This window comes from Loxodonta africana, chromosome 11, assembly GCF_030014295.1.
Source record: "Loxodonta africana isolate mLoxAfr1 chromosome 11, mLoxAfr1.hap2, whole genome shotgun sequence".
Taxonomy (NCBI): domain Eukaryota; kingdom Metazoa; phylum Chordata; class Mammalia; order Proboscidea; family Elephantidae; genus Loxodonta; species Loxodonta africana.
In genome coordinates, this window is record NC_087352.1 from 50,025,733 (window position 1) to 50,097,821 (window position 72,089).

The 72,089-nt window shown below is 42.7% G+C and overlaps 1 pseudogene; it reads right to left on the reverse strand.

Annotated features, from left to right (window-relative positions):
• Positions 1-9,493: 9,493 nt before the first annotated feature.
• On the reverse strand, positions 9,494-9,612 carry LOC111749645 (5S ribosomal RNA; annotated as a pseudogene).
• Between the last annotated feature and the right edge of the window lie 62,477 nt (positions 9,613-72,089).

Here is a 72,089-nt window from a genome sequence, read left to right on the forward strand (position 1 = left end):
ATTTTCACTGGCTGATTTTTGGAAGTAGATTACCAGGCCTCTTCCTAGTCTATCTTAGCCTGGAAGCTCCGCTGAAGCCTCTTCAGCATCATAGCAACAAGCAAGGCTCTACTGACAGATGGGTGGTGGCTGCACGGGAAGTGCATTGGCCAGAAATTGAACCTGGGTCTCCCACATGGTCAGTGAGAATTCTACCACTTAACCAATACTATTCCCTTACTTCACAGAAGCACATTAAAAAAAAATCTGTGGTCTCCACAGTACCTAGCTTAGTGTCTTTCAAAGGGTATGTGTGCAGTAAATATTGGAGGAAGAAATGAGTGGGGATTTTATGAAATTAAACAGTGCTTTCCAGAGAGTGGCTGCCGCTATGGCTCTCTGCTGTTAAAAACAAGTACAGTGATGTTGAGGGCAAGGACATCAGAGATTGGAAACAGTCATTCAATAAATATTGATTGAAGGCACTTTCTGGTACACAGTGGTCATATTCAGGAAGAGACACTAGGCTGTTTCTTTTCTTCCTTACAGCACAACTGTTCAGGAAGCTTCTCCAAGGGACCCTCAGTGATCTCATCAGGGTGAGCTGGTTTATGCTGCAAAGGTGCAGTGACAATGATTCAGGGCTCTACCTGCTGATCAGGGAGGATTCGCTGAGCTGCACTCTGGCCATGAGGACTGAGAGGTGGACTCACCAAACCCACAATGGCTAACGTCCACTGGAGAAAGCACTTAAGTTGTGCTTCCTCACATTCAGCAGCCACGCAGAGCAGTGGACTCAGAGCCGGAAGACCAAGTTTCTGGCCGTGCTTCTATCACCTACCTTGTTCAATCCATACTTCTCTCTTCTGTAAAATGGAGGTGAATGGCCTTGGAATTTTTCCTTCACTTGTGGTGCTCAGGCACAATCTCTCCAACTAGAGGGAGACCTTTGGAGAGCAGGAATCCTATTTCCTCCCACATGCCGTAGGAGTTCAGGGTGTGATTGAAGTTCACTTCACAAAGTTCCACAAGGACACCAGTCACATTTGTTTCACTTTGGAAACCTTGGTGGCACAGTAGTTAAGAGCTATGGCTACTAACCAAAGGTCAGCAGTTCAAATCCACCAGGCACTCCTTGGAAACTCTATGGAGCAGTTCTACTCTGTCCTATAGGGTCGCTATGAGCTGGAAGTGACTTGACAGAAATGGGTTGGTTTTTGTTGGTTGTGGACCCAATGCCTGGCACACACTCGGTGCTCAATAAATGGCTTACCGAAAGAATAATACATTGATAAATTAAGGCCACGCACCAAGTAAATGAGCAAAAGGACCCCAGATCTGTCCCTCACATGCTACTTGTTACTTATTTTGGGGTGGAGGGACCATGCATATGCCCCGGGTGTTGACAATCCTGGTCTCACCCTCTGCACTGTGGGCGGAGCAAGAATGGAGCTCTGAGGGGCCAGGCAGAGGGATTAAGCCACTGGCCTGTGCTATTGACCTTGAAGCTCTGAGGCCTCCGTTTTCCATCTGCTCAGAATAGGAAAGGGCAGGAGTGAGTCTGGGTTTGGTTCAATGGAATTTGATGAAATGTAGCTTCTCTGGCCTGCTGCAGCCTTAGAGAATGTCTGCGTATTCCCAATGAAGTTTGAATGGAAAATGACCAACCAACTGAAATTAAGCCAGCATCATGTCTAAGATCATAATATCTTGGTAGCTTGCACCCACCCATAGGCGGTAGAAAGACCTGGCAATCTGGTTCTGTAAAGATTACAGCCAAGAAAACCCTGTGGGGCAGTTCTACTCTGTCATATGGGGCTGCAGTGAGTTGGAATCGACCCTATAGCACCCAATAAAAACAACAGGCAAGAAATAGTAAGGACAGTCTCATCTTTACAAGAGAATCCTCCCTCCCCCCATCTCCCTCCTTCCCTCTTTTCCTTTCTCTTTTTGTCTCTCCCTCATCTGACTCCTTCTTTCTAAAGGAAAACAGACTAAACATCTTCATGTTTCCATCCTGTGGCCCCATACTCACTTGAAAATACATTTCGATCACATTTGAGCAGGTTTGCCTCATTAGGGTTTTCTGTTCATCCTTGTCAAGATTTCCCATTTGACCACCATGGCATTATTGCCTTGGTTGGACATCTCAGGGGAGAGGGGGCAGTAGTGAGGAGTCCTCTGCAGAGAAATGACAGGTTTAACAAGGAATTGTTCACACTGCATCTTCACCCGCCCCTCGCTCCCTCAGAAACAGCACATTTAATTTCACAAGGACATCAGACCCTAATCCACTGCCGTTGAGTTGACTCTGACTCATGGTGACCCTGTAGGACAGAGTAGAACTGCCGCACAGGGTTTTCAAGGCTGTAAATCTTTACGAAGCAGACTGCCACATCTTCTCCTGAGGAGCTGCTGGTGAGTTCAAACTGTCGACCTTTCGTTTGGCAACTGAGCGCTTAACCAGTGTGCCACCAGGGCTCCCTACACAAGGACGTCAGGCCATTGCAAATCTGCCTATCCACCCCTTCCTGGCGTCTTTAGGGAAGAGAGAGGGAGGCTGCCCTTCTTAGATTGAACCTGGAAGAGAAACCAGCTCCTGGGAGCTTGGTTCCCTGGGAACAGGACTGCTGGCTGTCCCTTATTTCAAAGGAAAATTTACACTTCCAATTTTTACAGTTTACATCTTTCATTTAATATTCTAGCCTTCTTTCCCCAAGGCTTTCAGCTCTGCTCATGTCAGAAGGGAACACTTATTTCCCCCAACCCTCTTTGCATTATTAGTTTCATTTATTATTTTGATGTTTTCTATTTAGTCCATGTACATATCATTTCTCTGAGATCCCTGGAGCAACTGACAGTGAGCTGGAAGCCATCATCTCTTGGTAATCCGAAGCGAAGATGCTGTCATTGGTTCTCCAGGGAGAATGTTTTCAGCTCCTGCATTTAAAATTAGCCCCAGTTAACCCCTCATCAACCGGCCCAGAAATGTCCATGCAGATGGGGTCAGACCTTCTAATCCCATCTGTATGTGTTCCTGAACATGGGAGGGTTTAAGGACACAAGAAGTGAAGTAACAACTTCTCAGATAGCGGAAATGCCTTTCTTCTACACCCATTTATCTTCAGAAGATGCTCAAAGTCTGAGAAGACTGAAGCATAAAAACCTTGTAATTGTTTTTAGAGTAGAAAAGCAAACTGATTTGACTTTGAAAATCACGATCGTTTTTGTTAAATAAAGGTAGAGCAGCAACAGAACAGCTGTCTACCCTATGGAACCTTCTGGAACATTACAAAGGAGCCTGGTGCATGGCTATGCTTGGCAGCAATCATTAGTAGATGCCGCATGTCATTCTTAGAACCAGCAACGCCGTTTGACAAAGTCACCTTTCTAGACTGGTATTTAGCAGACAAACTTTGAATTATCATGAGTGTCTGTGCATTCTCACTTGGCTTCTAATGAGCAGGAGCTGCTCTTAGAAGTGTTTCTGTTTGCCTGTGAGCTGAGAACACAAGTTTTTGATACCTCAGGCTAGAAGAAAACTGCTTCTTCAGAAAGACTTGGAAGAGTCACATTGGTTCTGCCAATAGTTGCTGGATTGTAAGCTCTTTGCTGGGAAGACCTCTGTTGGCCCTGATACCTCCTCTGCAGTGATACCTTATCCTGGCCTGGTATACAGGAGATGCGTAACGTTTGTTGCATCTATTTAATTACTCCATTTCTTTTCACCTGTGTAAAGATGTCAGCCAGGAGTGGTACAGAGGTGTGGTGGAGTGGAGGGACTGGCCTCTCCTGAGTTGGGAACATCTTGTGACAGTTCCCTTTAGTGCCCCAACATCAGCTCCACTGTAAACCCTCCCACTGTCTGGTCATGTCTCCAAGTCCTTCTCTGAATTAGGCTCATGTGATCTGCTTCCTAAAGGTCATAGCCTTGAGATGGATTGACACAGTGGCTACAACAATGGACTCAAGCACACCAACAATTGTGAGGATGGTAGAGGACTGGGCAACATTTAGTTCTGTTGTACAAAAGGTTGCTATGAGTTGGAGCTGACTCAATGACACCTAACAACAATAAGCATGCCTCAGAACTTCATTTCTCTTTGGGCTGAATAATATTCCATTTTTTTGATACATACGTTTTGTTTATACATTCATCTGTTGATGAACACTTGGATTGTTTCCACCTTTTGGCTATTGTGAATAATGTTGCAATGAACATTGGTGTACAAGTCTCAGAGTCCTCTTATTTACATTTGGCTGAGTCATTCACTCTTTCATGACTTGGTCCTACATACCACATGACTTAAAATGTTGAGACTCCACGTTACCCCATGGGATTTTGAAAATGGTAATGGGAACAAACACAGTTATATAAAAATCAGGCTGAAGGAGAAGCTTATGTATTTACATGCTCACAGCACTTCTTAACCCATTATCTCATTTTTATATTCCTTAGCTGGTCAAAAATGACACATTCTCTGCTCCATTCACTCTAGCCTGATTCAGAAAGTGCTCTGTAAAGTTAAAAAATTTTTTTTTTAATTGCCTAATTGAAAAAATAAACAAATAAAACGTTCCCTGCCTGTAATGAGGACTGGTCTAGCTGAAAATCTGATGAAATTTGGGTCAGACAAACTGACAAAGAAGATTTGATTCAAATTGGGTCGATACTTGGTGTGTCTATTTTTTAGAGGTAGTAGTAAATTAAGAATAATAAAAAGGAGATGGGTGTATTTTAAAATACATATATATCTTTTTGGAAAATACCGCATGTTGCTTATTAACCTCCTTGGGAATCGACTCCTGTTCACGTTGAGGTTTAGTGACATGGTTTGATGTTCGTGGCTCTACCCCCAGATGAATAGAAAGTCTCTGGAACGGTACTTACAGTCTGTAATATCATTACCACTTGGGCTGCTGTGGGGTCCCTCAGTCATTTTTTCAATTAAAAAAGGCCGGATGCTCTATTAACCTTTTGTCTGCTGCTCCATCCTTCATACTACTGTGGCTCTGAGATGGTGAGCCATGTATTAAAAAAGGCATATATTACTGTAAGCCACCTTCAAGTTCTCTGTCATTAGAAAGATGAAGTATCACTTTTTCATTAATAAATATGAGACAGTTTGTCATAGTCATAACTGCCGGGCCTGCTTGGAATCTCTTTGTTATAGGAGATGAGAGGGGACTCCCACCACTCAATGTTGTCCTGTGGCTGGGAAGCTCACTCACCTGAGCCCTCTCCCCCTGGAAGATTTGTTGGGAAAGGGTTTTGCTCCCAGGAGGTAAGACTGTGGGCTCTTGGCATTTTTTCTTACAGCTGCTCTTAGGTAGAACATTGGCCTCAGCTTAGCAGATACCTGAAACCCACATCGTCTGCAGCCGCAGAGAAACCAGGCAGCTCTCTGAGTCCCCTTCCTGCTTTTCGTCACGTGGAAACAGAGACATCCAGGGAACACAAAGTCTAGGCAGTGGGTTCTGTACTCTGGATCTCTTGCTTTCAAGTCTTATGAGAAGCATGTAGAGTGGCCAAACAAATCCGGTCAGGTTACTGAGGTTCCAGTTGACTTAGGAGATGAGCAGGACCAGGTGTCTGAAACCCAACCACCATTGTTATGTCTGTGGTGCTGGGTGACAGCCAAGGGGAGCACCCAAGAATTGCCTTTCTTTGTTCGTTCCAAACTGAATAAGGGGGAAAAGCACTGAGACCATTGGTTCTTTGGAAGTCCATTTTGGCTACGTTAACTTGGGGACCATGACTATTGTTGCAATCTCTTCTGGGATGTACTTGCTAAATTTCCACGTAATCCTTCTGTTTGCCCTTCTAGCCAACCATATAGGCAGGGCTAGTTCTAGTGAAGGAATATGGAAGGTTCTGCCTTTGCCTCTCTGGGTCCTCGCAACTTCATGGCTGTCCCCGCCCCAGAATCTCAAGGATCTCCTAGTCCCCGAAGCCCCCCCCCCAGTCAAAACTGACTCACGGCAAAGAAGCTAGTGGGCTCATTCAATCTGACAAACACTTATGCACTCTGCAGATTGGCACCATGACAAGTTTGTGATTTCTGATCTCACCTGTGAATACTGTCAATCGATTCTTTTCTTCGTTTCTTGTTGAAGGTCTTTCCTGGGGCACTCATTAGCTCTTCCAAACCCTGCTCTCCCTCCTCAAGGAAAGGTGAAGACTCGCTTCCAATGGCTTCCATGTCCAAGCATCAGCGACAACCTCAAATTCTGGCTCTACTAAGTACTAGCTCTCTGCACTCTGGAAAGTTACTTGACCTCTCTGAGGTCCGTTTTCTCACCTCTTAAATTGGGGTGTAATAGAAATTGCCTCATGGGGTTACCGTGAGGATTAAAACAGATGATCATGGACATGCTTACTTTGTACCTGGCCCATAGTCAAGTCCTCAACAAACACCAGCTGCCATTATGATTACTTAGTCGCTGTCATATACTTACCTCTTTAATCATGATCAGAGCCCTCCGAAGTAGGCCTTTTTATCCAAGTTTTGTTGAATTTTTACTTAAATTTTGTCGATGAAGAAATAAGACTCTGAGAGGTTCAGTAACTTGCCCCAGCTCTCTCAGCTGGTAAGCTGTGGAACTGGTACTCATGTCCAAGTTTGTGGCTCCCACCATGTACCTTCTTTCCACTGTTGCCTGTGGTCCTGTGTGCTCCCTCACTCTCATTCCTGGCCTGGGCTCTCAGAAGATGATCTTATCTGTGGAAAATGGAGCCCAGGCATGAACTTCACTTCCTCAATGCCACTCCATTTTGCCTCCAAACTCTTCATGCTCTTCAACCTTACCTCTAAGCCATTCCAAGACAATTAATTGATGATTAAGCTTTGATTCTATCCCTTCCAGCCTCATTCAGGGCTTTGCCCTGAGAATTTTCACCCATACTCTCCTATCTTCCGTCTCTTGCTCTTCTTTGACATCCTCTCCTCAATTAGAATTTTCTCTTATTAAAAAAGAATTTCCCGTAATAACAACAACCAGAACACTCCTTAATCTCTCTCCCAGTGGTGTGCTAGAGATAATGCTTACCAGCTCAAAAGAGCCAATTGTTAAAATTTCAGGACTTTTGCAAGTTGGTCTCCGGGTAATGCAAATAGTTTGCACTTGGCTACCAACTAAAAGGTTGGCTTTGCAAACCTACCCAGGGGTGTTTGAACCCACCCAGTGGTGTCACAGAAGAAAGGCCTGGCAATCTGCTTCTATAAAGATTATAGCCAACAAAACCCAATGGAGCTCAAGTCTACTGTGTAACGCACGGGGTCACCATGAGTTGAAATCGGCTCCATGGCAACTGTTTTTTTTCCAAGTCAGTTGACATCACTTTGGTAGCTTGAAATCAGCCATGGTGGGAGTATTTATGCTTTGAACATCAGCAAATGCTATTGGAATGCTACAGGAGTTTGGGACAAGGATTCAGAGAGGCTGGTTTATTTACTTGGCAACACTGGCCCTCATGTAGATTGTCTTAAGTATTGAGGCTGCCATGTGGGGACAGCCATTTTGAAGCTATGAATAGCGATTGGCATTGGCAGGCATCAGAAAAGCCAGTCTAAGAAAGAAGCACGAGAAAGGTGCACAGAGAATATAGGTGAGCACCCAAAAGACCCCAAAGAGCGGCAGATTCTAGTTTTTTGACATTATAAACAATTCTTTAATGAACATCCCTTCACATACACATCTTTCTACATCTACGATATTTCTTTAGAATGCATATCTGCAAATGGACTTCCTGGGTCAAAAAATATTTGCATTTTTAAAGGTTTTGATATATGTTGCCAAATGACCCTTAAGAAAGTTTGTGTCGATTTTTACTCCTTCACAGTGCATTTGTGTCTGAATTTTTGTGTTGTTATACTTTCTAGATATTATTGTTTAAAGAAAAAAATGGGGGCAATTTGAATAATCTGAACGTATTTCTTAGAAAAGGAAATATACCTGGCTCAGATTTACTTATAAGAAGAGAAATACAAATTGAAGCTACCCTGAGATACCGCTTTTCACCTATCCATTTGGTAAATCCCAAAAGTTTGCTAACATACTCTGTTAGCAAGGCTGTAGAGAAGCAGGCGTGCTCATACACTTTGGGAGGGTGTATAAATTGATAAAACACTTGTGGAGGGCAATTTGGCAACCTCTTTTAGAATTAAAATGCATATGTCCTTGGTCCCAGTAATTCCACTTCTGGGAATTTACAGTTATCCTGGCACAATTAAGAAATGGCATATGCTCAAGGTTGTTCACTGCCATACTGTCTGTAAGAATCGAAGATTTGAAACCATCTAAATAAATTATTGTATATCCATGCCATGAAAAACTAGTAATAAATAGGGAGGAAGCTTTTAGTACGCCCATATGAAAAGTTCTATAACATATATAGTTAAGAGGAAAAAGCAAGGGATGAAAGAGTATCTGTAGTATGTTGTATTTTATTTAATAAGGAGGAAAATAATAAATAATAATGCATATTGGTATTTGCTTGTATATATAAAAAAAAAATAAAAATAAAAATAAACCCTGGAAGTATACAGGAGACATTCATAATAACCCGCTGCCTTTGAGTCAATTCCGACTCATAGCGACATTCATAATAGTGATTGCCTATTTGGGGTGTGATGGGGCCTAGATGGGTTGGAGACAGGGATGGGAGGAAGACTACTCACTGTATTCTTTGTAAATATATTTACTATCCGAATTTTGGGACTATGTAAATATATTTACTATCCAAATATAAGATGAAGAAAAAAAAAAAACTTCCTTTTGCCAATTAAAAATTTTAATTTACCTTTAAAATATTTAGTGAATTTGAATAGTTTTCCACGAGTGATGCAAATCGTTAAGTGCCTTGGAAGACACAGCTGGCAATATACTTCTGAAAGTTCGCAGAGCCCTGAAAACTCTATGGAGTTGTTCTACTCTCTCCACACATGGGGTCACCATGAGTCAGAATCGACTCAAAGACAACTAACAACGATTAACCATTTGTATTTCTTCTTTGGAAATTATGCTATTCATATAATTTGCCAGTTTTTTCAATTGAGGCTTCTTTACTTACTGGTTATGAGTGAATCCTATATAGTAAGAATACTAATCTGTGCCTCTTGTATGTTCCCCCCGGTTTGTTGTCAACCAGTTAAATTTTTATTAATGGTATTGATTAGGGCCCTGGTGGTGCAGAAGTTAAGTGTTTGGCTGCTAACCAAAAGGTGGAGAGTTCGAATCCACCAGCCACTGCTTGCAAACCCTATGGGCAATTCTACTCTGTCCTTTAGGGTCATTATGAATCAGAATTGACTTGAAGGCAACGAGTTTGGCTTTTTTGGTTTTTATTCCAATACCAAACCAAACCCATTGCCATCAAATCAATTCTCTCATAGCGACTCTATAGGACAGAGTAGGACTGCCCCCTAGGGTTTCCAAGAAGTGGCTGGTAGATTTGAACCATTGACCGTTTTGGTTAGCAACCACTTAACCTCTGTACAATCAAGGCTCCAAAAGCCTATAGCACCCGGTATTCCCAGGCAGTCTCCCCTCCAAGTACTAACCAGGCCCCACCCTGCTTAGCTTCCAAAATCAGACAAGATCAGGTGCATTCAGGGTGGTATGGCTGTAGACAATTTGATACATAGAAACAAATAAGTCCAATAAAGTGTTTCATTGCTACAGTAGAATGTGACAAGCCACAAAGAAGGAAATGGTGAGTTCTATGGAGGTGGGGGATAAGGACAGGAAAAGGTTCACAAAGAATGTGATATTTGAGCCGAGTCTTGAGTTGGTGGAAACCCTGGTGACGTAACGGTTAAGTGCTATGGCTGCTAACCAAGAGGTCAGTAGTTCGAATCCACCAGGCGCTCCTTGGAAACTCTATTGGGCAGTTCTACTCTGTCCTACAGGGTCGCTATGAGTCAGAATCGACTTGATGACAGTGGGTTTGGTTTTTTGGTTATTGATCTACCTACCTACACCAGACTAACCGGGAACCAGCTATGAAACCACCATGTTCTCCTGAGCTTAGAGCTTTGTGCTTCCGCATGGCTTTGTCTGAACCCTGGGCAGCATCTGAGCCCTCCTCCCTGACTTCCTGCGCCATGCCCTATGGCATGTTCCATTATGGATGGGCTTACTTGTCCTCCACTTGCCTTGTATTTGAAAGATATACAGTGAAACCTGTGAGAGCTGGAACTTGACAGGACTGCCTTGCTTTTGTGGGTCTCACAAACTTTCTGCCTTTGACAGGGTACAGTCTTACAACTTTTCTATCTCTTGTTTTAGTGGAAAATATTTGAATTTTCCTCCTCTGACAGTTTTCTGCTTTACACAGTTTCTGGCTTTTGCAAGTTTTTCTGTATTATCTCTCTCCACCAGTCTGCAAGTTGTTCAGGTATAAGGCCGTGTCTTCTATCTATGACACCTCTCTCCCCTATGTGCATGCTGCTCAGTTGAGCTCATGGTTTCAGCAATCAGCTATGGAACAACAGAGAATCCACCAAATTCCAGACCTGCCATTCGATAACATTTTTGTGTTATCTTGGAAAAGTCCACTCTGACCCTCATGTTCCTTGCCTTTAAAGTGAAGATAATAATTCTTACCTCATGAAGTGAGTGTGAGGCTTAAAATGGGTAATCCTCTTAAACTTCCTGGTACAGGACCTGGTACCTAGGAGGACCTCAATAAGGGCTCATTTATTCATTCAGTCAAGGTTTTTGTTCATCAAATATATATGAATGCTTGGATCAATGCATTCTTTTCCTCCATTGTCATGAGTTTGGCTGGGCTGAATTAACCTCTCTTATAGTGGCTTTGTAGGCATGGGACTAGACAAGCCTGTCAATGGGCTCCAGATGGATTAAAACCAGATAAGATCCCAAACCTCCTCAGGTTGGGGTTTGGACACTGTTGGGGAATGTGTAGAGAGAAGGATAGTGTAAAAACAGCATGGGGGGCAGTGTCTGACCTCCCCCAGCCCCAGAAGGGGAAGGAGAACCAAGATCAACAGCACAAGTCTGGCTCCCATGAGGCGGAGGCCAGACAAGCCTCCTCTCTCCACCATTTTTACTAATTCTGACACCAACTGTTCACACAGCACTCTCTACTTCCCTGCTGGGTTCGATAATTCATTGCAATGGCCACATAGAACTCACAGACCATACTCACAATTATGGGGTTTATTAGGGAACTAACAGTTACAGTTCAGGCTCAAGAACACTCAGGATACAGTTCCTCCATCAGGATAGCCTCTTACCAGCTGTGCTTGCGGGCGTGTCTCTCCCTGGCCTTGAGTCTGTGCCCAAAGGCCATCAGCCTTCTCTCTCCACGGGCTGGGAAGCCCACCACACTGTCTCCTGCTGCTGGGTCTCTGCTGCTGGGTCTCTTCTGCTAGTCTCCCCTTCCTTGTTGGTGGTCTTGTCCTCTCTGCTCTGGAATTGGCTCTCTTTTAAGGCAAAACTGACCAATTCCCTTTCTAGGCCACAGTTACCCTATCACACAGTCCTGCCCTATCACCTGGGTGGGAGTTACAAGACCATGGCTAGAAGGCCATACACAAAATAATTAATTGCACTGCAGGCAGGATAAAGGGCTCTGAGCTTAGTGGAAACATATGAGGGTCTGACATGGTACGTGTTTGTCTATATGTCTATATCTACACCTAGATCTAGAGCTATCATCTTTTAATTCATTCAGTTTTTTGTTTGCTTCCAGAAGTGGTCAGACAGTGTACATTCTAGAAAGTGCACATTCCAGAGAGAGAAATAAGGCCTTAGGTGCTCCCAGGCAAGTGGTCTATTCAATGTTCTCTTTTCCCTCTCCACTCTCTTTCATCCTACCTTTTTTTCCCTTCCTCCCACAACTTTAGACTCTCACCAGAAGATTCAGAGCTGCTATCGTGTCTCTGAGGCAGCTCCTAGAGTTTCTAAGCTGAACTGTCAGTCAAACTTTACTTCTTCTCCAAGGAGCGTGGTAGAATCTGTCAGTATAATGGAAGAGTGTGGGGGAGTGGGAAGAGGCAACTGGGCGTCAAATGTGAATGTGCACAAACATTTGTGAGGACAGAGAGCAGGCTCCCACGAGCTGGTGGGACAACCTCTTTCCTTCAGGCTCCTGTAGACTTTGCTCAGTCCTTGACTCAGCTCTGTGATTATGTGGCTGCATATCTGTTTTCTCACCAGGCAGTGAGTTCCTCAAGGTCAAGTGTTGATTATTTTTATAGCCTCAGCTTCTAGCACAGTGCCTGGGACATAGCCACTCAATAAAATTTTGTTGTATGGGTGAATGAATGAATGCTATGTATGTTCTGTTGGTCAGTGATGAGTTTTCTACAATACCACATGATCATATCACCAACCCATTATGGTGTGGCATGGAAAAGGATCTGCTGTACTCCCTAAATGGATCATCTGATTGTTCCTGGGTGTCCATGGGGTGGCTTTGATTTCCTTATCTTCTTTAGGATAGCCACATTGAAGCATTCCACCCAGGCTCCTAGGCTCTGTGAAGAAGCAGATCCATGAAGTCTGGAGTGTGCCCTCCCCAGCCCCTTTGAAACTTACAGTAGGGTTAAAATGTGGGCTTTTAGAATCAGAGCAAAGGGTTTGCAGTCATGCTTCCACTAGCTATGTTACTCTGGGCAACGACTTTGCCATTCTTTTCAGTACAAAGTGGAAAATGAACCCGTTTGAAAGGGTTGGCCTCAAGATTATGTGAAATAGCACATGGATAGTGCTTAGCATAGTGCCGAGCATACGGTAGACACTCAATGTATGTTAGTAATTATTATTAACCTACATTAAGTTGTGTGTTGGAATAGATGAGAGCGAGAGAATGAGAGAAATCAGAGAATAGTAAGTTGCTGGACTTTTCTGATTCTGTAAAACATACTTTGTTAATAGTAAAGTATGACTTAGAGGCATCTTAGGCATTGGGTGAGGTGGGGTAAAACAAGGAACAGAGTTCTTTTCCAGGTGTGTAATCACAGCATGTGGGGGCTCTCAACTAGGTCAATGAGTGAGACAATTTGCTGTTCTTTATGCTTTTGGATCTTAACAAAGTTCTGGAGATAAAATGATTTTCATATTGATCACTGGGTACACATTGATCGAACACGTACTGTCTGCTGGGGGATACAAAGATGAATTAGACACAGTTCCTGCCTCCTGAGGAGTTCCCAACCTACTTGCAGAAACAAAGTAAAACTCAAGAAAAGTTCAATCTTAACCCAAAAGTTGAATACTAGTACAAAACTTCCTAACATGGAGCAGTGCCTGCTTTTTGCCTAGGGAGTGGTGATGGTAAGTCCCTGTCTTAGGCTGGGTTCTCTGCAGAAGCAAAATCAGTAAACCTTGTGCATATATGTATATAAAAAAATAGAGAGAAAATTAGAGAGAAATTTTTATCAAGGAAGTGTCTCACACAGTTATAGAGGCTGGAAAGTCTCAAGTCTGTGAGTCAGGCTGGAGGCTTCTCCTGATTCACGTAGCTGCAGGGGCTGTCGAGCCCAGGGCTCTGGCTCATGGGCTGCAGAGACCTATGAATTCCAAGATTGGCAGGTAAACCGTGAACTCAAGTCCCAAGAACTGGAGGTCAGATGAACAGGAGCCAGCTGCAGGATCCAGAGCTAGCAAAAGGCCTCAAGCCTTGTCAGAAAGGCCATCTATATTGGATGTGGGCCACACCCTCGAGGAAACTCTCTTTCAACTGATTCGTTACTCATAGCAGATGCCATCATGGAGGTGATGACATTATATCAGATCTCAACATGGAAGTGATCACAACATTATACAACTACCAAACTACATCATAACTGCCAGACACCTGAGAATCATAGTACAGCCAAGCTGACACACAACCTTGAAGACTGTGTCACTGCAGAGAAGGGAGAGAGCCAGGCGGGGTGGCCTGGTGAGAGAAGACACCTGAGAGGAAGAGGGTCAAACTGAATCTTCAAGGAGGGTTGGACTCAAAGAAGGAGGGCATTCTAGGGAGTGGGGGAATGGAATTGTGCAGGGGCCAGTGAGTAGACAAGTCTGAAGGAGAGGATGGTTTATTCGGTAGTAGAGAAGCCTTGTTGGGCAGGTCAGGGCCCTATCATGCTGGCTTTGAATGCAAAACCACGGCCTATGGAACATATTTGGAACAACAGGCAGCTTTTGAGTAGGCAAGTAGCATGATGAATGTGGCATTTCCAGAACTTTCATTTAAGACTTTCCTAAGTGTTCACACCTTCCTTGTGGATATAAGACTCACACTTGGAAGAAGTTGGGTGACCTTAGCTGGGAACTCTTCCTGGCGTCCCCAGCACCACTAGGGGCTGATTGCTGCTCACTCAACCTCAAGTCCTGTTTTCTTAGAAAGTGCTTTCTAAAATATCCTGTGGATGAAAAGCCAGTGATCTCCTTTGGTCCTCATGCAGCCCCAAAATAGAGTGAGGAGTACAAGTCATTTGCTAGGGTAACACATTAAGTTAGCAGTAGCTCTGGGGACCACCACTCATCTATCAGTTTGTTGTACTATGGTGCCTTGCATGTTGCTATGATGCTAGAAGCTATGTCACTGGTATTTCAGATACCAGCAGAGTCACCCATCGTGGACAGGTTTCAGCAGAGCTTGCAGACTAAGACAGACTAGGAAGAAAGACCTGGCAATCTACTTCCAAAAATCAGTCAGTGGAAACCCTATGGATCACAACAGAATATTGTCTTATATAGTGCTGGAAGCAGTGGCATCACTTGGGTTGGTGTCATCCAGTGTGGTAACTCATAGTGTCATCCCACTTCCACCTTCCATCTCCTCCCGTACCAGACCATACAGACTCCTTAGTAATGCTTTTTGTACTAACGTTACTTGTAAATCATAATTCCTCTATATCGCTCTTTCTTTTCTTTTAATTACTACTTCATTCTCAAAAAAATTGTTGATATAGGTTCACAAACAACTGATTACCACGGTATTGTAGCTAAAACACCAGAAAATTTGACAAAACCAGTGACTATAAGAACACTGGCAGCAAGGAAAACAATAGTGTGTGCTTGTAGTGTGTGGAGATGAAACTATGAAGCGTCATTGTAATTGGGTAATAATGACATCTCTAACCAGAGGACCTTAGAAGAGTCAAAAGTAAATTAACATAGAGTTTTAGCCTTGTAGGTATGTTGATACATGCAAGCTGGGCTTATGAAAAAAGTTTTGTTGTTATAACTAACTACAGGGATATTTTTATAAAAAATAATAAATTTCTGCTGAAATACTGCCCCAAAATTTTATAGACAGTCATTTTTGTGTCACCTCCTCTGACAGTGTCACCTGGTGTGGTCTACATCCCCTGTATCCCCCTAGTGATGTCACTGGCTGGAAGATGAGCTCCCTAGTTTGGAAGGCACTACACAATAGTCACAATGATAGACTCAGACATACCAACGATCATGAAGATAGCACAGCACTGGACAGCATTTTGTTCTGTTATACATGGGGTCCCCATGAGTCAGAGCCAACTCGACAGCAAATAATAACAACTAAAACAAGCTCTGGGGAAGACTTGGGACTCACACCCAGGTTTGCTGACCTAAGTCCAGGGCACTGAACCCTACCTCACAGCTGCACATGGCGAGGGGTGCTGGTCCTGAGTGCTGAATACCAAAAGTTAATATGAAAGGAAGTCTTTGCCTTAACGGGCATTTCACTTCATCAGCCTCATCAGAATTGAGACCATGTTTCCAACCACTGTCTTCAAAATGGTGGAAAGGCATTTAGGACTAAAATAAGAAATGATACTTCCAGAAACCTAAGAAAAGGTTGGAGTCAGCCTCCCTCCCCTAACTCCCATAGGCTGATGTTTGGCAATGAACCTTGGTGTGGGACTGGTGACTGTGTGCAGGAGCCAAGCAAACCACCAATGGGAGACCCCTGTTCAGTGGCGCTGTTGGCCGAGAGGGGAGTTTACTGGCAGAGCAAGTGGTTGCCATGGACACCACTGGCTTAGCCCTGGGGGCCCCCTGAAGGAGGCCCAGGAAAAAGCTCATTTCAACCCCTTCATGGCCCTTTTGAGCCAGATCTGGAGATCATCCAAGAAGCTAAATAAGTAGGAAAGCTAGGAGACAGCAACCGAGTTTGGCAATTAGCCCATATCGGGCCAGGCAAGACAGATTTTCAACTTCAAGGGAATTGGCAAGAAGAGCAGAAGGAAACTTACATTTTTCTTTTCCATTCTGGGTCTCTTTCTAGTGAGTTGAAAAATCTATTTTGCAAAATTTATGGGCCCAGAAAGAACCCAAACCTAAGGAGAGTTTTTGCCATTTGATGTATTGTCTTCTTTATTTAAAATGATGAAAGAGAGAAAATGTTTTTCAAAATGACATCATTCATCTTATGATAATCAATGAAACTCTCATAAACTAATATATTAAAGAAAACATTTAAGCTCAAACCAAGCAAAAATGCATGAGAGGTCTTAGAAGGAACCCCAAGGCTCTGAGGGGAGGTGCAATGGCCTACGTGTTTCCCCTTTTTTAGATCTGTGGTGTTTGGTCGTTTTAATTTTCTGTACCCTCTTTCCTGCCTGCCGGGGTGGCTGAGTGCTAATAAACCACAGGGCCTATTGCTACCTGCCCTTATTCTGCGTGTACTGTCATAAATAAAACGAGACCCACTTGACACCCCTCTGCCTGGTACTGACCTTTGTTATTGCTGAGTGACGGGAGTGGGAAGCCTTTGCAGACTTCCTCTAGGCTCCCTTCTTTTCCATGGAAGCTGGCCAAGCGGCTCTGATTTTCCTGGAAATCCTTGGCCAGTAGAATATGGGGCCTGAGGCAAAAGTGGGTTCTCTTCTCCCTTCATTGCTATTCAAGGCACATGCTGTTTATTCATGTTCTCCCATTTCGACTGGCAGAGAGGAGGTGTTTGGAACAAAACTCTCCCTCGCCTCTTCCACCTGCGCCCCATCAGCGCGTGGGGGAGGCAGCCTGGGAGTCTGTCAAGAGAATCACTTCTGGGTACTTTTCCATTTTAAATAGTTTCTGACCCAGTTTAGTATGCACATGCCCCAAATGTGATGGAAAAACTGCAACCAGCTGGTTAGACTTCCATGTTAAGGCAGTTATAGGATTTAGAAAGAAATCTAACTTCCCTGAGGGCTGAGGAAGAGAAGTTGCATTGTATTCTCTTTGGAATAAGAAGGCTTCAAGGCAGCCTTAATGGTCTGTGGAGGTAGAGGAGGTCCTTTGGCTTTCTGATTATGATCTGAGGGTGCTCTAAAGGCATCCTGATACCAAATATCTTAAACCAGTGGCCATCAATTTGACTGTGACTCATGGCAACCTCATGTATGTCAGAGTAGAATTGTGCTGCATAGGGTTATCAGTGACTGACTTTTTAGAAAGTGATTGTCAGGCCTTTCTTCTGAGGTACCACTGGGTAGAATCAATCCTCCAACCTATCGATTAGCATCTGAGTGTGCTGTTTGCATTACTGAGCGATTCCTATGAATATTTTACCAGGATACCTAAATGCCTGTAGTGGCACAGCGGTGTTTTACTCATATAGGTTAAACATTGCTTTCATTATTTACTTCATTTGTTAAAAAAAAAAGAACAAAAATATTCACTGGGGTCTCTGTTCTTGAGCAACCCCTAGACATCTTGTAATATGCTAGTCTGTGGGTAACATACTGAGTTACTAGGACCTAAAAGTGAGTGACTGTGCGGGATGCTTTCTCTCTGCAGCCTAAGGGCAATAGGACTGATCCCTTCCTGGAACTCTAGGGGGTGTTCCAGGCTTCTGGGACCCAGTGGAAACTTCTGGCTTCTGGAATAACAATGCTCTTACCACATTTCAGGCACAGTCCTAAGCCCTTCACATGAATTAAACTCATTTATACCTTTAGAATGTGAGTTGTATGAGAGCAGGAATGTGTGACATAGCACCTAAATCTACTACTGTTGAGTCAATTCTGACTCATAGCAACCCTACAGGCAGAGTAGAACTACCGCATAGGGTTTCCAAGGCTGTAAGTCTTTACAGGAGCAGACTGCCACATCTATTTCCCTAGGAACGGCTCGGGAGTTTGAACCACTGACCTTCTGGTTAGCAGCTGAGCACTTTCACCACCGCACTACCAGGGCTCAGAACAGCACCTACAACATAGCAAAAAACAACAAAAACAGCTGTCCTGGAGTTGATTCCAGCTCATGGTGACCCCAGGAATCAAATCGACTACATCTGTGGAAAGAGATGACAGAAAAGCTCACTATCAACAGTCAGAACAAGGCCAGAGGCTGACTGTAGAACAGACCGTCGATTGCTCATATGCAAGTTCAAGTTGAAGATGAAGAAGATTAGAGCAAGTCCCCAAGAGCCAAAGTATGACCTTGAGTATACCCCACCTGAATTTAGAGACCATGTTAAGAATAGATTTGATGCATTGAACACTAATCACCGAAAACCAGACAAGTTGTGAAATGACATCAAGGACATCATACACGAAGAAAGCAGGAAGTCATTAAAAAGACAGGAAAGAAAGAAAAGACCAAAACGGATGTCAGAAGAGACTCTTAAAGTTGCTCTTGAATGCAGAGCAGCTAAAGCAAAAGGAAGAAATGATGAAGTAAAAGAGCTGAACAGAAAATTTCAAAGGGCAGCTTGGGAAGACAAAGTAAAGTATTATAATGAAATGTGAAAAGACCTGGAGTTAGAAAACCAAAACGGAAAAACAGGCATTTCTCAAGCTGAAAGAACCGAAGAAAAAAATTCAAGCCTCCAGTTGCAGTATTGAAGGATCCGACGGAGAAAATATTAAATGATGCAAACAGCACCAAAAGAAGTAGGAAGTTATACACAGAATCACTCTACCAAAAAGAATTGGTTGACATCCAACCATTTCAGGAGGTGGCATATGATCAAGAACCAATGATACTGAAGGAAGAGGCCCAAGGGCACTGAAGGCATTGGTGACAAACAAGGCTTCGGGAATTGATGGAATACCAACGGACATGTTTCAACAAATAGATGTCTATGCCAAGAAATTTGGAAGACAGCTACCCGGTCGACTGCCTGGAAGAGATCCATACTTGTACCCATTCCAAAGAAAGGTGACCCAACAGAATGTGAAAACTATCGAGCAATATCATTAATATCACACACAAGTAAAATTTTGCTGAAGATCATTCAAAAGCTGCTGCAGCAGCACATCGACAGAGAACTGCCGGAAATTCAAGCTGGATTCAGAAGAGAACGCGGAAGAAGGGATATCACTGCTGATGTCAGAAGGATCTTGGCTGAAAGCAGAGAATACCAGAAAGATGTTTACCTGTGTTTTATTGACTACGCAAGAACATTCAACTGTGTGGCTCATACCAAATTATGGATAACATTATGAAGAATGGGAATTTCAGAACACTTAATTGTGCTAATGCGGAACCTGTACTTAGACCAAGAGGCAGTTGTTCAAATAGAACTGGGGGATACTGTGTGGTTTAAAATCAGGAAAGGTGTGTGTCAGAGTTGTATCCTTTCACCATACTTATTCAATCTGTATGCTGAGCAAATAATCTGAGAAGCTGGACTATATGAAGAAGGATGGGGGATCAGGATTGGAGGAAGACTCATGAACAACCTGCTATATGCAGATGACACAACTTTGCTGAAAGTGAAGAGGACTTGAAGCACTTAATGATGAAGATAGCCTTCAGTATGGATTGTACCTCAACATAAAGAAAACAAAAATCCTCACAACTGGACCAATAAGCAACATCATGATAAACGGAGAAAAGACGGAAGTTGTCAAGGACTTCATTGTACTTGAATTCACAATTAACACCCATGGGAACAGCAGTCAAGAAATCAAAAGATGCATTGCACTGGGCAAATCTGCTGCAAAAGACATCTTTCAGATGTTGAAAAGCAAAGATGTCCTCTTGAAGACTAAGGTGTGCCTGGTGTTTCAATCATCTCATATGCTGGATAATGAACAAGAAGGACAAGAAGAATAGATGACTCTGAATTATGGTGTTGGCGAAGAATATTGTATATACCGTGGACTGCCAGAAGAAGAAACAAATCTGTCTTGGAAGAAGCACAGCCAGAATGCTCTTTAGAAGCAAGGATGGTGAGACTTTGTCTTGCATACTTTGGATGTGTTATCAGGAGTGACCAGTCACTGGAGAAGGATACCATGCTTGATAAAGTAGAGGGTCAATGAAAGAGAGGAAGACCCTCAACAAGATGGTTTGACACAGTGACTGCAACAATTGGCTCAAGCATAACAACAATTGTAAGGATGGTGAAGGACCGGTCAGTGTTTCTTTCTGTTGTACATAGGGTCGGTATGAGTTGGGACTGCCTCCATGGCACCTAACAACAAACAATATCATGGTGACCCCATGTGTGTGTGTCAGAGTAGAACTCTGCTCCATAGTGTTTTCAATGGCTGATTTTTTGAAAGTAGATCACCAGGCATTTCTTTCAAGGCACCTCTGGGTGGACTGGAACCTCAAATCTTTTTTTTATGGACAAAATGAACACCCTAGGAATAGCAGACAAACAAGATGACTGGAGCCTGGGTCACTGGTGTCAGGGAGGGCTATTCCAGCCTACATGTAATGTAAGATGGAAATACATTGCTATCTTGTGTAAGCATTCACATTTGAGGTTTGTTACTCATGAATGAGCTTGTAGGTAATTAATATAGTAACTCATTCCATTTTGCAAATGTCTGTGAATCAAAGAAAGCATGTCTGTCCTTCTAGACCAAGGCCATTTTTGTGACTTTGGCTCTACCCTGCTGTCCTCCCCTCTGGGAGAAATCTTCACATTACTGGTTTGTTGGAAAAACCAGTATCCATGATACTTTGGAACTGACAAATTTCCTGGAAAAACCTGGAAGAGAGGTAGAGGAGGGAGTTAGTCCCTCTTTGATCCTGCCTCTTGTTCCACAGAGTGATGGGTTAGTGTGGCCAATGGCAAAAGAAATTGGAGAGGGAGAGAACATATTTGGGTTCCTTGAAATTAACCCTAGGAGTCTGGTGCATGATCTCATTTTCTAATTCTTCTTTTTAAGAATCAAGACGTCATTGAAAGTCCCACATTTCTGATCAGCTGGCTGTGACATAGCAGAGAGGGTGGGGCTGGGGAAACCATGGGAGCAGACAGTTTTTTTTTTTTCTCCCAGGCTGATGTCTAGGGTTGTTTTCTCTGTGGGAGGATCATGAAGAAACTCCTGGCCTAGAACACAAGGATCTTGAGGTAATTTCTCATCCATAAGAAGATCATCACTGTGCTGAGCACGAGAATGACAAGGATGCACAAGAACAGGATCTGCTCAAAGAGCTCTAGGTGAATATGGAGATACGTGCAGAGACAACGCAAAGCTGCAGATGTCATAGTGCAGATGTGCCCAGGCCCAGCAGAGGAGCCTCCAGCCTGCAGAGGCCAGAGGGAACCTGTGCTGAGTCTCCTGAAGGCCCCTGAGCTCTACAAGTGGGTGGATGTTGCTCAGGCAGTATTACAAGAAGACTGAAACTCTCTCTCGACTGCGTTCAGTTGGTAGGCCATTATTCATCCTGCATTCATGTATTCCTAATTTATTCAGTACCCTGTAGTTAGGTGGGAATAGAAAGATGAGTAGGTACAGCCCATGCCTCCCATGAAATATGAGTGGATAACTATAAAACAATACAGCAAATGCCCGGGGGAGATTCTGGGGTACAGAGCAGGAGCATCGTGCTGGACATTTCCTGTTGTCCTTCCAGAACTACTTTCCACACTACTTTACCCTGCACTGGGCCCTGGAGGCTAACCCATGGGGACTGTCTTCATGGGCTCCTTGTTCTTTGGCTTCCAGTTGGGTTGAGCCAATGTGAGACACTGCCAGGAGGAGAGAAGGTGAAGTCAGGATATGTGCCACCCCCACAACCTCTTCCTCCTTGCATGGGCCACCATTTGGATGAGCTGAGTTCTAACAAAGGCCACAGCTTTGGTGGGGCAGCTCTCTCCTACAGCTACAGCCACAGCTCTCTAGTTTCTGGAACCTGCTTCCTCCACTGGCCCTTTAGACAAAGTGGTGGGGCTGCTCTCTTTTGTGCTAACCCCAATGCCTTGCCACCCGTTGTTGGCTTCTTCTAGCCCTGCCCGTACTTTGTAAAGAGTTCGTCTATCAGACTTCTCGCCTGGTACCCCCATTTGAACGTGCCATCTGTTTCCTCTGGGGCCTGACTATAGTGGTCCCTGATTCTTAACTTCTGCCCCCTCATCATGCTGAACATATCTCTAATATTATAGAAATGCATATGGGATAGATACTTTACATCACTGTGTCATGCTTGGTCTCAAAGAACCTCGGATGGAAGCAGTAGGGAAACTGAGGATCCAGGGAAGAATGACAGCTGAAGATCACACAACTAGTTAGCACTGGGCCTGGCATCTCAGGCCCTGCACTAAGGAGAAGGAAGCCTGGTGGCCCAATGGTCAATTGTTCGGCTGCTAACCAAAATGTTGATGGTTGGAACTCCCCAGTGGCTCAGTGGAAGAAAAGACCTGGTGATCTGATCCCATAAATATTACAGCCCAGAAAACTTTGGGGCAGTTCTACTCTATCCTATCAGGTCACTACGATCAGAATTGGCTCTATGGCATACAACAACAACAACGACATACTAAGGAGGCGGTGGCTCTCTGTCTTGGGGTTCTCTCTGCTATAGGGACGTGGGCAGCCCAACCTTCCCAAGTCTTCATTGTACCTGACACCAGCTCCCACCCACCCCAGCTGTGCTGCAGAATGGGGAAGGCTGTACCCAGCCAGCAGCTAGCCCTTTGTTCCACACTAACGAAGCATGTTCTACTGAGAGCTAGGGGTCCCCCTTCGATTTTCAGGACCTACAAATAACGCTCTACAGCACATTGTTTGCTGGAAATTACCCAGAGCTCAGCTCTTCCGTGCTCATTCTGCCACACGGAAAGGAGCTGCAGCACCAATCGATAGGTTTGCTGCGGTCTCTGACTGTCCACTGGCTTTTATTTTGCTGGTTTATTTTGCTTATATAGTCCCAGCTGTGATTATCAATATGTGCATTCAAACTGTTCCTGGGTCTGATTGTAGCAACAATAATACGATTTTGGGGGGTGGGGGCTGCAGGGTGAGGGTGGGGGGATGATCTAGCACTCTATGGCAAGGTTAGTGTCTCAGGATTGAGGGAGGATAAATGAGGGAGCAGAAAGGAGGGAGGGAGGGAAAGAGGAGCCAGCGGGTGAGATCCAGGAGGAGGGAGAAGGGCCAGCAGGGGTAGGAGGAGGGGCAGGAGTGAAGAGCAAAGAGAGATTCAATACCAGACTTGCAGTGAGCCCCTTCCATTTCATCGCTCCAAGCAAACTTAAGTCCTACCGCATCCCTCCCTGAGCTCAGTCTCTCCTCATCCCCAGACCAAGCACCCTCTCTCCAGATGTTCCCTGTCACGCCTTAAATCCTTTAAATACAGTCAGATAAAACCAGGGAGCGAGCGGCAGGATAAATTAACATGCTCAAGCAATTACGGAGGCTTTATGATAATGCGTGTACAGGGGCCTGAGCCTTGGGTCTGAAGGAGAGAGAATGAACTTCTGAATCCACTGCACTGTTTTTCAAAGCCTTGAAGTAAAAACAAAATATTTTCTGGGTGCAGATGGGGTAGGGGTGATGCAGCCAACTAATTTGCAATTCCCAAGCTGGCTTTTGAAATTTCATTTCAAATCCTCAGTCAAACCCATGTTTCTTTAGCAAGCATCTTCAACACTTAACATGAATGCATTGTGCAAATGTTGTCATTTATCCCTCTTAGAATGTACCTAAGCAAATGTTTGGAGTTATGATTGTCTTGGGTATTCAAAGTTGGCCAAGAGATTGTGTATGTCACTAGGTGGGCCCCAAAATATCTTGGGGAATGTGGGTGAGTATTGTCTATATGTGTGTGAACATTGCTGATAGAAGTTGTAATTTGAGTCAGGCATGGCTACAGGAGACATCTAGAATTCAACTGCCTATTATATTAATATCCAGATAAGTTGTATAGTCCTAACAGACAGAAAAGAATAAAAAATGAATCAGGATGGAATGGAGAGGTAAATAGATTTTTGAACCCAATCAACTACCTGGTCACCTAAGGGGAGATGATAGACATTGTGCCACTTGAAAATTAGCTAAAATCCAACCCAGGGAAGACCAGGACTATGTGACCACCCCGCTCCTTGAGGTTTCGAAACAATGACATAGTGACCATGGAATTGGTTTCAGTCTGGATTCTGGGGTTCCAAACCAGCATCTGGTCAAACCAGGGTCAACGCCCATGGTCATTTAAGAAACTTCAACTAGTGGAGAGAGTAGCCAACCTCCCTCCCCTGCCAAATCACGGAAAGTTTACCCCCAAATTGGCTTAGAATGACAAAACTCTTCCCTTAGAGCACAAACATCTTTTAGCCCCAAGAATTTTTAAAATTAAAAACGTAAGTGTTTAGAAGAATCAAACTTGTAGTCTTGGTGTTTTTATATCAGGGGATCTGTACATATTCGTGATCTTGAGTTTGTAACATATAAGAGAACTTGTCTTCAATACTAACTGTTCAGACTTGTAATGCTCCTTTAAAAAGTGGACTGGGTGATTGATTAGAGTTGTGATTTTTCAGTGGAAATCTTATCAAGTTGACATACAGTGTTAGAATACTTAGAAGAACTTGTTGTTGTTGTTAGGTGCCGTTGAGTCAGTTCCAACTACAGCGACCCTATACACAACAGAACGAAACACTGCCCAGTCCTGTGCCATCCTCACAATTGTTGCTGTGCTTGAGCCCATTGTTACAGCTACTGTGTCAACCCATCTCACTGAGGGTCTTCCTCTTTATTGCTAACCCTCTACTTTACCAAGCATGGTGTCCTTCTCCAGGGACCCATCCCTCCTGACAACATGTCCATAGTATGTGTGACGCAGTCTTGCCGTCCTTGCTTCCAAGAAACATTCATTCTGGTTATACTTCTTCCAAGACAGATTTGTTTGTTCTTTTGGCAGTCCATAGTACATTCAATATTCTTCACCAACACCACAATTCAAAGGCCTCAATTCTTCTTTGGTCTTCCTTATTCATTGTCCAGCTTTCGAATGCATATGAAGCAATTGAAAATACCATGGCTTAAGTCAGATGCACCCAAGTCCTCAAGATGACGTCTTAGGACATCTTCATTTTAGGATGAAGAACTTAGGGTTCACCATATTCATAAGTTCAATAAATTTATAAGAGTTTAAGTAGTTGGAAAGATTTTGTTTATTGAATCAGTCAAATGAGGTACTTAAAAAGAAGACAGAACATATTAAGTTTATAACTGCAGTTTAAAATGTTTAAAGGAGTTTATTTAACTAAGTTTATAAATGGGGCTCACCATGAGTCAAAGTTTCCCTTAAAGTGGTTGTTACAGTTTGTTAGACTTGGACATAGGATAATGAGATTTATAACCTAAACGTAAAAGCTTAAGGAAGAAGTAGGTTTTTATATTAGGATCTCTAGGAAGAGACAGTAGGCTGTGGTAGTTAAAAGCTTGTGTGCTGGAACCAAATTGCCAGGGTTTAAAACCCAGTACTGTCATCTAGGAAACCCTGGTGGTGTAGTGGTTAAGTGCTACAGCTGCTAACCAGAGGGTCGGCAGTTTGAATCCGCCAGGCACTCCTTGGAAACTCTATGCGGCAGTTCTACTCTGTCATATAGGGTCGCTATGAGTCGGAATCGACTCAACGGCACTGGGTTTCTTTTTTTTTTTTTTTTTAACTGTCATCTAATTGCTGTGTGATCCTGCGCAGCTTGCTTAGCCTGGCTGTGCCTCAGTATCCTCACCTGTAAAATGGGAGTGCTGGCATTGATAGCATGCTATGAATAGGGGATTAAATGGGCTAATAGATGTGAGCTTTTAGAATAGTCCCCACCACATAGGAGGAATTCATTAAATGCTAGCATTCATTACTCACAAATTGAAAATTTATTTCTAAATCCAAAGCGGAAATCTATTTCTAAAACCAGCCCTGAATAACCACACTACCCCACCCCGCCCCCCACCACCATGAGAACATTTTTAAAAAACCTCACTTTGATGACATGCTCATCTCTGTAAGGTGCCTCTGGATGCAACCAAAGAAGTGCCTTGAAAAGGGGAAAATTCAGTCAGACAAACTGTTCTTCTTTTACTAGTTCTAAGTACTTAGCACTAAATTGACCAGTTTTTCTGAGCTGGTCAAATGTCTGAAGTGCTGGTGCAGGTGGCACCATCTCAGGCATGGTCCCAACTTTCTGTTTTGGTTTCAATGGTGTCTATCCCTTAGACCACAGTGCCTCAGCCATTTCCTGTCTGGGGACCTCTTGCTGCACCAAAACTTTTCATTAGCACTTTGTTAGAGAGCAGTCATGTTTGGTATCTCATGATTCAGATGTTATGTCATGAGCCAAAGTAATGTGGATTCAAGAGAGCTTTATTTTTTTTCTTTTAACTTACTTTATTATGAACATTTTTTAATAATCTTAAACATTAATGGCAAATAATTCAGACTAAACCTCCTATTTAGAACTCAAAAAGCCGACGTAACCTAAAAGATACCAATTTGGAGATACTGGAGGGCTAAGTAGGCACTGAAAAATCATGAGGCCAAAATCCAGCAGAAGAAGGAAGCCTAGAGAGATGAACCTAATATTGGGGATTACTTTGGCCTTATGGGAAACTGCTTCTTCCAAGAGACAGTGGACAAGCTAAGAAGCTGAGCGAAGCTGATAAGGCTAGGGGATTTCAGGGCACGTCAAGGAAGGGAAGAGCTGTTAAACCCCATGCCATGCTTGGGTTGGGGCCCAGAGGTCTAAACCTTGGAAACGAGGGTGAAACAAAAAATACTATCCCTTGCAGAGATTGAACATTTACAGAAGGAAAGTGAGGTGGAAAAGCTGATACTACTAAATATCAAGATGCATAAACCTATAGTAAGGAGCCCTGGTGGCACAGTAGTTCAGCACTTGGCTGCTAACCAAAAGATTGGCTGTTCAAACTCACCAGCTGCTCTGTGGGAGAAAGATGTGGTAGTCTAATTCTGTAAAGATTGCAGCCTTGGAAATCCTATGGGGCAGCTCTACTCTGTCCTATAGGGTTGCCATGAGTTGGAATTGACTCAACAGCAACTAACAACAACAACAACAAAAAAGTAACCATAAAATAAAAGATTAATAAATTGGAGTACATTAAAAATTTAGAACACCAAAAGACAGCTTTAAGAGTGGCAAGGCAAGCCATAGTTACAATATTTGCAACAATTATAAGCGACAAAGGGCGCATATCTATACTATATAAAGATATTCCCACAAGCAAAGAAAAAAAAAAAAAGAAGAAGAAAAAGACAGATAACCCAGTGGTAAAATGGACGAGATACTTGAACAGACACTTCACAAAAGATGAATTCAAGTGGTCAATAAACATATAAAAAAGTGTTTACATATAATGAACGTCAGGGAATGTGATACCACAATGCCCTGACTAGAAAAGCAAAAAAGATAAGACTGACCATACCCAGCGTTGGTTAGAAGGTGGAGAAATGAGATTTTTCATACACTGCTGGTGGTGGGAGTGTAGTTTGGTACAACCATTTTGGAAAAATCTTTGGCATACCCTTCTGTCTTAGTTATTTAGTGCTGCTGTAACAGAAATACCACAAGTCTAGGAGGCTAGAAGTCCGAATTCAGGGTACCAGCTCCAGGAAAAGGCTTTCTCTGTTGGCTCTGGGGGAAGGTCCTTGCCATCAATCTTCCCCGGTCTAGATGATTCTCAGTGCAGGGACCCCCAGATCCAAAGGACACGATCTACTCCCAGCACTGCTTTCTTGGTATTCTGAGGTCCCCATTTCTCTCTGCTCGATTCTCTTTTATATCTCAAAAGAGACTGACTTAAGACACAACCTAATCTTGTAAACTGAGTCCTGCCTCTTTAACATAACTGCCAATAATCCCACCTCATTGACATCATAGAGGCAGGATTTACAACACATAGGAAAATCACATCAGATGATGAAATGGTGGACAATCACACAATACTGGGAATCATGGACTAGCCAAGTTGACATACATTTTCTGGGGGAATAATTCAATCTATAACACCATCTTCCTTTGAATCACAAATATGCCTTAAGTGATAGCAATTCCACTCAAAAGTATATACCCTGTGGTAGGCAGAATCCTAAAATAGTCCCCAAGATTTCCTGTCCTAATCCCCAGAACTTTAAATATAATGAGATGTCATGCCCATTCCTGTAACTATGCTGCATTACACAGAAAAGGGGATTTTGAAGATGTAATTAAGGTTACTAATCAGTTGACCTTAAGGAAGAGATTATCTGAGTGGGCCTAATCTAACCACGTGGGCTCTTTGAAAGCAGAGTGTTTGCTGGTGGTAGAAGGGAAAGTCAGGGAGATGCAAAGCAGGAGAAGGATTTGGCTCCTCATTGTTGGATTGAAGATGGAAGGGGCAATGTGACAAGGAATGACAGAGGCCTCTAGTTGCTGAGATAGTATGAGTAGACAGCCAGCAAGGAAATAGGAACCTCAGTCCTATAACCGCAAGGAACTGAATTCTGCCAACAGCAAGAATAACCTGGGAAGTAGATTATCCCCAGAGACTGCAGGCAAGAACTCAGTCCAAACAACACCTTTCAACCTTATGATCCCCTGAGCAGAGAACCCAGTCACACCATGCCAGACTTAGATCTACATAACTGGGAGCTAATAAATGGGTGTTGTTTTAAACTGCTAAATGTGTGGTAATTTGTTATGCAGCAATAGAGAACTAGTACATATTCTACAGACATGAATGCACAAATGCACCAAAACAGACACAAAAATGTTCATGGCAGCATTGATTGTAGTAGCCAAAGACCCAAATGTCCACCAGCATTAGAGTAGATGAGTGAATTATGGTGTATTCATTCAACAGTGTGTTGAACAGCACTGAAAATGAACAAAGCTACAAACAACAACATGAATGATTACCACAAACATATATATTTTAAAATAATATTTTATTGTGTTTCTGGTGAAGACTTACACAGCTGTTTAAGTTCCCATTCAATAGTTTCTATACAAGTTGTTCAATGACATTGGTTACATTCTTCACAATGCGTGAACATTCTCATTATTTCTGTTCTGGTTGTTGTTTCTTTTAGTCTAGTTTCTCAGCCCGCTTACATTCTCATCTTTGTTTTAGTGTAATTGTTGACAGTTGGTCTCATATAGGTGATTTTTTAAAGGAGCATAGTACTTACAGGTGCTATTCAGTATTTTTGAGCCAATTTGTTACCTAGCTACAAGGTGACCTCAAGAGTTGTTTTCAGTTCAGGGTTTGAGGGCATAGTTTCAGGAATCCTCTAGTCTCAACCAGTCCTGTCGATGTGTTTTTTTTTTTTTTTTTCAGGAATTTGAGTTCTGTTACACATTTTTCTCCCATTCTATCAGAGTCCATCTACTGTGGTCCTGATTAGAATGGTTAGTAGCGGAAACTGGGCACCATTTAGTTCTTCTGGTCTCAGGGCAGATGAGGCCATGGTTCACGTACACTATTTGTTTTGTAGGCTAATTTCTTCTTTAATTCTTTGGTTTCCTTCTTTCTTTTTTGCTCCTTACGAACAAACATAATAGTGCAGGAAAGAAGCCAGGGACAAAACAAGTATATTCCATTTATGCAAAGTTTAAAAACAGGCAGACTAATCTATGGTGGTTACCTTTGGGAGAGGCATGAAGGGGGCTACTGAGATGTCATTAAATTTCATTTCTTGATCTGGGTGGATGGTTGTTACACGTATGAGTTCACTTTTGAAAATTCATTGAGCTATACACCTAGAATTTTTGTACCTTTTTGTATTGTTATTTTTTAGTGGTATATATATATGTATTTTAAGTTCAGAGACCAGTACAATGAACTCTGATATAGACCTGTCATCCAGATTCAACAACTATCAGCATTTGCTTCATCTCTTGGTTTGCTTTCCTTTTCTGGTGAATCTAGGTATCAGGTCATTTCACACACTTCATTAGTCATCTCAGAAAATATGGACAATGTCTTATGTAACCACAGAACCATTATACAATCTAATACACTAATAGTAATTGCATGTGTAATATTCATGACCATTTTAAATGACTTAGTGTGATTACAAAAAAGTAAAACCATAGTTCCCAAGTATATTTGAAAAATAGTATACTTAAAAGAAGAAATATAAATGGTCAATAAATCTATGAACACTTCTTCACTAAAAAATCAAAAAATGCAAATTAAAGTAGCAATTAGATATCATTTGCCATTTTGGATGATAAAATAGCAAAAAAAAAGTAAAAAATGATCATATTCGGCTACGCTACTGGTGAGATTTATAAATGTGAACAACATTTCTGGAGGACATTTTAGCTATCCATGCCAAAAGCCTTGGAAAGGTGTATGCCCAGTATTTCCACTTCTAAGAGTTCATTGTGGGAAGGTGATCAAATAAGCGTGGAAAGATGGATGAGGATGAGTATCGAACCAGTGTTAACAAGAGTAAGCACTTGGAAATGGTGTAAAAAATCTAACTATCCCCAAATAGTAAATGGATTATATTTTTTAAGGAAAACATTATGTACATTGAGAAAATATAATACTATGAAGCCAATTAAAAATGATGAATTAAATATACTTTTACTATCATGGAATTATTTAGCATAGTGTTATTTTTAAACGGAAAAAAAAGATTATGACACAACATGTATTATTCCGTTTGTGTGTGTGTGTGTGTGTGTGTATATGTGCTTTAGGCGAAGGTTTACATGGCAAATTAGTTTCCCATTCAATAGTTTATACACAGATTGTTCCAAGACATTTGTTGCAATCCCTGCAATGTGTCAGTACTTTCCATATTACCACCGAGTTCCCCATTTCCATGCCTCCAGTTTTCCTGCCCCTACCTGCTTTCTCAAGGAGCCCTGGTGGTTCAGTAGTTAAAGCTAACTGAACCCACCAGCCACTCCTTGGTAGAAAGATGTGGTAGTCTGCCTCTCCAAAGATTTACGGCCTCGAAAACCCTCTGGGGCAACTCCAGTGTGTCCTACAGGGTTGCCGTGAATCAAAATCAACTCAACGGCTGTGGGCTTGTTTGGGTCCTGCCTTCTTATCTTTGCTTTTGGTCATATGTTGTCCAATCATTCCGTTTTTGTAACATACATCTGTGTGTAAAATGAATGTGTCTGTAAAATCTTAAGGATATACACCAAAACACTTAGGGTAGTTTTTGCTCGATAATCAGACTAAAGGTGATGCTAATTCTTTTTTTTCTTTGCTTCTGTGTATTTTCTATTTTTCCTGTGATTATATTATTTTCATAATAAAACTGTTTGAATGAAAATCAGTTACATATATGTGCAAGATCAAAGTAATAGCTAAAAACTTTTTAGTACTTACTATGTGCCAGGTGCTTTACACATATGATCTCATTAAATTTTTTTTTTTTTTTTTTACAGTTTAGACAAACATTCATTTGGTTATTACTCTTATTTTTTAGTTTAAATGAAAATATCAAATGCTAATAGGAATTGGCTGACCCACAGAGCATTTAAAATTGATCTTGAATTCATTAAAACTATGTTTTCAGAACCGGATCTGTAAAATTTTTTTACACTATTTTCTTGAATTCTTTTTTTTAATGTATTATTGTGTTTTGGGTAAAGGTTTACACACCAGATTAGGGTCTCATTTGACAATTTCCACACAAATTGTTCAGTGACATGTTACACTTCAATATCCTCTTGACTTCCGTTCTGCTTGTTCCATTTATGATCGCATTGAATCTTGGTACAAAGTTATGAGGTAAATACCATTATTACTTCCATTTTACAGATGAGGAAACAGAATAACTTTGTAGTAGATTGAATCATTCCCAGCATTCACTGCCCTTCCCAGCCTGTTGATGCCTGGTTTGGCTGTATAACTTGCTTTACCCAATAATATATGAGCAAGAGTGATGTAATCCATTTCTAAGCAGAAACTTTAAGAGCCATTGCATGATTCTGCCGTTTCTGTTTTCATCCTGCTACAAGGTCAGCATATTCCATTGTTATGGATGAAATTGTGTCCTCCCCCGCCCCCCCCGCTCCCGCATATGTGTTGGAATCCTAACTCTTATACCTGTGGATGTAATCATGTTTGGAAATAGGATTTTCTTTGTTAGGTTAATTAGATCATACCTGAGTAGGGTGGGTTCTAAATCTAATCACTTCTGAGATATAAAAAAAGCAGACTAGACACAGTGACACCCACACACATGGAGGAAGACAGACACCATCTGAGGATCATCTATAAGCCAAGCAACCAAGGAATGCCCAGGACTACCTACAAGGAAGGAATTGACATGGCGAAGACCCTGATTTGGACTTTTAGCCTCCAAAACTGTGAGAAAATAGATTTCTTATATTTAAAGACACACACTTGCATTTCTGTTACAGTAGCACTAGGTAACTAATACAACCAGATAGGGGCAGCTTCCTCAGCCTAAATCCTGGAGTATAAAAGCTGGGATGGTGTCTTAGTTATCTGGTGCTGCTATAACAGAAATACCACAAGTGGATGGCCTTAACAAAGAGAAATTTATTCTCTCACCGTCTAGTAGGCTACGAGACAACTCCAGGAGAAGGCTTCCTCTCTCTGTCGGCTCCGGAGGAAGGTCCTTGTCATCAGTCTTCCCTTGGTCTGGGAGCATCTCAGCACAGGAAACTCAGGTCCAAAGGACGCGCTCTGCTCCCAGTGCTGCTTTCTTGGTGGTATGAAGTTCCCATGTTTCTCTGCTCTCTTCTCTCTTTTATATCTCACAAGATTGGTTTAACATACTACCTAATCTTGTAGACCTCATCAATGTAATTGGTGCTAATCCATCTTATTATATCATAGTGATAGGATTTACAACATATAGGAAAATCACAAAAAATGGTGGACAATCACATAAAATGGGGGACAATCACACAATACTAAGAATCATAGCCCAGCTAAGTTGACAGGTATTTTTGTGGGACATAATTCAATCCACGACAGAAGATAAGTGAGAAACCTGTTATTATTTTGTTACATATGCTACTAAGATTTGTTAGTGCAGCATAATTCAGCCTAAGCTGGCTGACACATAAACAAACCAACAAAAAACATATCCATTGCTGTCAAGTTGATTCCAACTCATAGCAACTCTATATGACAAAGTAGTACCGCCCATAGGGTTTCTAAGACTATAATCTTTATGGAAGCAGACTGCCTCATCTTTCTCCAGGGGAAAAAGAACTCGGACCTTCCAGTTAGCAGCCTAGCACTTAACCACTGTGCCATCAGGGTTCCTTTTGACTGACACAAAGGAGGTCAAATAAGTTGGCCCAAGACACCCAGTAAAAATACCAGAGTCTGCTGTATTAACCTTCTATATATTTATTTATTCTGCCTTAGATTCTGCTTGTTGCTCTTATGATTATGAGGATCCTTACAATAATCCTTTGGCTCCTAGGCAGGGGCCTGTCTACAGAAAATAGTGCCTAGGGCAATTAGTGTTAAATTGTTGAACGATCTCTTACAGCTGGCAATGAAAACTATGATGGCCGATAGAAGCTGCTCATTGGCTTTCCGCCTTAGTGGCACTCAGGGCACAAGCCCTACCTACTATACCTGACTTAGACCTCTACTTGAGTCCAATGCCCACAATTATAGACCTATCTCTAGTATCTTTACCCAAATTAGCATGTAGAAGCAATTCTGCCCTAAGTAGCCTCTCCAGTTTTGGCAGGAGACTACTTAAAAACAGCAACTGAATTTTGGAAGACTTCCCATGAACCAGGAGACTCAGCACATGATCAGCTTGTCCTTACTTGATTGGTTTTGAGATTCAATGTGTTTTCTTGGACTATGAGACCTCTGTACAAGTTTGAAATTATTTGGAGAACTAGGAACATGTTCTTCCCGGAGAGGTGTACAAGGAGAAGTTGGTAAACAGAAATGATAAGTAACGATTTGGGGTAGGAAGACAGATTAAACAAATTTTTGGCCTTTGGTTACATATCAAATTTTTTAAGATTCAAATACAGCTCATTGGTAGCACCTAACGCAGCTCTGGAACAAGTCCTTCCAATTGCTGAATTCAACCAGAGTTCAACAAGGTGTTAAACACTAAAATACAGAATCCAACAACAAATGGAATGGCCAGAAAGAAAACTTCCCCTACTCCACTCTCTTTACCAATACGCCATTCTGGTTCCATCTTAGTCTCAACTGTTCCTCCCTTCTCCCGCCTCTGCCCCTTAAAACACACACACAGACACAATGATTTTTTGCACATTATTGTCAATCCGTAAATTAAAAAAATATATTAATCATGTTCATGTGAAAAACAATTAGAATTATAGTGTTGTAAAGCTAGAAGAGACTTTAGCTATCATCTTAGTCAAACTCTTGCATTTTACAAATGATGGAGCTGAGGCCCAGAAATTATTGTTAACTTGCCCACTGTCAAATTTGAGCTACTTAATCATAGACCTCAGATGAGAACTAAAGGTCCTGTAAACCCGTTGCCGTCAAGTCGATTCCAACATATAGTGACCCAATAGGACAGAGTAGAACTGCCCCATAGGGCTTCCAAGGAGTGGCTGGTGTATTTGAACTGCTGACCTGTTGTTTAGCAGCCAAGCTCTTAACCACTTTGCCACCAGGGCTCCTTAAAAGTCCTATACTCCCTGGTTTTTCAGTCTACCATATTGTTTTGCTGGTTCAAGAATACAATGAAATTTATCACGCCAGAGCCCTTATTAATTGTGCAAGAATAATTCCACTTGAACAGAGTTAAGCTTGAAGGCCAATGTTATTAATTCAGTTCCCTATTTTTTTTAATATCATGGTGGTCCACTGTACAGCACTGTGTAAATTAGACTCTGTGTAGGCTTTCATCTTTCTTCAGTTTTAAGACTGGCACTGTTGTTTCTAGGGTACTTAATGTTTCTAGGGAATTATATTTAAGCCATCCTTAACTCCTCCAGCCCACATTGATCTTCCCTTCTCTGAAATTCCAGCACTTATAGTCTGAGCCAGATGATTTAGAACTTAATTATGTTCTATTTTGTGCTGTTTTTTAATTGTTTGATGTCAGATAATCTCGTCTTGCAGTAAGATGGTAAGAACTTTGAAGTTAGAGACTGTGTGTTATATTCATTTATTAATGCATTTATTCAGTCATTATTCCTGCATTCAACAAATACTTTTCACCTTCCTTTGTGCTGGGGTCACAAAGGAGATCATGACACACTTTCGGCTGCCAAGGAGCTTGTTGTTAGCTGCTGTCAAGCTGGCTTTTGACTCATGGTGATCCCGTGCACAATGGAACAAAATGCTGCATGGTCCTGCACCAACCCCATGATCAGTTGGAGATTGGACCGTCGTCATCCATAGGGTTTTCACTGGCTAATTTTGGAAAGTAGATCACCAGGCCTTTCTTCCTAGTCCATCTTAGTCTGGAAGCTGTGCTGAAACCTGTTCAACATCATAGCAGCATGCAAGCCTCTATTAACAGATGGGTGGTGGCCGTGTAAGAGTTTCATTGGTCAGCAGGGAACCCAGGTTTTCGCATGGAAGGCAAGAATTTTACCTCTGAGCTACCACTGCCCTCATCAAAAAACTCAGCACCTATGTAATCTTCTCAGTCCTTTGTGAGGTACAGGGCATATAGGTACACCAGCTTACTGACTGAGAGCCTTTATCTCACTCCAAATCCTCTGAATGAATCGTAGAGACCAGCTCCTTGAATTGCTTTACTCTCACCCAAAAGGACTTTCTCTAGCATGTCGGGGACATTTGGCCCTAAAAGTGACAACCTGAGCAAACCTAGAGGTCCAGAGTAAGAAGAGTCTGGAGACCACAGATGTGAAACTGGTAGGGAGAATGGAAAGCCTGAGCCCAGATAAGAGCAGGCTCAGAGATGGCAGAGAGCTGTCTGCTAGTATTTAATGTTTTACTTATGGAAGAGAACGCATTGCGCAGCCTCCTGAACCACAATAAGCTTAGGATCCCTGAGAGGAGGTCTTCTACAGTGAGTTGGCACCATTCTGGAGTTTTACCCCATTGGCTGTAAGCATTCTTGCCAGACTAGATATAAAGAGTAGGGGGCTCAGCAGATTCTGACGACAGCAATGTCTAACGTGCATCAGGCTCCCAAGGCCAGCACACAGGTGACCACCTATGTCATCTGATTCCTGCAACACCAGAAGTCCCAGTTATGTAAAATTGGCCTCTCATGTCTGAAAGCCTCAGCCTCCCCTGGTTAGGGCACCCTCTCTTTATCTCAAGGCTTGAATTGCATTTAGAATGCTCTTTTACCCTGGACAGATGCCTCACAGAGGGCAAATGAGGGACTCAGGATGGGGCTCCGTGGGTGGATAGGAAACCACTTCAGGACGCTGGGAGACTCTGCAAGGGGGCGGGGCAGCAAGGGGTGAGGAAGGAGCAGGACCCAGGTTGGGCGAGGTGGGGGGACGTAAGGAGCAAGGCCAAAGTCCTCTCCTTCACTGTCTCTGAGGCCCAGTCCTAACTACTCAGTGATGTTGCTCAACCAGGAGACCCAGGTCACATCTGCTCCTAAGTAGCCCCGGCTGGTGACCAAGAGCAGTTTCTGTTGAATTCAGTGACATTTGGTCCAGGTTCCTTCCTGCCTTCAATTAATTAATAGATTATAGGATGCCATAAACCAAAAACAAACAAACAAAAAATCAACTTGTTTCTGTGAAGTCGAGTCCGGCTCATGTGGTGATCCCATATGTTACAGAGTAGAACTGCCCCACAGGGTTTTCTTGGCTATAATCTGTACAGAAGCAGATCGCCAAGTCTTTCTTCCACAAAGCCTTGGGGTGGGTTCGAACTGCCAACCTTTCGGTTAGTAGTCGAGTGCAAACATTTGCGCCACCGAGGAATTTTCCATCAGGGGGATAGTAGCTCTGGGTTGTACAGCAAGACAAAATTTTGAACTGGGAGCACCTGAGAGAGGCTCAGAGTAACTAATGATCACCTTCACAGCCAGAACCTGGAGCAAAAGAATGAGGCAACAGGCTCGCTCTCAGTAGGGAAAAGGGCCATTTTCTTCATGGTGAGCAGTTGCACTTGAACCCACTGTTGTTGGGTGCCATGGAGTCAATTCTTACTCATATTGACCCCAAGTGAGAGTGGAACTGCCCCATAGGGTTTCTTAGGCTGAAACCTTTATGAAAGCTGACTGCCATATCTTCCTCCCATGGAGTGGCTGGTGGGTTCAAACCACTGACCTTTCAGGTAGCAGCCAAGCTCTTAACTCTTGTGCCACCAGGGCTCTTTGCACTTTGTCTTAGTGCCACAGAAAGCCAGACAAACATCTTCCCTCCCACCTCCTGTGGCAGCGGTTCTTGCTGGGTGGAAGACTTGCCACTGTTCTTTTCTACCCAGGCTGGAGGGAGTGTTGGGGGGAGTCTCAGTCTCCCCGAACCTAGCTTTCAGAAGGAAGAGACCGCACCAGTAATACCAGCCTAATCCCCTTAATCGCCTCCTGGATAGTTTTAAGTCCAGCTTGTTAATGCCTCTTCTTTCCTATGGCAAATTATTTTCTGCCTCCTTTCGTTCTCTTTTGGGGCTACCCATCAGGTGCTTGTCACCAAGGGCCTGTTGGCAGGGAGCTTGGCTTCCGTGAGTCGCAGATTCACCTAGGAATGCTCCTGTCCCTCAGAAGTAGGTTAAGTAGCAGGGTGTAAGTGCTTCTCTCTGCTGCTTCGACGCTACCTACCTCCCTGACTATTAGATTTCTCAAAGTGGAGATCAATGGGCCCGATAGAAATTTTATTTCTCTTCTCTCTGTGGGGCGTCTTTGCTGCGATATCCTCCCAGCTGGCAGCGTAATTCAGGAACAGGCTCCAGTGGGCAGTGGGTGTGTGAGAAGGAACTCTCAGCGAGAAGGGATTTTTCTTTTACCTTTTCTAGCATTATACTGAATGGTATTACGACATGTGATTTTACATCCTGGCATGTCAGCAATTAATAGGTCACATGGGTGGTTGGCAGGTGGAAGATGGACGGAAGCAGAGACTATATCTTGGCAAACGGGTGACATGAAAGCTTGACTCAGCTTTGCCAGTGGCCAGGCCTTTTTTGCTTTAAATCTCTCTTATCATATCCCCACAAGACAGGGAGATGTGCTTATCTGTCTAATTCTTGTTGTCCCCCACTAAATGGTAAGCTACATGAGAGTGTTGTGGTTGCTAGCTGCCACGAGGTTGCCCCGAATCATGGCCACCCCATGCACAATGGGATAGGACCATTGAGACCCATAAAATTTTCATCGGCTGATTTTTGGAAGTAGATCATCAGGACTGTCTTCCTAGTCTGTCTTAGTCTGGAAGTTCTGCTGAAACATATTCAGCGTTATAGCAACATGCAAGCCTCCATTGGCTGCATATGAGGTGCACTGATCTGGCATGGAACCTGGGTCTCATATGGGGGGGCAAGAATTCTACTAGTAAATCACTGATGCCTCATACATGAGGATAGAGACTGTGAATGAATGAGGGAATGAATGAGAAGGTAGTGGGAAGAGGTGTGAGGCGTGGGTACCCAGCTCATTTCATGTTGTATAGAACAGAAGCAATTATAATGTATTTATATAAATACTGAAATGCTTATCCTAAAGAATGAAATAATATCCAAACAAAAAGAGACCATTAGGTCCATTAATAATTCAGTCTGTCCTGGTATAATTTGTCTATGCATGGGAAATTTGGATTAATTGCCTTTGTGCCTAAACGAACTGAAATGACTCTGTATTTTGATCTTATATATATGTTTATTCTGGCTTAAGTGGGGCTGGTTGGGTGGGGCTGTCTAGTCTCAGAAATAAACTCCTTATCTCAGTCATTTGGAGGAAAAGCTTCCGAGACAGTTTAGGACTGCTCGGGAGTAGTTCTGCCATTTCAGAGTACATAGAAAGCCAAGTGCTTAGTTACAGTGATCTGACACTGATGCCTGGTAGATAGAGCCCTGCGCGATCTTAACAGCTGTCTACGTAAAAGCCACAAGCTCACATTTGGTCTGCAAGTGGGTGTAAGTCTCCCATCTCAGCTCTTTCCTGACTCCCACAGATTCATCAAGGAAGCATTGGTGGGTCAGTGGCAGAATTCTTGCCTTACTTGTGGGAAGCCCTGGTTTGATTCCCGGCCACTGCACCTAGTGTGCAGCTACCACTCGTCTGCCGTGGAGGCTTGTGTGTTGCTCTGATGCTGAGCAGGTTTCAGCAAAGCTCCCAGTCTAAGATGGACTAGGAAAAAAGGCCTGGTGGTCTACTTCCAAAAATCAGCCAATGAAAACCCTGTGAATCACAATGGTCTGATCTGGAACTGATCGTGAGGCTAGCACAGGACTGGGCAACATCCCCTTGTTCATGGGGTCACCATAGTTTGGGGGGGAACAACAACAGATTGGCCACACCATCTGCTCTTTCCTTTACAGTCAAGCCACTTGCTGACCCAGCACCCGCAGATTGGGCCAATCTCTGGTGAATTCTTTTCAAGAATGGGCATATCATTTTTCCATGCTAGTTCTGCTTCTTTGCACAGGGCTATTTGACAGGTTAGTGGTTCTCCTTTTAACCTGATGTATTCCTGCTCAGGAGGGTTACACAAAAGCTGCTACATGGCCACTGAGTAAGTAAGAGCCCTTAGTGGCAAGACCCCAACACACCTGGGTGAAACCCTAGGGGCCTCCACTTACCCTCTGTGGCCAGCCATGGGGCCTGGACTCTGCCATTTTGAGATTCCTCCCTCTGCGGTTGGGGTCTGGGTCTCTAGATGACTCTGTCCTACTTTCCAGAAACCAGCTCAGCCACCTATCTCCCACGGTGACAGCCCACTGGAAAGGAATGGATACCACCTTTAGGAAGAAGAAGGTCATAAGAAAATGAGGCTCTTCAGGAAGGCCAGGCTGTGCAGGGGCCCCTGAGAAAGAAGGTGACAGGTACTGTAATAACACAAGGAAGGCACAAGAGTGCCATCTTCCTTCAATGAGGGCTTGAGCACACCTGGGGACGGCCACCCAAGCTCCAGGCAGAGGCCCAGAGGCTGACATTCTTGGATCAGTTGGGGCCTCTCAATTTGAAGTTCAAGGGGTTACCTGTTACATGAACTACAGAGCAACTGAGCAACCCTGCTGCCGGCACTGTCCACTTTCCTCAGTTTGCTCACCCAGGATGATGCCCACACACCTTTTAAATGCCATGTGTTACAGCTCCTCCCTGTTTGGCTCAAGTTAGCCTCTTTGCCCTGAGATTTATTATTCTACAGCGATTGCGTTGAATTGCATTTGAAATCAATTAGCACAGGTACTCAAAGATGAATGCTTTGGCTTTGAAGAAAGGTGAGGAAAACATACCATTTTAAACAGAAATCAATTTCCCTTTCATGTATTTCTTCCTTGCTGCTGCCCCAAAATTAATAGTTTTTAGATATTTGTGTGTAAAGGGGAGACTTCTTTCGCATAAACCATTTCCACCACCGCTGCCTCCTCCTGCCTCTTTGTGCGTGTATGGTAAGGCATAATCCCCGCTTGTAATACTACTGCGTACCTGTCTCCACGGCGATATTTTATGGGCAGATGCCTAAGTTTATTTATGATATTTTCAGGGATCGGGCCATGGACATTTGAATCAACCCTGCCACAGGGGAGCTGGGTCAGCAGTGGGGAATTCCTCTGGGCTCCTTGCGTTTTGTCAACAGCAGTTAGATGGTTTGGGAGGCAGCCATTCCATTCTCATAATATCAAACGTCAGGGCTGCAGATAATAAGGTCCCCACGACTCGCTCAGCCCTGTCCCTGCCTTAATCTCAATCAGAAATCCTGAGCAGAACAATTAGATTCTCCAGGAGGCTGCCAAAGAGGGAGCCAGTTGGGGTCTAGTCATTTCTGACTCATGGTGACCCCATGTGCAGTGGCGCCACAAGGGTTGTTGCCACCCAGTGTGGTAACTTGTGGTGTCACCCCCTATGCCAATTACCACAATATTGTAGCTAAAACACCAGAAAATTTGACCAAATCAGTGATTATAAAAACACTGGCAGCAACGAAAACAACACTGCGTAATTCAAAGCATCATTGTAATCGGGTAATAATGACAGCTCTGACTGGGGCACATTACCCCTTGCTTTTGAGTCGATTCCAACTCATAGTGACCCTATAGGACAGAGTAGAACTGCCCCCATGTGGTTCCCAAGGAGCGCCTGGTCGATTCGAACTGCTGACATTTTAGTTAGCAGCCTTTGCTCTTAACCACTATGCCACCAGGGTTTCCAGGGCACATTAAAAGGTTCAAAAAGTAAATCAGCATAGAGTTTTGGCCTTGTAGGTATATTCATACATGTAAGCTGGGCTTATGAAAAATCTTTTTGTTGTTATAACTAACCATGGGGATATTTTTATAAAAAATAATAAATTTCTGCTGAAACACGGCCACGAAATTTTATAGACAGTTATTCTGGTGTCAGCGACACCCTCTGACAGTGTCACCTGATGCGGCCTACACCCTATGCACTCCCCTAGTAGGTCTCCAGGCCTTTCTTCCCAGGCACCTGTAGGTGGGCTTGAACTGCCAACTTTTTGGTTAGCACCAAGTGCATTTGCACCACCCAGGGACTCTGCAAAGTAAATAGGCTGTGGGGGAATCAGAACCTTTTCAAGTGTAAATATCAGAGTAGTTGTACAAAGAGAAAGAGAAATTAGAAGAGAAGGGGCACAGAGCTAAGGGTGCAGAAATAATTTTAGTGTTAGCTCTGGAAGCCCTTCCCCAGTTCCTCCCTGGGAGCTGGAGCACTCACTATATCCCAAGCACTTTACTTGGTATTTTATATAATCTGACTCTCTGAAATTGCACACCAGCCATATGAGGAAACTATTGTCATCATGCCCATTTTACAGATGAAGAAACTGAGGCACAGAGACATTAAGTAACTTTGTCCAAGGCCATACAATCTGAACCCAGAAGTCTGAGTCTGGAGTGGGCCCTTTTTCATTTCTCTTGGGCAAATACCTAAGACTATGATTGCTAGGGGGCATGGTAAGTATATATTTAACTTTATAAGACATTGCCTAACTGTTTTCCAAAGTGGCTATACCATTTTGCCTTTCCGTCATTAATATATGAATGATGCCCTTTGCTCCACATTGTTTCCAACACTTGTGTCTTAGTTATCTAGTGCTGCTATAACAGAAATACCAGAAGTGGTGGCTTTAACAAACATTTATTTTCTAGCAGTTTAAGAGGCTAAAAGTCCAAATTCAGGGCATCAGTTCTAGGGGAAGTCTTTCTCTCTCTGTCGGCTCTGGAGGAAGGTCCTGGTCATCAATCTTCCCCGGACTAGGAGCTTCTCAACACAGGGACCCCAGGTTTAAAGGACACATTATTCTCCTGGCTCTTGTTTCTTGGTGGTATGAGGTCCCCATGTCTCTCTGCTGGCTTCTCTTTTTTATATCTCAAAATAGGTTGACTTAAAACACAACCTAATTTTGTAAATTGAGTCCTGCCTCATTAACATAACTGCCACTAATCCCACCTCATTAATATCATAGAGGTAGGATTTATAACACATAGGAAAATCACATCGTTTGACAAAATGGTGGGCAATCACACAATACTGGGAATCACGGACTAGCTAAGTTGACACACAAATTTTGAGAGGACACAATCAATGCATAACAACTTGATATTGTCAGCCTTTTTTATTTTAGCCCTACAGGTTCTGTTTTGATCTCAGATGTTAGGCCATGCCTGCACAGAAAGGAACAGAAAGCCCTTAGAGCATTTCCGTCAGCCATTCCCCTTATCATGCTGCTTGGATACAGGATTGGGTCAGCCTTGTAAAGCACAGGTGTTCGAGTGGTCTTTCTGGTCCAGGTACACTGGTCAGTTTCACCAGAAGTTGAGAACGGAGTGAGCCTGATAAACTAAGTCTTCACCACCCATTAGTGGGTAAAGCTTTAACCTACTCTGCAGCCTGATCTGCCAGCCCTGCACCCCAGCCAATACCTCCCTGGGCTCTCCTAGGAGGCTCCTGATGATTTTTAATGGAGAGAGGCTATCTTTGGGTCCCAGGATGTTTTTCTTCCCACTCATGCAACTCCTTTATTTTATGATGTGTTTTAACGGGGCAGGATGAGGAGAGCAAATGAGTGCCAGATGTATCTGAAATGGATCTGCACAATAATTACATTCTGCAATGAAATTACAGAAAGGTTCCATTCAATGTGCTCGGGAGAAGGCTGATAGGGGAGAGAAATACATGTTCCTGAAAGCACAGCTAAGAGAGCACATTTTAAAGCTCCAGCATAAAAAATGTGTCTAAAACACCTGGAGAAGGCCAAAATTTCACTTGCCTCTTCCATTTTTTTAAAAGGAAAATAACGAATTGAACCTCAGTGAAGAGTGTGAAAGTTCAAACCCACCTGGTGATGGATTCCTGGCTGCCCTGGATCTTAAAACAGTAAGGTCCGCCCAACCTCCTCAACCTGGGGAATTTAATTGGGTGAATCTTGGTTGGACACTGTATTAGTTTCCTAGGACTGCTGTAACAAGCTACCACAAACTGGGCAGTTTATAGCAACAAAAATTTATTCTCCATAGTTCTGGAGGCCAGAAGTCCAAAATCAAGGTGTTGGCAGAGCCATGCTCTCTCTGAAGGCTCTAGGAAAAAAATATTTTCCAAGCTTTTCAGCTCTGGCATTGCTGACAATCCTTGGCTTGTAGAAGCATCACTCCAATCTTTGCCTCCCTCAGCATGTGGCATTCTCCCTATGTCTCTTCTTTTCTTATAAGGACACCAGTCATATCGAATTAAGGGTCCACCCTACTCCGGTATGACCTCATCTTAATGAATTACATCTGCAAAGACTCTATTTCCAAATAAGGTCACATTCTGGGATTCCAGGAAGGACATGAATTTTGGAGGTATGATATCCAACCCAGTACAGACACCTCCCTAGAATTCAACGACTGGAGTGCCCCAATTGGGCAGTTCACTGCGCCTTGGCCAGGCCAAGCTTGTCTACGACTACAGGTGAAGAGCTGGAGCTTAAACGGAGCTGCATTTCTGGTCTTGAAGAGTGACCACTGGGAGCGACAGTGCTGTTGATGCTCCCAGGGAGGCCCGAAGCGCTCATCTAGGGGCCCAGAGGCTCTCCTGAGAAGGCATAGCCCCTGTCTTGAAAGTCTAGAATTTTCTGTGTATTCCTACAAGGTGGTGGGGGCTGTGTCTGCCTTGTGCATGGCCAGTGGAGGCCTACTTTCAACAAGGGTCTAGAAAGCCCAGCCATCCACCCAGGCCCATCGAAAATTGCTAACAATAGCCATTTTTTCTTTCATTGACTTATTTGTACCCACTCAAAGGCGATGAGGTAGCCTATGTTGTTGTTACTGGATGCTGTCAAGTCAATTCTGACTCATAGTGATCCAGTGTGACACAGTAGAACTGCCCCATAGAGTTTTCTTGGCTGTAATCTTTATGCAAGCAGATCTTCAGGTCTTTTCTACCATGGAGCTGCTGGGTGGGTTCAAACTGCCAACCTTTTGGTTAACAGCCAAGCGCTTGTGCCACAAGGGCTCCTTAAGGTAGCCTATACCTACTTACCCACTGCCATCTAGTCAATTCTGACTCATAGTGACCTTATAGGACAGAGTAGAACTGCCCCATAGAGTTTCCAAGGAGTGCCTGGTAGATTCGAACTGCCAACCTCCTGGTTAGCAGCTGTAGCATTTAACTACTACACCACCAGGGTAGCCTATAGAAAGCATAATTATCAAAATATGAAATTAAACATCGGATCTAAGAAAATGATTTGTAACGGGAGATCAAGTGTAAGTGTATCCACCCCCACAATCACATATCTGCACTTTTACACCTTCACTGAGGTTCAATTCATATTTTCCCTTTTAAAAATGGAAGGGTTACCAAGGTCAATGCCCTGGCTGTGATATTGTGTGATAGTTTTGCAAGATGTTACCACTGAGGAAACCGGGTAAAAGGTACCTGGGATCTCTCTGTATTAGTATTACTTCTTACAACTGCATGCAAATCTACATTTGTCTCAAGATTAAAAGTTTAACTAAAAAAAAAAAAAAGGGATCGAGGAACGTCACAGAGAGGTGGGGCATAAGATTCTAAATAGATGTGATAATGCATGGATTTGGTCTTAGCTTTGGGGAGGCTGAAGTGAAAAATGAAATGAGGTTAGTTGCAGTGTTCTCAGTCTGTGCGGAGGAGGCATACCATCGTTGTGGCTACTGTGCCAATTCATCTCAGCTACGGTCTCCCACACTCTCATAGACTGTCTACTTCACCAACACCATGTCATATTCTAGTGACTGATGTGTCCAAAGCAAGGAAAACAACGTTCTGTTGTGATCCATAAGATTTTTATTGTCTAATTATCGGAAGTAGATCATCAGATCTTTTTTTGTAGTCTTTCTTAGTCTGAAAGCTCTGCTGAAACCTGTCCATCATGGGTAACAGTACTGGTATTTGAAACACCAGTGCCACAGATTGCAGCATCGCAGCAATATGCAAGCCACCACTGTACAACACACTGACAGACAGGCACATGGTAGGTTCAATGAATACTTAGTGAATAAATGGAGTATTTGTTGTTGACAGCATCTACATTCAGTGTTCCAGATGCTAAACTAAGCAGGAGCTCAAATACTAACAGTCTGGAAGTTAGGTCTTAAATGGAGGGGTGATGCTGAAACGATTGGAAGTGGTTCTCAGCACTGGCTGCACATAAGCGTTGCCTGGGAAGTTCTAGAAAATACAGACACCTGGGTCCTACTTGCTGCTATTCTGATATAATTGGTCTGAAGTCTGACCTAGGTGTTAGAGTTTTTGTACATTCTCCTTGATGATTTGAATATTAAGCTAAGGTGTTTAGTTCCACTTATTAGCACAAGTGAGACTGAGTCACAGGAGTCTTCTCCATCTGGAGGTGGCGTATTGGAATGAGAGTCAACTTTACCTCCCCAAGATTCAAAAAGAACTTCATAATATCCTCCCCTCTTCTTGTCCCACCAGCTACTCTATTAGCATCTCCAAGTGAAGACAAAGAACTCCAGAATGTTCGTTAAAGCTTTGGCAGGCATCAGCAGACAAGATTAGAATTAGACAATAACTCATTCCTTTGTCTGGCAAAGGAGGAAAGCAGATGACACTTCCAGCCATAGGAAGCTGCTCCCTTAAGAGAAATATGATACGTAATGCCTATTTCCTGGTTAACTGTGCCACTTAGCTCTACCCCTGGGGGAGATTGTTCCAGGTGATTCAAATCTTGTCCTTGCTACCCTAAAAACAAAACAAAACAAAAAAAACACTGCTGTTGAGTCGATTCCAACTCATAGAGACCCTATAGGACAGAGTAGAGCTGCTCCATAGGAAACAGTTGTGGAAACAGACTGTCACATCTTTCTCCTGCAGAGCAGCTGATGGGTTTGAACTACTGACCTTTCGGTTAGCAGCTGAGTGCTTTAACCACTGCATGACCAGGGCTCTCTCCTTCTACCCTAGCACAGCATTAATCATTTAGCCATTATGGAAGAGCCTGGAAACCCAACCAGTCTCTGATTCATCACCCTGGCCCACACAGAAGGAATCAAGGATTTGTAGAATCTTCTCTTTGGACTTTGGACTTCTGAACTTTGACATCTTTCTTGGGAAGCTGAAAGCTCTCATTCTTTCTTCCACTTGGCTCAATATCCTAAGACAGTGTTTCTCAAAGTGCAGTCCCAAGACCACCTGCATTACAATCACCTGGGAAACTAGTTAAAAGTACAGATTTTTGAGCCTTACCCAAATTCCCTGGGTCACAGACATTCTGGGGTAGGGCTCTGGAGTCTGCATTTTAAATAAATTCCCAAGGTGATCTTATGCCTCCTTCAGTGTGATGACAACTGATATAATGGAATGGGCACTATACTTGGAGTCAAAAGGCCTGATGTGAGCTCCAAACCAGGGCTTTGAACCAGGTCTTCCCAGTTCAATCATGCCTGATGAAGCAACACTGGAACAGACCCAGATTTTTAAAGTTTTTAAAATTTGGGTGAACCAGAACCATAATCAGAATTGGAAAAATTATGGGTTGAAGTCCTGCTAGAAACTTACTCTTCCTCTTAGAAAACAAGGGCAGCATACATGTTGCATAGCAACCAAATCTCTTGCCTGTTGGATTTTGCACAGAGGTGAAAACAGCAGTGCCCTGCTCAAAGATGGTGGCCTACCATGCCTCTTTAAATGTGTGTTGCTCTCCTCAGTCTTGGCAATAATCCAGTCTCTCACATCAGGCTCATGAAAGGGTTCACTGTGCCTCTTCTGAGCCTTCCATTCCAGGGCTTTGACTCGTAATTTTTCCAGTTCTGGCTATGGTTCTAGATTATCCAAGTTTTAAAACTTTGAGTCTGTTCCAATTTCACTTCATCAGCCATGACTGAACCAGTTCAAACCAATTTGAAGCTCAGCTCCAAACTCCATTAACAGTATAAAAACCAAAACCTATTGCCGTCGAGTTGATTCTGATTCATAGCGACCCTATAGGACAGAGCAGAACTGCCCCATGGAGTTTCCATGGAGTGCCTGGTGAATTCGAGCTGCCGACCTTTTGGTTAGCAGCCATAGCACTTAACCACTACACCACCAGGGTTTCCATTAACAGTATAACATTAGGTAAGTCATCTAATCTTTCTGAACCTCCACAAAAATGGGATGACAGTGTTGTTAGACAGGACCTCTGGTGGGACAATGGTTAAATGTTCAGCTGCTAATCGAAAGGTTGGTGGTTCAACCCACCCAGCAGGTCCTTGAGAGAAAGACCTGGCAATCTGCATCTGCCAAGATTACAGCCTAGAAAACCCTATGGGGCAGTTCTACTCTGTTACGTGGGGTCACTATGAGTCAAAAATATACTCAGCAGCACCTAAGAAGTGTTGTGAGGGTTAAATGAAATACATGTGAAAATGCCAGCACACAGTGGGCCCTACATAAATGCTAACTGGATCTGAAGATGAGCCTTTCTTTGGTTTATTAATTCTTAACCTTTTATTATGCAAATTTTCAAGTAAATACAATTGTAGAGAGCACAGCACAAGGAACCCCATATACCCAGCTTCAGTAGTGATAAACTCCCAGACTTCTCACTTCTTGAGTTGTTTTTAAGCAAATTCCAGACATCTTATTATTACACCATAAATATTTCAGTGTGTATCTTTTAAAGATATGTATTTGTTTAAAAGGAATCCCTGGTAACTCAGTGATTAAGCACTTGGATGCTAACCGAAAGGTTGGTGTTTTGGACCCACCAGCTGCTCTGCAGGAGAAAGATGTGGAAGTCTGCTTCTGTAAAGAGTAAGCCCTGGAAACACTATGGGGCGGTTCTACTTTGTCCTATAGGGTCGCTATGAGTTGGAATTGAGTCAAAGGCAATGGGTTTGGTTTGGGTTATCTGTTTAAGGAAACCATCACGTCTAAAATATTACTATTTCTTTAAGATCATCAAATATCCACTCAGTGTTCAAATTTCCCTGACTGTCTGTCTATCTCTCTCTCACACATACACATTAGAGTTTGTATTGGTTGATATACTTCTTATATCTTTTTTCTACTTATTTTTAAATAAGTTTTATTGAGCAGTTTGAGGTTTACAGAATAGTTGTGCAGAAAGTACAGAGAGTCCCCATGTACCTCCTCTTCCCTACTTACATCTTTTTACTGCAAATATTCCCCCTGTCTCCTTTTGTTTTTCCTGTAATTTGTTGTAGATAAAACTGCCCGTAGGTTGTTGTTGTTGTTGTTAGGTGCTATCAAATCAATTCTGACTCACATCAACCCCATGTGACAGAGAATTGCCCCACAAGGTTTTCTAGGCTGTAATATTTACAGGCGCAGATCTCCAGGTCTTTCTCCCACAATCACTGGGTGGGTCTGTAGTGCCAACATTTCAGTTACCAGCCAAGCACGTAACCTTTGTGCCACCAGGGCTCCTTAGTCCTCTATAGCAGTACCTTTCAAGGCTGGTCTCAATCACATGCAAGCTTGTTTGAAATGCAAAATCTCAGACCTCATCCCAGACTTACTGAATCAAAACCATCCAGCCCCCAAAGCTCTCCGGGGGATTTTTTTGCAGCTCAAGTTTAAAAGCATTGCTGATTGCAGCCCCGTGGCGTCTTTTAACTTGTTCCCCTCTTCTCTGTAGCTAATGTAAATTGCTAGTTAGATCTAACGGCTTGATCAGATTTGGGTTTAGTTTTTTTGCAAGAATATTTCATAGGTGGGATTGTTAACCCTCTGCTTTAGATCACATTTGTATTCATATTTTACCTGTTAATGCAGTGCTTTGAAAATATATCAGTCAACATTTGCAAATCAAGGAGCAAATTTCTCACTTAACATCATTTCTTATTTTTCTAACCAATTTTAGTGCAATTTCTAACTACTTCCTTAATTGTTCCACTTAGAAGTTCAATTTTTGTTGAAACCGGTGTCCATTAACTTCTTAACATCTCCTGAGGGATTCACATCCACCTGCTCAGGGCCACGCTAGTAGTTGCATTGCTTACCTTAGTGCAGTGATTTATGATGAACTTCTAAAGACCCCTACCTAAAACCCCACTGGTCAGCCATAGGGCTGGGAATTCTACTGCTGAGACTCATTCCTTTGGGATTGAGGCATTGGTTCTCCGGTGAATTAGATTTAAAGTGTAAATACTTCTAAGTGTAACAGGTTTACCCATTTTCAGTCACTAGAATATCACTGGTTGTATTATTTTCTGAAGGACATCATACTTGGTAAAAGAGAGAGTCAGCAAAAAAAGAGGAAGACCATTAATGAGATGGATTCAGACAGTGGCTGTAACAATGGACTCAAATATACCTACTATTGTGAGGGTGGCGGAGGACCAGGCAACATTTCATTCTGTTATACATAGGGTCCCTATGAGTCGAAGCAGACTTGATGACACCTAACAACAATAACAACATGGTTGCCATAATGAATTACCACAAACTTTGGTGACTTAAAAAATAGGAATTTATTCTCTCACAGTTCCAGAGGACAGAAGTCCTAAATCAACATGTTGAAAGGGCTGTCCTCCCTCTGAAAAGTCTAGGGGAAAATCCTTCCTTGCCTCTCCCAGCTTCTGGTGGCTCCTGGCGTTCCTTGGCTTGTGGCAGCATTACTCCAATCTCTGCCTCTGTCTTCACTTGGCCTTCTTTGTGTGTCTCTCTAGCCTCTTCTCTTCTGATAAGGACACCAGTCATTAGATTTAGAGCCCACTCTAAATCGAGAATGATTCCTCTTGAGATCCTTGACTAATTATATCTACATAGATCCTATTTCCAGATAAGGTCACATTCTGAGGTTCCAGGTAACCTTAGATTTTGGGGGGGCACTATTCAACCCAGTGCACTGAAAATACTGTATATTTTATAGCCATTTGCTGAGGAAGAAGGTGGGGGAGACTAAGGAGAGACTTGGGGCCCAGTACATTGTCCAGCTGAAATAGTATGATGGGGAGTTTGCTCAACGTGAAGATTGCAATCAACTGGAGAGATGGGGCAACACCAAAGGGGAAGAAGGATCCAGAAAGGGAGGTCAGAGGCCCCAGATGACCCGTACTGACTTCACTGTCTGGCTGAGGGCCTACTCTGATGCCGATAACAAGGTGTATCACTTTTCCCACTTTACCAAACCTGCGTCAAGATGTGGCTTTCCTCAAACTCCATCTCATCTCTTACAGAAATGTTCTAATGCTTTCTGCCAAGCTAATGCACAACTAACTGCCTGATAATTCCATGAGTATCACTTGAATCTTGTTCTTAATTAAATAATAGCTAGTGGCGCTCATCTTTCAACACCTTAAAATCATGTCCACTGAAACTTACTCCTTTTTTCCCCACTTACTTCATAATCAACTGTGGGGGATGATAGTAAGCAAAATGCCTGTTGTTGGAGAATGTGTTTCTCTTTGCTCTCTTCAGCCCAAGCAGCTGTAGCCCCCAAATTATCAGGAAACTAACTTCCTAGATTGGATAAGAATTTCAAATATTGATTACTGATGACCCCTGCCTCGGTTTCTTTGGTCTTACATTTCTTTCTTCTAGTACCATCCTTAGCTTGTTCCTTTTGTCAGGTTTGTTGAGTACCTATTGTGTACAGGTTGTACACAAAGATGAGTCACGTGTGGTCCTAGTCTATGAGGGTCTCACAGTCCAGCACGAGAGATGAACCACACACATAGCCATGTACCTACAGATCCGAATATGCTGAGAGAAAGAAGAATCATGTTTAGAAAGAAACTTTCCCAACTCCTCCTTCCTTGATGTATTTGAACCATAACACCCATCTCTGGCCCACATGGTTCCTCTGTACTGAAGGCAGGGATGAGGTAGAAGGAGGTAGTAGCACCCTTTTGCCTCCTCGACTACCTGAGAGAAGAATTTGAGCATTGGTAATAATAATGAAAAAGAACCCTGATGGGCGCAATGGATAACTGCTTGGCTGCTAACTGAAAGAGCAGCATTTTGAAGCCACTTAGTGAACTGGTGGGAGAAAAGAACTGGCCATCTGCTCCTGTAAAGATTACAGCCTAGGAAACACTATGGGGCAGCTCTACTCTGTCCTATAGGGTTGCTATGAGTTGAAATCAACTCCATGACACACAACACCAACAGCAACGATAATAAAAAACAAACAAAAAGGTAGTTGCTGTGGAATCGATTCAGATTCATGGTGATACCATGTGTGTCAGAGTAGAACTCTGTTCCAGGGAGTTTTTTCAGTGGCAGAATTTTTAGAATTTGAGTATCAAGTCTTTCTTCCAAGGTTTCTGATGGACTTCAATCTCCAAATTTTTGGTTAGTAGCTGAGTGTGTTAAGTGTTTGCACCACCCGAGGACTCCATTGGTAATAATAACTGAGGTTTACTAAATGCTTACTACATATCAGGTACTGTTCTAAGCGTGTTATGTGCACTATCTCATTTAACTCTATCTCCATTTTCCAGGAGGCACAAAGAGATAAGCAACTTACCCAAGCCCCAAGGTCACACAACTAGAAAGTGAACCCAGGCGGTCTGTCCCAGATTGCTGTTTTCTCTCAGAAATCAGGGATTTGGCTATTGGCTCTGGAGTGGTCTGGTTCTATTTAGCCACTTAAAAGCCCTTGGGAGAGAAAACTCATCCTTTATAAATAAAACAAGCTTGCCTGAGGTCCAGAGAGAGCCTTCCCAAAAGGAAAGAGAAAGCTGTGATAGTTAATTTGATGTGTTAATATGGCTAGGCTATGGTGCCACTTGGGAACTGGGAATGTCTGGAACATCCAACAATAGACAATAGGTCAGTACAAGTACAGCATGGACCATCCATATAATGGAATGCTTGGCAGCCATGAAAAATTATATTAGTTTTGAAAAAATTTTAGCAACCTAGAAAATTTCCCCATAAAATAATATAGGGAAAAGAAGGGTAGAAACCAATATGACATGATTTCTATTTCCTTGAAGACATGAACGTATTTGCGCTGGCAGGAAATGCATCAGAATACATGTGATTTTTAAAAATTATTTTCTGTATGTTCCAAATTTTCTAAAACAGACGTGTTACTTTTAAAATGATTAAAAAGGAGTACAAATGGATGGTAGCCCTGACCACACAGCTATTATCATTGTGCCTTCTATTCTGTGCCTCTCTGATTGAGTCAGGGTTGAGGCAGAATCCATTCCAGGTTTTACCCATAAAAAATACAGGAGGCTGGAGACAGTGGTGATGGAAGAACTGAGAAGCCAATGAGACAAACCAGAGATTAGTAAGAGCAGGAGGCCACAATTACCCCAGGGCTGAAAAGGCAATGGAGGAGCCCATGTCACCAGAAACTAGAAGCCATGCCATCCAGAGGTAGAATGGTTGGCTCTGGTTGCTTAGTGAGACCTGGGTCCAAGATGGACAGATCTACCATCACTGCTGGAGATGCCACTCCAGTTTCTAGAAATACTTTCCATTGGCCAAAACAACATGGAAGCCAGCTGGCAAAGGAGCCTGAGAAATGTGGCTCCTTGTGATTCCATGCAGAGTAGGGAAAGGCTGGGAAATGAATCTGATTAGCATGGTCTCTTCCCTAGAATCCCATTCAGAGTTTTGTTTGATATTCTCCAAGCTCCTAGAATACTCTTCTTTCTTCTGCAGTTCCACGTATTTGCATAGCAGGAGTAGCATTTATTGAGCACTTACTATGTACCAGGCCCTGTGCTAAGTACTTTACATGTACTACCTCATTTAATCCCCTTGACTATACAATGAGGTTGATACTCTTACCTCTATTATGTAGATGAAGAAACTGAGGCACTGAGAGTTTAAGTCAAATGCCCAGGGTCACACAACCAGTTAGTGATGCAGCTGGGACTGGAATCCAAGCCTCCTGACACCTCCCTTTCAGACATAGAAGAAGTGAGTTAAAAAACCACTCGTTGGGAATCTGACACTCTTGTGTTTGAATCTAGGGTCTATATTGCTTTTGTAACCTTAGGTAAATCTGTTAACCTTGCTCAGATTTCATTTACCCGTCTGTAAAATGGGGCTATCAGGCAGAGTTGAGAGAGTCCAATGAAATGCTCTATAAACAGCAAAATGCAACACAAACCCAAGCATCCTCTTTCTCACTCATCTTTCCATCCTTTTTCCCACACTAAAGGCATTACAAAAATCTTTCTCTTTTTGCCTGGCAACACTGCTCCCACTTTCATTTCCTTTCACTCAGTTGATACCAACTGATTTTGATACCCAAACATGGCAGTGGATGGTGTCTCATATATGTCACCATCAACCAGTCCAAGGGTAGGAAGGAAGCAATGCAGGATTTTCTGTGTCTGGTACCCATGCAATAAAAAGCAGGCTGGAAACGTCTTAAAGCAGGTCTATGGCATTTTCCAGAGGCCCTGAATTTACTTCAGATAGGCTCTGACTGACTCTTTCATTGAAAAAAGGGTTTGTGTCAACCCCCTCCTAGTCCTGGAAACCTGTGTTCACAGCTGCTTTCTTGCATGCAGTGCACGGATCATGCAATAAAACATGGCCTTTTGGTTTCTTTTCTCCAGGTATTGATCATGGTTCTGAAATTTTCCATTCCAGCTTTTGCCTGCTATGATTTATTTTTAAAATAGGAGGCAGGTCATTCCTCCTCAAGCTTCTCTTCTTTTCCTTTGTAGTTTTTTTCATTTTTGCCTACCAACTAAGAAGAGAAAAATAGTCATAGGATCCTAGAATATTAGATAAATAATCCAAACCCATATTTCTGAAATGGGAGCATACATACATTTGGGGGTGGGGCAGTCTGTGGCCGTGTTACCAGAGGGTAGCTTTTAAAATACGGACTAAATATAGAACATCTCTCTGGAGCATTATTTACTCAAAGATTTGGCAGAGGATATTTTTATATTAAAATGAACTAAAGTTTATTATGGAGTTGATGACAAAATTTACATGAATTTCTAGGTTAACCCTTTTTTAAATTGTTTTATTGTGGCAAAAACATACGTAACAAAATATTTGCCAAGTCAACATTTTGTACAGGTACAATTCAGTGACATTGATTACTTTCAGCATGTTGTACAACTATCACTATTACTCATTTCCAAAGTATTCCGCTACCATTAACAGAAACTCAGTCCCTAAGCAAAGACTCCTTCTCCCTCTCACCCCTGGTAACCACTTATAAACTTTGGTCTCTACACAGTTGCTTATTTCATATATATGGAGTTAGACAAGATTTGCCCTTTGGTGACTGATTGTTTCACTCAACACAAAAATTTCAAGGTTTATCCGTGTTGTAACATGTATCAAGACTTCATTTCTCTTTATGGCTGAGTAGTATTCCACTGTATGTATGTACCACATTTTATTTATCTATTCACCTGTTGATGGACATTTAGGTTGTTTCCACCTAGATTAACTCTTAAATCAGGGACGCCAGGTACAGTGTGGACAGGGTAAGGCTGTACTGTACACCAGTGTTGACACCTCCAGCTCCCAGATGCTTGCAACTGGCTTATAACCCCAGGCCAGAGATTGAGAGTTTCTTCTCTAGAGTAACTGAAAGGCCCAGAGAAAAGACCATTTTGAATAACATTGGGGCAAGTCCCCCTCCCCACAAATAAAAAGGTTAGGTTCTTGCCTAACCTGTTATTTCTGTCTCACTTTTAAAGATGAATGGACAGCCCAGGATCATTGGAGGTGTGGATATTCTGGTTTGGCATCCAGCTCCATTTCTGGCTCCTTTATGGAGTCCCTGGGTGGTGCGAATGGTTAAGCACTTGGCTGCTTACTGAAAGGTTGGAGGTTTGAGTCCACCTAGGGACACCTTGGAAGAAAGCCCTGGCAATCTAATTAAAAAAAAAATCAGCTGTTGAAAACCCTATGGAGTGCAGTTCTACTCTGAAACACAAGGGGTTGCCATGAGTTGGAACATCCTCGACAGCAACTGTTCCTTTTTCTTGTACTACAAAATCTAGAGAACTAAAAAGCTACATTTCGCAGACTTCTTTGTACTTAGAGTACGAAATGAGAATTTGATTCCACTTGTAAGAAGCACTTGAGCAATTCTGGAAGGTGGAACAGAGGTAGAGGCCATCTTCCTGATGCTTTTTAGCTGTTTTTCTGCTGGAAAGCAAGATTGTGGGGTTCACTGCAGCAGCATTCCCAGGACCAGTCTCCAGCTTTGCGGGAAGCGAGTGGCTGTTGAGTTGGTAGAGTGGCGGCAGCTTCCTGATCCTTGGATCACAGCTCTGGCAAAGCGTTCTTGAACTCAGTACTTCCTGTGGCAGCCTCCTAGCTCTCCCTTCTCTCTAAATGTGGCAGAGGTAATGGCTCCCTTGGCAGGTCATTCTCTCAAGTTGCTGGGAGCCCAGCATAAAACCTAACAGCCCACTACTCCAGCCCTTCCACTGATTTTGAAAATACTCAGTTCCCTGTATTAAATCTCTTTCCTCTTTAACATCTAGAGTGGTTTTCTGTTTTATGGCCTGCTCCTGACCAATACAGTATTAAGTGGACTGTGGCAAAGACTGCTAGCTTTTTACTAATATTTATTGCCTTTCATTCTAAAACTACTGAGTTCTAGCTGAACATATGGCTACCCAGAATAAGCCAATTTTCCAGACTCCCTTGCAGCTAGGTTTGGCCATGTGATTAAGTTCTGGCCAATAGGATGTGATCACTTTGCCACTTCCAGGTCAGCTCCTTAAAGAGAATGGGCATGTGCTCTTCTCCTATTTCCTCTTCCCCTTTGGCTGGGATGTGGCTGCTATAGTGGCAGCCACTGCAGACTGGAAATGAAAGCCAATGTTGAAGGTAGCAGAGTCACGTGTCCAGGATACTCTATGCCTAATCAAGTATGTGATAGGAAAATGAAATTTTATATCAAAGTTAGTATTTTTTGGCAACTCTGTTACAGCAGCTTAGACTAAACTTTAACTTACAAAGCTAGTTATTTTGAAAAAGTAGCCAATTGGAAAGGAAGAAAGAAAACACCTATAATTAACATTACACCCATGGAAAAAGAACAGTGTTTTATTTTTTTTTAATTCAGTAAGTAAGAAAGAGCTCTTAAAATCGAATAACCAAAAAAAAAAAAAAAATTAAAAGCCAGAAGAGCTGGAAAGCAAGTTGAAGAGATATTCCAGAAAGTGGAACAAAAAGTAAGACAAAGAAAACAGGAGAAAAATAATCAGAAAATTAGAAAATAATTTTAGTAGACTGAACATCCTACTATTAGAAAAAAAAAAAATAGAAATGACTGTAAATAAAATAAAACAAAGGAAAAGATGAAATATTCAAAGAAATAAAAGAAAATATCTTTTTATAGACAGATGTGAGTTTCCGAATTAATAAGGGCAAATTAAGTGTTCAATACAATGACGCACTCCAGTTTCAGAACAACTGGGCTAAGAAGAAGATCCTGAAAGCTTTTAGGGAGGAAAAACAATGCTCACATATAAAGTGTTAGGAATCAGAATGGCAGCAGACTTCTGAACACAACACAGAAAGCTGGAAGGCACTGGAACAATGCCTTGAACATTTTGAGGAAAAGTGATTTTCTGTTTAGAGTTTTTTGTTTAGCCAAATTATAAATAAAATGTACCCATCATATGCGGGAGGAACAACTTGAAAAAGGAGGGTGAGAATTGTTGCACAGCTTGAAGAATGTAATCAATGTCACTGAATAGTACATGTAAAAATTGTTGAATTGGGGTATGTTCTGCTGTGTATATTCTCAGCAACAATAATGAAATAAAATATCATTAAAAAAGGAATAATAAAACATAAAAACGATTAAAAATATATTCCTGTTATAGGAAAAAAGTATTTTCAGACATGAAAATATGGAATTTTTTCTCATTCATCCCTTATGAAGAAACTACTAAGAATGCACCCTCCCCAATGAGGGAATAAACTAAGAAAGAAGAGACTTGAAATCCAAGAAGTATGAGGGAGAGGCAAAGAGATATCAACAGATAATGGTGAAGGGTGGCCCCAGAATGACAACTGGGCATCAAGCCTAGTAAACAACCATTAATTTTGGAGTGGGAAAGCAGAGGTTCTGGGATGGTGTCTTCAGGAGGAAAACCAATTATATTATTTATTCTGTTTTTCCCAGTGGAAAGTAATGTAAGGAGAAGGTTTAAAGCTCCGTTGGAGAGTTTGGGAAAAATTAGTGATCACGACACAGAAAATGAAGTCAACTAGAACCAAAATTGTAAACAAAGAAATGAGACAATTATTAATTGTGCTTGACTATTACCTGAAAGGATGGCAGTTTGAACACACCCAAAGGCACCTCAGAAGACATACCTGGGGATCTGCTTCTGGAAGGTCACAGCCTTGAAAATTCTATGGAACAGTTCTACCCTGCAAGCACGGGTTCGCACACATACTGGCTTAATGGCAACTAACAATGACAACATACATAAAAGAGAGCAAATGCAATTATAGCACACTGCTTGGCTCAGCACCGATCAGTAGCTACCTAATCCTAATAATATATACACAGAATATTGATCTAACCAAAAACTCTGATGAAACTATATTGAGAGGATAGGAGAATGTAAATAGGGAAGCATATGAGAGTTAAATCACCTTGTTCCATAACAGAAATCAAATATTGTTGTTGTTAGGTGCCGTCAAGTAGCTTCTTACTCAGAGCGACCCTATGTGCAACCGAGTGAAATAACTGTTCAGTCCCATGCCATCCTCACAATTGTTGCTATGTTTGAGCCCATTGTTCCAGCCACTGTGTCAATCCATCTCATTGAGGGTCTTCCTCTTTTTTGTGGACCCTCTAATTTACCAAGCATGACGTCCTCCTCCAGGGACTGATCCCTTCTGACAACATGTCCAATGTATGTGAGATGCAGTCTTGCCATCCTTGCTTCCAAGGAGCATTCTGGCTGTACTTCCTCCAAGACAGATTAGTTCATTATTTTGGCAGTCCATGGTATATTCGGTATTCTTTGCCAATACCACATTTCTAAGGCATCAATTCTTCTTCAGTCCTCCTTATTCGTTGTCCAGCTTTCCCATTCATATGAGGAGATTGAAACATCATGGCTTGGTCAGTCTCACCTTAGTCCTCAAGGTGACATCTTTGCTTTTTTTAAACCCTTTAAAAAGATCTCTTGCAGCCGATTTGCCCAATGCAATGCGTCTTTTGGTTTCTTGACTGCTGCTTCTGTGGCTGCTGATCGTGGGGTCCAAGTAAAATGAAATCCTTGACAACCTCAATCTTTTCTCCATTTTTCCTGATGTTGTTTATGGGTCCAGCTGTGAGGATTTTTGCTTTCTTTATGTTGAGGTGTAATCTATACCGAAGGCTGTGGACAATATAAAATCAACGGACAATATAAAAAAAATCAAATCAAGAAATGATCAAACATATTATTTGAAGGTAAATAACTGAACCAAATCAAGCTGTCAATTCCGACTCATAGAGATCCTATAGGACAGAGTAGAATGGCCCCATAGGGTTTCCAAGGCTGTAAATCTTTACAGAAGTAGACTGCCACATCTTTCTCCCTTGGAGCAGCTGGTGGGGTCAAGCTGCATACCTTTTGGTTAGCAGCCAAGTGCTTTAACCACTGCACCACAAGGGCTCCTTAAATAAATAAAAACAAACAAACAAACAAAACTGTTGTTCTCAAGCCAATTCCAAGTCATAGCGACACCATAGGACAGAGTAGAACTGCCCCATAGAGTTTCCAAGGAGCGCCTGGTGGATTTGAACTGCCGACCTTTTGGTTAGCAGCTGTAGCACTTAACCCCTAAGCCACCAGGGTTTCCTAAATGACTATAGAAACAACTAAAATAGTTTAAAAAAAAAAAAAATGGTTGCTCAGGAGCAGGATTTGGAAATGGGAAGGATTAGGATCAAGGGCCTGCTGTTTTTTTATATAAACATTTTAACCTGTTGTTGATTCTAACTCACAGAGACCCCCACTTGTATCAGAGTAGAACCACTCCATAGGGTTTCCTTGGAGTCCTGGTGGCACAGAGGTTAAGCACTTGAGTGCTAACCAAAAAGTTGGAGGTTTGAACCACCCAACAGCTCCAAAGGAGAAAGAACTGGCATTCTGCTTTTGTAAAGATCACAGCCTAGGAACCCCTATGGGGCAGTTCTACTGTGTCATGTGGGGTTACTATGAGTCAAAAATCAACTGCACCCAACAACAACAACAGCAATCTTTACAGAAGCAGACTGCCAGGCTTTCTTCCACAGTGCCACTGGGTGAGTTCAAACCACCACCTGTAGGTTAGTAGCCGAGGGAAAACCATTTGCGCCACCTAGGGTTCTATAAGCCTTTAAAAAAAAAACCCAAACCAAACCCATTGCCATTGAGTCAATTCCAACTCTTAGTGGCCCTGTAGGACAGAGTAGAACTGCCCCATAGGGTTTCCAAGGAGCAGCTGGTGAATTCAAACTGCCAGCCTTTTGGTTAGCGAACTGAGCTCTTAATCACTATGCCATCAGGGCTCCATAAGTCTTCTAGCACTTTTTAAGTGCGTGCATGTCTTATTTTGAAAAAATAAATATTTAAAAATAAAATCTACTTCCATTTCCTTTTTTCTTACAAAGAGAGGTGATAGAGGATAAACATTGTGCCTTACTTATTAATACTCTTATGTCCTTGACGATAATTGTCGTATCTGATAGGTTTCCCTTTAGCTTAACTGCCTTAGTCATTTCTCTTGCATCTCAGATAGTTCCCCATCCATTTAGTCATTTCAGGCATAGTTTTCTGCACTCACTCCAGTTTCTTCATACCCTTCTTCCCAAGCAGGACTAGAAACGCCATACGGTCTGCTCTGTGGGGCACTGAAGAAAGTTTGCTTCCTGGCTAGATGGCATTCACCTTATGCCCTTCTTTGTAGCCAAGTGGCTTTTGTCCTCTGGGTGCCTGTTGAAGCCTATATTAGGTCCCGTTTAGCTCTAGACTGACCAACCCAGTCTTGTGTGTGAGGAGGTCGGTTTCATCGCTGAGCTTTGTTTCCTGTGTCCCATTACACTAGTCTGCTTTCTGTGCCTTGTTCAACTTGATCCACTTTGTTATGACCTGCAGATAGTTTGTATTATTAAAACTGTTTCATCCAGGCCACAAAGGTGGGTAATCTGAAGTCCATCTCTTCCCTTCTGGAAGTCTACTTTCTCTTTGTCTCAGTCTCTCTTGGTTGATTCTGAGAAAATGGCAAACATTGGGAGGTAGATCCTTCTTTCAACTATGTACACTCCTTATCTGGTATTCTGAATGGGTAGAGGAGCAAATTGCTGAGTATTTGCTGGTCTTCTGTTTGCAGTGAAAGAGATGGGTTGGGGTCAAGCTGCCCTGTGCCAGTCTTCTAGCACTGCAGCTCATATGCCCAAGCATTCATTCATTCGAACAAGCATTTTTTAAGTGCTGGCAATGTACCAATCCCAGGAGGCACAAAACAAATATTTGTGTTAAATAGAATTGTGTAACGATGAACGTCAACTCACTGAGGCAATGGAGCAAAGAGGAGGAGAGCATGTCAGGGACTGAGTCCCCTGCCATCTTGTGCAAGAGCTCCAGGGTTGCTGACCCCTGGCCTGAAACACAGCAAGCTGGCTTGTCACTGAGTTGTCACGTGGGGCAGAAGCAAATGCCTTGCTGAGGTCTCAGGTCGATTACATCTATTGCTTCTACCTTATCTACATGGCCTGTCATTCTATTATAGAGGGAAATTAAATTGGTCCGACTTGATTTACTCTTTACAGGGCTGCGTCCATAAGCTCCCCAGGCATTGCCCCCTTTGGCTGACTGCACATTGATTGCTTGATGATTTGTTCCAGCATCTTCCCTGGAAGCCAGGTTAAGCTTATCAGGCTACAATGAACCTGGTCGTCTTTTTCTGCCTTCTAAAAGATGGGCATTGTGTTTGCTCTTTGTGAAGCTTCTAGGGTAGCACCCTTCTCTGTGAATGCTCAGAATAATTGCTGGTTTGTCTGCAGTGATCCCTGCCAACTCCCCGTGTCCATTCGATTGAGTGTCCTGAGGCCCTGTGAACTTAGTTTCAGGCAGATTTTTGCAAAGGATGTTCTGCTCTGTTTCGGATACACTGCCCCCTACCCAGGTCGCAGAGGATGGGACTCCCTGCCTGGAACACAAACCTAAAGATTAAAGGCAAAGGAGGTGACTAAGAAGCAAAGCTCTTCTCTGCTCACCAGACATGGGTGGGGCTGAGAGGGGATCAGAAATCTTGAGAATTATTGGGAACTGTTTCTGACGAGACAAAATGTCTGCTTGTGGTTGCTCTCAGGATGACCCATAGACCTTATGTCGAGACTAACATCTTTTGGTAAAGACAGAAGTAAAAATACACATTAAAACCTCTGCTATTTTGAATTCTTCTGTTACCTACTTGCCCTTTGTCCATCAGAAACAGTATTTTCCTGGGTTTTTCTTTTGGTTAATGGAAATGAAGAATACTTCTGGTAAAATTTCATAAAAGCTGGTCTAGCCTTTCTGTTCCACTTTGTCCTTCTAATTTGTTCTTTTCCTCCCCTTCTCCCCCTCTTGTCTCCCAGTCCCACCCCATTCTTCACCTCTCCCCTTTTTAGGTCCTTGAACACATCACCACCTTCCTGCCCTGTCTATGTTCCAGTGTTCTTCCCAAGTCTCCTGAACTCTTTACTTAAAATGTACTGTTTTTTCCCTCCATATTCTTTGCCTATTTGATTTTTTTTCCTTTCTTAAGTAGAAAGAAAAGTATTATGAATTCTGCCCATTTACAGAAATCGAGATGTCTCCTTTTTTCTTTCTTACCAACTTCTGGTTAGGATCACGTAGTTTGCATCCAGTTCTAAATCTCTTAACTAATTCTTTTCCTCTAAGGAATTGAATAATATAAACTAAGTTGTTTCTAATATACTATAAGAATCTGACAATTCTTGTCATGACTTAGTCTGCAGATGGTTTAGAAGATATTTCCTGCTCTAAGGTGTGTGTGCGTGCATGCGCACACACACACCCCCCAATCCCCACCTTGCATTTCTTTGGAGGCCTCATTGCCCACATCAGCCCCTAGATTTGTAGATCAAACACAAGCTCCACGCTCATTAAAGAAACACTTTTCCCACAAAGGAACTGAGAAACTCCCACCACAGGCTAAACTCTCCTTCCAGCTTTATTTCCTACTACTATTCTTCCCCGGCCTGCGCAATTAAAGCTGTCAAGGATTTCGTTTTACTTGGATCCACAATCAACACCCATGGAAGCAGCACTTTAATAAATTAAATGTATCGCATTGGGCAAATCTGCTGCAAAAGACCTCTTTGAAGTGTTGAAAAGCAAAGATGTCACCTTGAGGACTAAGGTGCCCCTGATCCAAGCCATGGTATTTTCAATTGCCTTGTATGCATGTGAAGGCTGGACAATGAATAAGGAATATTGAAGAATTGATGCCTTCGAATTATGGTGTTGGTGAAGAATATAGAATATACCATGGACTGCCAGAAGAACGAATAAATCTGTCTTGGAAGAAGTACAAACAGAATGCTCCCTAGAAGCAAGGATGGCGAGACTTTGTCTCATTTACTTTGGACATGTTATCAGGAGGGACCAGTCCCTGGAGAAGGACATCATGCTCAGTAGAGGGTCGGTGAAAGAGAGGAAGACCCTGAATGAGATAGACTGACACAGTGGCTGCAACAACGGGCTCAGACATAGCAATGATTGTGAGGTTGGGCACAGGACTGGGCAAGCTTTCCTTTTGTTGTACATAGGGGTCGCTATGAGTCGGAAGCTACTGGCTGGCACCTAGCAACAACAATTCTTCACCACATATACCGCCCCCCCCCCCCCCCCCCCCCGCCGCAACCACTTCCCTTCCTTCACGTTCTTCTCGCTGATCCTGGGAAGATGAAACTCATTTTAAGACCTGAGGCCTGTTTATGCCTTGCTTCTCCCCGACCACTGTGCCACATCTTCCTCCTGCAGAGTGGCTAAGGGTTTGAACCACCAACCTTTTGATTAGTGTCTGAGTGCTTAACCAGTACTCTCACTTAAAACAGTGGGGTTTCCAGCCGTGCTCCTCAACTTTAGCAGTTTGCAAACTGAATTCTGTTCACCTTCCCTCCCCACCCCCACCAAGTCATTGCCCTGCATTTGGCTCAGTGGTTCTCAAAATTGGCTGCACATTTATAATCACCTGGGGAGCTTCTAAAACTCACACTCCAGGCCAATTAAATCAGAATCTCTGGGGGTGGGACCCAGGCCCAGGTGATTGTAATGTGCAGCCAAGGGTGAGAGCCACTGGTTATCTGGTCTGTATTTTCAGGCCACCAAATGTGTGGGGCCCAGGAAGCTTATTAGGTTTCTCTTCCCCTCACTCCCAAGTGTATTAGCTCTGCCACCCCATTCCAGGGGTTGTCAATCTTTCTATGTCCGTGTCATACTTTTGAGCCTTAAGGTTTTTGACAGCACACTTGAAATCATTAAAAGACTCAAAGTAACACTGACAAGCTGGCAATTAGTCCAGCAGAATCAGCACCACGTGATTTAAGCATCTTCCAGAGTCTCTGGAAGCAGCTGCCGTAAAACACTGCTGAGTTGCCATTTCCCGCTGGGATGGAATGTTTGTGCCCTGTCCGAGGTCTCTCATATACTCTCAGGCACTGTGCCTGGGTTCCTGACCCACAGAAACAGGGGATAATAAGGGTCTGCTGTTTTAAGCGTTTAAGTTTTTTTTTGGGGGGGGGTTGTAATTTGTTACACAGCACTAGATAACCAATACACTTAACCATACACTTACATAATAATATTTTAGAAATTTGTTGTTGGTCGCCGTCGAGTCGATTCAGACTCATGGCGACCCCATGTGTGCAGAGTAGAACTGCTCCATAGGGTTTTCAATGCAGTGTGACGTTTCAAAAGCAGATCACTGATCTTGTCTTCTGAAGCACCTCTGGGTGGGTTTGACCTGCCAAACTTTCATTTAATCTTTGAGTCCTTGTTTCAGCCTGTGTGCTCTTAGCCTAGGCTCTGGGTAAAACTGAGTGCTGCCTAAGAAAAAAGGGTCAGGAAGTGCTTCTCAAGCTCCTCCAGACTTCAGTCCTCTGTACTTTGGGGCCTCAACCAGCCAGGCATAATGAGTAATTGGGATGATTCCCTATGAGCTCAAAAGCATTAAATGTGCTGGGTCTGTGCTTCTATTGTACTGAAGGAGTTAAGTGTGTTGAGGGGAAAGAGATCAAAAAAGTACCTCAAGCTCCCGTTCTGTAATCCTGGGAAAGTAATGTGACCAGGGGCCCAGGTAAATGGGAGAAAAAGTGCTGAAATGTCAAGTCCTTTGGAGACCTGGAACAAGCCTACTTTTCCCCTCACGTGGCTCATTATGTAAGCCCAAGGCAACCCCACCACAAGCATAAAATGGTATATTTTGAGAGTGATTAAGCACTAAGTGTTCACCAGGACACACATCTAAATGGCCGGGGCAGTAGTCATGGGTGGCTTACCTGTGCAGGAGGCTGATCCCAGGTAGGCCCCCTTAGTGCGATAACTCCGTTGACACTTTGAAGCTGGACAGTTCATTTCCGACTCTTCCTGTGGCAACCCTCTATCGTTGGCAAGGTCCTTTTCTTTTTATGAAGTTGCAATGGCAATGATATAACAGAAATAATAATAATGTTCTTGTCTTTTGACAAAATATTATAATGACATGCGCAAAGACCTGGAGATAAAAAAACAAAAAGGAAGAACATGCTCAGCATTTCAGAGAAGCTGGACTATATGAAGGAGAAGGGGGCATCAAGATAGGAAGAAGACTCATTATCAGCCTGTGATATGCAGATGACACAACCTTGCTTGCTAAAAGCGAAGAGGACTTGAAGCGCTTGCTGATGAAGATCGAGACGACAGCCTTAGTATGGCCTACACCTCAACATAAAGACAACAAAAATTCTCACAACGGGACCAATAAGGAACATCATGATAAATGGGGAAAAGTCTGACGTTGTCAAGGACTTCATTTTACTTGGATCCACAATTAACAACAATGGAAACAGCAGTCAAGGAATCAAAAGACATATAGCAATGGGCAAATCTGCAGCAAAAGACCTCTTTAAAGTGTTGGAAAGCAAAGACGTCACCTTGAGGACTAAGGTGCCCCTGACCCAAGCCATGCGTTTTCAGTTGCATCATATGCATGCGAAAGCTGGACGATAGATAAGGAAGACCAAAGAAGAACTGACACCTTCAAATTGTGGTGTTGGCGCAGAATACTGAATATACCATGGACTGCCAAAAGAACAAATCCGTCCTGGAAGAAGTATAGCCAGAATGCTCCTTAGAAGCAAGGATGGCAAGACTTCGTCTCACACACTTTAGACCTGTTATCAGGAAGGATCAGTCACTAGTGAAGGACATCATGCTTTGTAAAATAGAGGGTTAGCAAAAGAGAGGAAGACTCTGAACGAGATGGACAGACGCAGTGGCTGCAACAAGGGGCTCAAGCATAACAAAGATTGTAAGAATGGCGCAGGACCGGGGAGTGTTTCATTCTGTTGTCCACAGGGTCACTATCAGTTGGAACTGACTTGATGGCACTTAACAATGACAACAATAACAACAATGATAATAATAAAGCAGTGACGGTTAAGTGATAGAATTCCCACCTTCCATGCAGGAGACCCAGGTTTGATTCCTGGCGAATGTACCTCACGTTCAGCTACCACCCATCTGTCAGTGGAGGCTTGCATGTTGGTATGATGCTGAACAGGCTTCAGCAGAGCTTCTGGACTAAGGCAGGCTAGGAAGAAACGTCTGCTGATCTACTTCCAAAATCAGTCAATAAAAACTTTATGGCTCCCAAGAGTCTGATCTGCAACCAATCATGGGGATGGCACAGGACCAGACAGCATTTCTTTCCATCGTGCATGGGGCCACCATGAGTTTTGAGCTGACTTCCTAGCAGCTAATAACAAAAAATAATAATAATAGTTTGGCATTTTATATGCATTGTTATATCTAATTCCTATGGAGTAAAGGCCTTATTAAATCCATGTCCTTCACGAAGAGACTGAAATATAAAAATGTTAAATCATCCCCAAGGACCTAGCTATTTATTGGCAGACCCGGGATTCAAACGCAGGTCTGGGAGACTCCAAGCCTGTGTCCTTTGCAGCATACAATGAACTTCCCCAAACTGGCAGTCGACTGACAGGTCAACAGGTCGAGGGACAGGGTTGCAGTATGTACCTCGCCAGTGCCATGTCTCTTGGAAATCTCCCCCCAGCTAGGACAGAGATGGGTGGCCATGTCACATGGTTTCCCAACCTGGCTCAACAGCAGAATCTGCAGGGATGCCCAGCCTCACCCCTCCCAAGACTTGCAGATTCAGAGGTCTAGGATGGCAGCCACAAATCTAAATATTTAAGCAATGACTTTGGTTGATTCGGACCCGACAAATCATACAATGGCATTTTGGAACCACTAGACTGAGAAGATTTAAAATCCCCTTCCAGAACTAAAGGCTCATGGCAGGAGGGCACTGGGAGAACTGCCAGATCACCTGGCCCTCTCCTCACTTCTTGCTCTGTCAGCCACTCCTTCCTGGGCTGAGGCAGTCTCCCAACCCCACACTTTCTGACTCCCTCCTGCTTCAGGCTGGGAGTGCACACCCCACACACACTGGCTTAACCTTGGGCGCCCCCCACTGCCCGGCCTCTGCCTGAGTGCCCCCCTTTGGCAGCTGTTGTCTCTGGGTTTGGGCTCCTGCTCCCTGTCATCTATTCCTTCCAAATATATATATATATATATATATGTATATATATATTTATCTATCTAGCTAAACACACATATATTTGTTGTTGTTGTTGTTGTGCACTGTTGAGTTGATTCCAACTCATAGCAATACTACAGGACAGAGCGGAACTGCCCCATAGGGTTTCCTAGCCTGTAAATCTTTATGGAAACAAATGGTCAGGTCTTTCTCCTGCAGAGAAACTTGGTGGGTTGGAACCATCAATCTTTTGGTTAGCAGCTGAGTACCTAACCACTGCACTACCAGGGCTATCTCGCTCTCTCTCTCTCTATATATATATGTATGTGGTGCCCTGGTGGCACAGTGTTTAAGAGCTCAGCTGCTAACCAAAAGGCCAGTGGTTCGAATCCACCAGCTGCTGCTTAGAAACGCTATAGGACAGTTCTACTCTGTCCTATGGGATTATTATGTGTTGGAATCGACTTGACAGCAATGGGTTGCGTTACATATATATGTATATGTGTGTGTGTGTGTAATAGGTAATATACATAAAAAAAAAAAAAAACTAAACTTACAAAAGGGCATACTAAGAAATATATCCCTTTCACTCTATCACCCAGCCACCCAGGCCTCATCCTCAGAGGGACTCTAGACATATTATACGTACAGAAATATAAATGGTAGCTTGCTGTACCCACTGTCTTGCTCTTTACTTATTTTGATAAAAATATTTAAAAAATTGTTCCAATACATGGAGAGTTCCGCGGCTTAATTCTCTATGAGTGTCCCACAATTTATTTCAACCATCCTCCACTGATACACATTTAGGCTGTGTCCAAACTTTGGCATTACTAATAATGCTAGAGTGAATATCTTTATACATATGTAATTTTTCACACTTATGAGGATATCTGTGGAATAAAATGTGCAGAAGTGGGATTGTAGGTCAAAGCGTAAGTTGTGCTTCTTAACTCCTGTTTCTTACTTCTAACATCCTCTCTGAGCCGAGTTTCTAATCCTGCACCCTTAGTAACTGAGCACAGGTCTCTATTTGTGTTCCAAACCTCTAAGCTGGGTCCCTGATTCCTGAGACTGGAGGCTCCAGGGTCCTTTAAATGGGTCTGGCCATTCCACTTACCCTCACCTGCCCAGTGAAATACCCTGCCAGGTACCCCATGTCAGCCCCTGAGACTTAGGCTTCCACGTCACAGTATGTTGCAAAGTTTTTCCTCTCTGCATGGGCTATTTCCCCATATCCTGGGATTACCACCTCTACCTAGGTTGAAAATTCTCAAGTGCCCTTTCCAGGGCTAACTAACCATCTTGATAGTCGTCTGTCTATTCACATTCTCTTTTGCTTACTTTGACCAAATGCAACTCTTTACCTTTCTTAGCTGGCCCGCCGTATCACGACTTAAGACCTAGTGCAATTCACATGATCTGGACCATCTCTAGGTAACACCAAAATTTAGGTGACATTTGTCTTTAGGCCTTTCTAGCCATTGTGTCTGGGCCATTCCGTGTCCTCCAATGCCCTCTGGCTGCCCAGAGCTCCCTCCGGGTCTTTTGCCTAGATTCTTCTTCTGTATCTAATAGTGCTTTCTGCTCCAGATTTCTTATACTCCCTCCATCTCTATTTCAGAACATGCCTGAATAATGCCATCAATACGATGTTGTTGTCCGTAGGTGCCGTTGAGTCAGTTCTGGCTTATAGTGACCCTATGTACAACAAAACAAAACACCGCCTGGTCCTGCACCATCCTCACTATCATTGCTATGTTCCAACCTATTGTTACAGCCACCACGTCGATCCATCTAATTGAGGATCTTCCACTTTTTCGCTGACCCTCTACTAAGTATGACATCCTTCTCCAGGGACTGGTCCCTCCTGATAACATATCCAACGTACACAAGATGAAGTCTTGCCATTCTCACATTTAGGCAGAACTTCTTCCAAGACAGATTTGTGTGTTCTTTTGGCATTCCATGGTATGTTCAATATTCTTTGCCAACACCATAATTCAAAGACATCAATTCTTCTTCATTCTTTCTTGTTCATTGCCTAGCTTTTGTATGCATATGAGGTGATTGAAAATACCATGGCTTGGGTCAGGTTCACCTTAGTCCTCAAGGTAATATCTTTGCTTTTTAACACTTTACAGAGGGCTTTTGCAGCAGATTTGCACAATGCAATACATCATTTGATTTCTTGACTGGTGCTTCCATGGGCATTGATTGTGGGTCCAAGTAAAATGAAATCCTTGACAGCTTCAATATTTTCTGTTTATCATGATATTGCTTATTGATCCAGTTGTAAGGATTTTTGTTTTCTTTATGTTGAAGTGTAATCCATACTGAAGGCTGTAGTCGTTTATCTTCATCAGTAAGTGATTCAAATCCTCTTCACTTTGGGCAAGCAAGGTTTTGTCATCTGCATATTGTAGGTTGTTAATGAGTGATCCTCCAAAGCTGATGCCCCATTCTTCTTCATATAGTCCAGCTTCTCAGATTATTTGCTGAGCATACAGATGGAATAAGTATGGTGAAAGGATACAACACTCACACACACCTTTTCTGGCTTTAAACCATGTGGCATTCCCTATTTTCCCTTGTTCTGTTCTAACGGCTGCCTCTTGATCTATGTACAGGTTCGTCACGAGCACAGTTAAGTGTTCTGGAATTCTCATTCTTTAGAATGTTATCTAGAATTTGTTATGATCTACACAGTTGAGTGCCTTTGCATAGTCAATAAAACACAGGTAAACATCTTTCTGGTGTTCTCTGTTTTCGGCTGAGATCCATCTGACATCAGCAATAATATCCCTTGTTCCCTATCCTCTTCTGAATGTGACTTGAATTTACGGTAGTTTTCTATTGATGTACTGCTGCAACCATTTTTGAATTATCTTCAGCATAATTTTACTTGCATGTGATATTAATGATATCGTTCAGTAATTTCCACATTCTGTTGGATTACCTTTCTTTGGAACGAACATGTATATGGATCTCTTCCAGTCAGTTGGCCAGGTAACTGTCTTCCAAATTTCTTGGCTTAGATGAGCAAGCATCTCCAGTACTGCCTCCATTTGTTGAGACATCTCAGTTGGTATTCCATCAATTCCTGGAGCCTTGTTCTTCACCAATGCCTTCAGTGCAGCTTGAACTTCTTCCTTCAATACCATTGCTTCTTGATTATATGCTACGTCCTGAAATGGTTGAATGTTTGACCAATTCTTTTTGGTAGAGTGACCCTGTGTATTCCCTCCATCTTCTTTTGATGCTTCTTGCATCGTTCAATATTTTGTCAATAGAATCCTTCAATATTGCAATTCCAGACTTTAATTTTTTCTTCAGTTCTTTCAGCTTGAGAAATACTGAGCATGTTCTTCCCTTTTGCTTTTCTATCTCCGGGTCTTTGCACATTTTATTATAATACTTTAATTTATAAATAAATGATAAAGTAAAAGAACTGAACAGAAGATTTCAAAGGGCAGCTCAAGAAGACAAAGTAAATCTGTATGATAATTCTCCTAAAAAGAAAAAATGCTCCTATTTTTCACCTTGGTATAGGACTTCCAGAGATATCATTGGTAAAAGAATGATACTTCAGGGATAGAATTTCTCATATTAAGTAGGTCCATGGAGAGATATTTTAGGAAAGTTGGGCTGGGCCTTAGAGGCAACTTGGCATGCAGAAAGAACACAATATGTGGACCCCAATAAGTGGTATTTGAGGTGACTACATCTAACCATGTAATATCAAATAAATTCCTCACTTTACAAAACTCAGTTTCCTCGTCATGCATTTTTAATAGTGATATTTAGAAGGCCAAATAATTGATGGGAAAGTAGTTTGAGACCAGTAAAGTTTAGTCCAGGTAATAGGATTGGTATTCTTCCACCAGCATCCACAAAACCCCTTGGCAAGAAAGGAAGACAGTTGTTCTATCTTGTCTCCATCCCATTTTCTAGAAAGTACTGACAACCACAGATAAACCCATGATATACCTGTTAAAATCTTTATATCATCAGGATCAACTCTAATTTTTTTTTTAATTTTCTCTAAAACATTATCTTGGATTTCTTAGATCTGTAGAGTAAGAAATTCTCTTATAGGTAAATATTTATTTGAATTTATTTTTGTGAATGTTAGCCACTTAAATGCCCTTTCTGCATCCGACCAGTTTTCCCTAATTTTTGGAAAACTCTTCCTGTACCTTCTAGTCAAACTATGTTCTTTGGCTTATCCAATTTGTCATGGAGCCCTGGCTGTCACAGGAAGTCTTTGGGACTCCCTAGATGAGAGCTGACACCCTCCCCGTTTTGTGCTGACTTGGGACCCCCAGAGTGCTTTTGCCTCTGTTTCCGTCCTGAACGGCACAAACCTGGGTTGATGAACAGGTGCCTTTGCTTCTCTGTTTTGCTCTCCTGCTTCTGTCCTGATGTGTCTACATCCATTGCTATTGGCCCATATGAGTACGTTTTTGTTCCACACTTAGAATAATATTTTTAAAAATGAAGGATACTGCTTCTTTCTACAACAGCTTTAGGCATATCTTTGATTTCTCTGTTTCTCGGGGCCAACTCAAAAGAAAACCAGTTCTATATCTCAAAGCATCCTTCCTATTCCCCCTTGTTCTCACCTCAAGCCTGTGAAAGAGGCATTTTGGGGAAACTTGAATTTGCAGAATTTAAGGGATTTTTTTCAAGGCCACAAGGTTAGGAAGTAGCTTGAC